Below are 72089 nucleotides of genomic sequence, written 5' to 3'. Positions count from 1 at the left end.
TTAATCCTTGTCTCGATGTTAGTGGTGAATTCCTTGCCCTAGGTTCCCTCAAACTGATATCTTTTAATTGCATTTTCTTTTATTAAATTTCTTAGTTTAATTTTCTTCACAAACTCTTTCTTTTAAATATTTTTATTTTCAAAGAAAAACAACTGTACCCCAATCCCTGTGGATCGATACCCGTAATCACTATCCTACCAGATACGTGCTATTGCGTGGTCTTTAAAGTTGACTATCAATTTTTGGCGCCGTTGCCGGAGATTGTTAGCATAGTTGTTTTTCTTTTCATTAAAAAAAAAAACTTTCAAAAAAAAAAACTTTCAAAAAATATATATATCTAAAATAAAATAAAAATATTTTCTATTTTTGTTACTTTTCTTATCTTCTTTCTCTCTCTTACTAATTTTTGATTTTTATTTGATCAGGAATCGAAGAGGAAGTCTGGGATGATCAAAAAGGGAACTACTGGAAAAAGAATGTTGTAGAGGTTTGCTTTAAAAGTAAAAAATTTTTGCTGGGGAAATTCCCTTTGGTAACATCTAAACCTTTCTTATTTAAATTTCCTTGTGTGGTGATTGTTTGATTTTAAATTCAGCAAAAGTGTGAATGCATGCTTGATACACATACACCAATTAATCCGCACATAGTAAGGGCAATCACCCCAATAAGATAAGAACTGGATTTCATCACCAGATTCTTGCCCAAATTAGGGAATCAATTCTCACATAGCTATCACATTAATTAAAATCAATTAGACGTTGGCCCCTAGGGACATTCGAGCTCAATAGGAAGAAGATCACCGAAAGTTGCACCAATTCTGCTCTGTGACTTAGTTGATGTCTAGGCAAGCTTTGTCCCTTTAAGGGAGACAGTTCATCTGTTCGAGGCAAGTGGTTTTTAAGTGGGACCTTTGCAACGCATCGTGACCCCCCCACTTACCTGGGAGCTTACCTGGTCAGCTCAGTCATTAGACCGGATTGGAGGCTTAGGTGCCCTCTTCAAACCAGTTAGGAGCTGTCTAGTGATTTTAGGGTGAACTTGAGGAATTGATGTGTTTTTCTTTTTAGTGCATGCTTGACTGAATTTGACTAATCAGAGGAGTCTTAGTGTATGCTAGGGTGTCGTTCCAAATCTCCCGAATTAGTACCTTTTGACCCTGAAATAGAGCGTTCTATTAGGACCCTTCGAGCCGAAATCCGTACCTATAGAACCATAGGATCTGCTCCACTTATAGAGATGGCTGAAGAACAACCCAAACTCCTAAAGGAGTACTTCACTCCTTCCATTTATACCTCTCCATCTTGTATTCGACTACCTGATACCACCGCTGCTGCACATTTTGAAATTAAGTCTAGTGTCATCCAAATGCTTCCCTCTTTTTATGGACTCAATAATGAAGACCCATACAAACATTTAGATGAGTTTCTTGAGATTTGTACCACTGTCAAAATTCAGAACTTCACTGATGATGCTCTGAAACTTAGGCTATTTCCTTTTTTCCTTAAGGATAGAGCTAAACAATGGCTCCATTCATTAGAAGCCAATTCCATTCTTTCATGGGCTCAAATGCAACATGAATTTCTAAAGAAATATTTTTCCATAGGAAGAACAAACCAATTTAGGCGTGCTATCACGAGCTTCTCCCAATCTGACGGGGAAGAATTTCATGAAACTTGGGAAAAATTTAGAGACTTACTCCGAAAATGCCCGCATCATCAAATACCCAAATGGCAATTAGTGCAATGCTTTTATGACGGACTATCCGAACGAAATCGTCAAATGGTTGATGCTTCTTGTGGGGGTACTTTCATGCTTAAAAGTGAACATGAGGCATGGCAATTGTTTGAGAACCTTAATGAAAATTCCCTCCACCATGCCTCCTCCGCTCGTCAAGCACCCCCGAGTTCTCAAAGAAAAGGAACCATATATGAAGTTAGCCAGTCCATAGGTCTATCTGACAAAGTAGATGCACTATCCCGCAAGTTGGACCAGCTAATGTCTAGAGAACAGCTTCCAAACTTTTTCCAAGCACAAGTGTGTGCTCTCTGTTCTAGTCCGTCTCATACTGTCTTTGAGTGTCCTTCGGCAGCACAATTCCCCGAATTTGTGCAAGAACAAGTAAATGCTGCCCAAACACAGTCCCGACCGGGTAATGATCCATATTCTAACACTTATAACCCGGGGTGGCGCAACCATCCAAATTTCTCTTGGAAGCAGCAGACTTCCAATACTTCCCAGCCTTATTCCCAAAACTTTCAACCATTCCAGAATGTTAATCCCTACCGTCCTTTGACTCAATTTCAACACACTCCTCCTTCACCCCAAAGAAACACAGCCTTTGAGGAGAAAGCGTTGACCTCCCTTCAAGGTTTGGAAACCATTACACAATTGGTGTACTCTCACACGCAATCTATCGCCAAGCTAGAATCCCAAATGGGGCAACTAGCTAATGCACTGAACAAGCGAGAGGAAGGAAAGCTTCCAAGCTAACCAGTAAGTAATCCTAGGGGACAATACATGGCTCAAGAAAATCAGCTAAATACAATTCATCATGAACAAGCCAATGCTTTGACTACCCTAAGGAGTGGACGTGTAGTAGACAATACGATTGGGGAGGGTAACAATAAGGAAGGTAAAGAAGAAGAGAGAAATGTATCACATGAAAATCCAAAATCTTCTTCTTCCTCAGTTAGTCCACCTTCGGCCAAAACTCACATCCCAAAGGCTCCATTTCCTGAAGCTCTTAATGCACCCACTCCCTTTGGCAAGAAAGGAACTTCACTAGAGGAGATGATGGAGGTTTTCAAACAAGTCAAAATCAACCTCCCGCTTCTTGATGCTATTAGACAAGTTCCCTCCTATGCCAAATTTCTCAAAGACCTTTGTACCCAAAAGCGAAAATCTAGGACACATGTACCTAAAAAGGTCTTCCTAACTGAGCAAGTGAGTTCTATTCTCCAACACAACACCCCTTCGAAATTCAAAGATCCTGGTGCTCCCACCATCTCCTGTGTCTTAGGAAATAATTTCATTGATCGAGCACTCTTAGATCTAGGGGTAAGTGTCAATCTTTTACCTTACTCAGTTTATGAGAACCTTGGGTTAGGTGAGTTAAAACCAACCTCGGTATCCCTTCAGTTGGCTGATCGATCTGTAAAAATACCACGAGGAATAATTGAAGATGTTCTTGTCAAGGTAGATAAATTCTATTTTCCAGTAGATTTTATCGTCCTTGATATGGAACATGAGCCTAATCCTAAGAAACAAATCCCCGTGATCCTTGGGCGCCCCTTTTTAGCTACAGCCAATGCGAGTATAAATTGTAGAACTGGGGTGATGAATATATCCTTTGGGAATATGAAGGTCAAATTAAATATATTTCGTGCCTCTGATCAACCCGCAAAGGAAGTTGAGTGCTTCCTAATAGATAAAATGGACGATCTTGCAGAAGAAGCCTTTCCTTATATTTTAGCAGATGACCCTCTGAAAACATGCTTGGCCCATTCTGACTTTGATATAGACAAGGCCATAGAAGCAGTCAACTTCCTACCCAATAATCAGTTTCCCATGAATTTTCTTCCTTGGAGAACTCTGCATGAACCCGGTATGATTTGATAAAGTTGTACTGCGTCTGGCTGAAGACGTTAAACTTAGCGCTTGTTGGGAGGCAACCCAATTCTCGTAGGTTATTTTTGCATATTTTCTTGTCGCATTTTTTTTATTTTCTTAACAGGATCCCTCATATTACTGATGCAACTACGGTAAAATGCTTTTATTTTCGTCCAAAATAAAAAAATTATATTAAACAATAAAAATAATAATATAATATTAAAAAAAAAACATTGAGGACAATGTCTGATCTAGGTTGGGGGGTAATAGGATTTGAATTTTTGAAGGAATTTTTCGCATTTTCACATTTTTAAGTGAATTTCAAAAAAAAAAGTGAATTTCAAAAAAAAAAAAAACCTAATTTCTATGCCTTAGTGCTGAAATGATAATCACACAAAGTATATAAAATCTAAAAAGCCCAATGATTAGTCAGGAATAAGTCAATTTGAGTTCTTTTCATTAAAAATTCTTTTAGCGAGTTGTAAGATAATTTTTACTTTGGAATTTCACAACACACATGGCCTGCACTTCTAAGGATTAGGTTCAACATGATGTTGTTAAGTCTGGTAGCAACCTTGAGTCCTGATGAATCATACCTATCTAATTCACTATTAAAAAAAAAAAAAGTGAATTTAGTCAGGTACATCGAAAAGGGCTACCTATTGTCAAAGGTCAGCGGGCTTGTATGAGGAACCCGAGCATAGGTCCGTAGGGGAGTCTTGATGCCCAACACCTTACGCCATCTGGTGTGGGAGTGTTGACTGAATGCTCGCTACACGGAGGAATCATTACAAGAGTAAAAGTGCATAAATTATTTATAAATACAAAAAAAAAGAAAAAAAAATTTAATTGACCTCGAAAAATACGATAGTGTGAAAGCCGTCGTTGTAAAAATTCGAGTAAATTGGAATATTACAGATAAAGCCCATGAGGTATTAAAGTAAACATCCACAACTCTCGAAATCCTGCAAGATAGAATGATTTTGAATCAGTGATTAGGTCTTATCTGACCAATTCTTGGAAACTACTAGCTTTAGCAGTATTATGGGAATCTAAAGCCTTAGCTTGTGTATGGTCCAGATATCACTAAGCACCCAAGTATAAATAAGTTTTACAACTCCCTAACGGAAACTTAATGACTTCAACTTAAGTTGCATACTGACTTAGGATTTGGGCTGACTTAGTAATTAAAACTTTGTGTGCTTTTGAAATTATTGGCACTTATGCATTTGAAATTAGATTTTATAAAACAATAAACTCTTTGAGTAGAGACAACAGTTTGTGGGTATCTGAGTCGGAAACCCTCACGAGACAAAACTCGTCCACTAGGGCCACCTAGGGGTTTAAAGCCTTATTGCATACGGTAAATGCAATCGCGATTCCTGCGAAAGTGAGTTAGTTTTTTTTATTTTTGCTTGAGGACTAGCAAAATGTAGGTTTGGGGGTGTGATAAGTGCTAAATAATTCATAAATTAATATCTTATTTATAGCACTTACCATTATTTTAATTCACATATTTTGTAAATTTAACTGAAAATTGTATTACCTTCGTGATTGCATTTTAATAAATTATTAAAGGTAATTCAAGTTTTACTTATTTACTGATTGAGTCTAATGTATGCAGGTTGAGTCAAGTTCATTAGGGATTATTCCTGGACCTAAACCACATGCACCCCGCAAATCAAAACCCTCTGATTCAGTCACTTAACTCTTTTTCCACATGATCCAATTTTAATCTCAAAAACAATAAAATCCCTTCAATTATTTGTTCCTCAGATCTCAAAGCATGCCATCATATTTGCACGAATCCTAAAGCTCTCCTTCACTCCTCATGTATCAAACCCCAATTCCTTCTCTTCGCGTATTCTTCCCAACGGCTTATCTCCCCTTCAAGCCGTTCACAACTCCAATCTTCTTCCCGAAACAACTTCAACCGTGACCAACCTCCCGATCTCAACTCCTCTTCACCCACGGATCACTCCCTTCCCAGCTCCCATGCATTGAAGACATTCATCTAAAACCAAGCCTCATTCTCTTCTCCCGTATCCGAACAAACTCCTCTGTTCATGCTCCCAGCCGATTGTAGATTCAGCTTCATCTTCTTCGCCGAATCTTCCAGCTGCAACTTAATCCCAAACAAACACAGCGTCATCTCGTGATCCCGCATCCAACCGGAACCTTCAACCGAAATCCCAGCAACCGTATTCATCTTCATCTCCTCTGCTTCCGGATTACCCCTCAACCATCCAGCCGAGATCTTCTCCGCATCCTCCCAAGATCCTCTCAGCCGTTCTTCCGTTCTCAGCTGCTCAACCAAAGATCAGACTGCCGTTTGCAAGGAGAAACAGTCTCCCCTGCTCTGAGTGGATCAACATCCCAAAACAGAGATCATCTTCCCTCCTGTCCGTGATTTATGGAAGACTTCCAGCTTCTTCCAAATCTCGGATTACTTCCCCTGTTCCACGACATTCACCCAGAACCAATCCCATTCCAAACTTCCTTAACCTCCCAACCATTCCGCTCCCATCCGCCCGTTGTTCTCCCACGAACCGATTCCATCCCAGCTTATCCCAACTAGATTTCCAAACTCTCCTCCCATTCCGGATCAACTCCATCTTCATCCCACGTACATGATTCTCTTCTGCCGAATTCCTCCCACGCATCTCGGCATGCCAGATTGACTCAACGGGATAAGTTTCAATCTCAGCATCCCATGCGATCGTTCCTAGCAAATCTAAGCCTCCGCATGCACCCCAGATTCCACGGAAAGCAGCTCCCGGAGCCGAACCAGCCTTGCATCCTTATCCCAGCATTCAGATTAACAGTAACATCCTCCTAGCTTAGCATCCATCCACCGATCCAGCCTTCATCTCCGCCACACGTCCACGCTTATCCCCTGCATCTACGTCAGCAGCCTTCACCCTTTCTCTCGTTCACGGATTTACTCCAACAACCAGATCAGATGCGGCAACATCTCCCATCATCCACGGAAGAGATAAGGTCTCCACGAGCTTATCCTCTATTCGAATCAGCCACAGAAGAAAGAAGGAGAGAGGAGAGGGGGCTGGTGAAAGCTATAAAAGGAGGAGGCTTCTCTTCCTTGAAACCCATCTCTCCGGAGGTCAAGTTCCCACAAGAAATAAAAAAGCAGAGGAGGGAGAGAGGTTTGGCTATTTTGGGAATATTTCAAAGGAGAAAGAGAAGGAAGGGATGGGAGCCCGCTGCTGTGCTGCTGCTGCCGTCCACCACTCCATGAAAGGCTGATCTCCTCACTAGGGCTGGATGCAGCCCTAACAAAGGGCCAAGGGTTTTATATTTTTGATTTCTATTCTTGGAGTTGTATAAACCTTATTTTGCTTCTAATGAATATTTTATTTCATCTCATATTTAATTTCTGTGATTTTAAATGTGAAGTTTATACAACTGTTCTTCATGATCACTAGGTAAATATAAGATAGTCCATGCTTACGGAAGATGCGATGTGCTGCCACCTTAGATTAGGGTAGACATTTCATGCCAACTGAAGATGGATTATGCCCAAATTACTTTTGTGAAATTTTATTCAAATGCTTATTAGGCTTGTAGCCAATTTGCATGTTTATCCAAGAATAAATTAAAAATTAATTAATCCTTGTCTCGATGTTAGTGGTGAATTCCTTGCCCTAGGTTCCCTCAAACTGATATCTTTTAATTGCATTTTCTTTTATTAAATTTCTTAGTTTAATTTTCTTCACAAACTCTTTCTTTTAAATATTTTTATTTTCAAAGAAAAACAACTGCACCCCAATCCCTGTGGATCGATACCCGTAATCACTATCCTACCAGATACGTGCTATTGCGTGGTCTTTAAAGTTGACTATCAATTACCTGCAGTTGAGGGAGCCTCTTCGACTCGAGGTCGACACTGCAGGGTGCCCCGAGCTCGAGTTGGGGCGTCATTGTACCTATGGTCGAGGGAGCCTCTTCGGCTCGCGGTCGTCACTACAGGGTGTCCCGAGCTGAGGCATCATTGCCTACGGTCAAGGGAGCTTCTTCGGCTCGCGGTCGACACTGCAGGGTGCCCCGAACTGGGGCGTCATTTTCTGCGATCGAGGGAGTCTCTTCGGCTCGTGGTTGACATTAGGCTCGCGGTCGACACTGCAGGACACCCCGAGCTGGGGCGTCATTGCTTACGGTCGAGAAAGCCTCTTTGGCTCACAGTCGATACTGCAGGGTGCCCCGAGCTTAGGTCGAAGCGTCATTATACTTGCGGTCAAGGGAGACTCTTCGGCTTGCGGTCGACACTACAAGGCGCCCCAGGCTGGGGCGTCATTGCCTGCGGTCGAGGAAGCCTCTTCGGCTCGCGATCGACACTGCAGTGCGCCCCGAGCTCGGATCGGGGTGTCATTATACCTGCGGTCGAGGGAGCCTCTTTGGCTCGCGGTCCACACTACAGGGCGCCCCGGGCTAGGCGTTATTGCTTGCAGTCGAGGAAGCCTCTTCGGCTCGCGGTCGACACTGCAGGGCAGCCCGGGCTGGGGCGTCATTAGCATGGTGTTGGCACCGATCGCATCTTCGAACAAAATCCACCGTGTCCTTTTGTTCTCTTGCCCCCTACATGAGGTACCGAATTGCTTGGCACTCAATTCGTCTGGCTTCAAGCTTATCCGTAGGGAGGACTCCGTTTTGTAGAAAGTTGATAAGAGAATCTATCCACTCGGCTTGATTTTCGTGCACAGGACTGGTTTAGGATCTTCTGTGCTTGGTACCTTCAGGTACTCAAGGAAAGTGGTCTTTGGGAGCTCGGCTGAACTAGACATCGCTGACTTTGACAGCAGGTCGGCCCTCGCGTTCTCTGTCCCGAGAATGTGATGAATATCGAAGTTGTTTAAAGTTGAAATGATGTCGCGTACCTTTTGGAGGTATTTCATCATTGACGGCTTCTGAGCTTCAAAGTCCCCTAGGACTTGGCTCATCACTAGCTGGGAGTCACCGAAGACCTTTAGGCGGCGGACATTGAGCTCTTTCGCCAACTTTAGCCCTATAATTAGCGCTGGGAACTCAAAGCGCAAGGTCTGCTCTGCTATTACTCCATCCGAGCTGGTGAGGATGAAGCCTGCGCCGCTGCCCCCTAAGGTCGGGGAGCCATCAACATGTAGGATCCATGGCTGTCCGTGACTCTGACGGTCGCATCCTCGGTGGGGGTCGGAGGTAGCCCTGACCCTCGATCTCCATGAGGATCTGTGCTTGAGTAGATGTGAGGGGAATATATTTTTCGAACTTCTGGAGGGGAGGCCTTGGGCGAACTGGGCTCTTGGGCCGAGGAGGATTTCTCTCGCGCCGGAGGGATCTGCTCCTTGGTCGGTCGCGCTCCTCATGGCGCTTTTTCTACATCTAGGAAGACCGTTCGGCCGCCTCCCGTCGTGATGCCAGGGCTTCCTCAGCCTTGGCATACTTTCGAGCTCGGGCCAGCATCTCTGCAAAGTTGGTGAGAAAGTTCATCTCGATGGAGAAGAAAAACTTGTAGGACCGAGCACCAGTTTTCAATGCTGCCAAGGCGATGGACTGGTTGAGATCGCGAACCTCCCATGTAGCCGAGATAAAGCGATCAATATAGTCCTTTAAGGATTCTCCTTCCTTCTATTTGATATCAAGGAGGGAGTCTGAGGTCCGGCGCTAACGCCGACTAGCAGCAAAGTGAGTTACAAACTGCTTGCTCAGCTGCTTGAAAGATGGAACCGAGTCGGGCTTTAGCCCGAAAAACCAAAGGCGAGCTGCCTTGCGGAGAGTTGCTGGGAAGGCCCTGCAGAGCAGGGCGTCTGTGGCCCCTTGGAGTGTCATAGGGATTTGTAGCCTTCCAAATGATCCAGAGGGTCAGACGAGCCATCATACGGCTCGATTTGCGGCATCTTGAACCTGAAGTTGATTGGCTCGTCAATAATCCATTGAGGGAATGGAGACTTAGTTGTGAATTCGAGCTCGACGTCGCATTTCGGGCCTTGGTCTTGGAGCGCCTGGATCTGCCGCTTCAACTCCTCGACTTTCCTGTCGAGCTCGGCGACTGGTGGGACTCCTGTTGCAGCTTGGCATGGGGTGGACCTCGCCTCTGATGGTTGTTCCCAAGCTCGGGGCTTTAGACTTCGGCGCGAACTCTCGGGGTGATGGCTGTGCGACAAGCCCTCCTGGCTTAGGGATCGAGGTCGGTGGGAGTTTCGGTAGTGGCGACGCTCCCATTCGTTGGCCATCGTGCACTGCCTGGCAGGGGAGTGACATCGCGACGCTGTCCTATGGACTCACATCCGTGAGAAGGAGGTGCAGGCTGGGCTCCCGCCAGCTGCAAGCCTTGAACAGCCGCAGTGAGCGTTTGGACTTGCTGGACGAGCAGATTGAACTGCTCTGGCAGGACCTGAGGAATTTGATTCGCCGGTGTCGCAGGAGGTAGGCTTTGGAGCAAGTTTCCGGGAGTTGGTGCTCGGCACCTCGATGTATTAGAAGCTTTTCACCTCCTCAACTTTATGATCATGATTCAGGCCCTTCCTCTAGCGCCAAATGTTGTGGTTGAAATTTGGCCTGAGGGTGACCACACTGGAGGAAGCCGAGAAGACGCCGGTCAGGACGGAGAAAGAGGGCCACCTCCTGTGCTCCGGGGTACCTGCACAAAGCCTTGGCCGGAGATTCCGGCGAAGACCCTCTGATGGCTAAGTTAGAGTTGAAAAAAAAAGTCCCTAAGTGTTTTTGATATAGTTTATTTATAGTTCTCATAAGGAGGCCCAGGTAGCAGAGGTATGGTCCATCCTCATGAAGGGAGGAGATGATCTTGGCCAGGTGGCGTGTGGCCAAGGTTAGGGCTCGTTTGAATCACACGGTTTGGGCAGTCCTTGTGCACAGCATGGTGTTGGCCGATGTGGCAGGGTATGGCCCTTGGCAGGTGTGGCAGGGTATGGCCCCCGGTAGCAAGCATGTCCTGGCATGACCAGCAAGCAATGGTTCGTGGAAAGGGGTTGGCTAGGCTGGGATGTTCAGCCACATGTGCGGGCGTGGGCGCGCGCGCGGGTGCAGCTTCGGGCGAGGTCGGCTCGGTCTTTGGCGGGGGCGGAGGTCGGCCTGGCTCTCAGTGGGACTGAGGCCTGGTCTATGACGCGTTCGCAAAAATGCTTTCGCGAAACTAATCTCCCAAGTATAGGAGAATCGCACAAGTAGTAAATTCTCGGGAGTCCGAGGTCGAATCCTCAGGGAACGAAATATATATGAGATTATTTAATATAATTGTAGATTAATTAATTCAATGAATTTACGGCTTAAGATAATGTTTTGCAAATAGAAAATAAATCAGTAAACAGAAAATCGAAGTTGGATAGATTAAGATGGTGTAGGGATCTGGAATCCCCCTTGATGATATTATTGTCAACAATTAAATTTCGTGATTCTTTATTAAGGATCAATCAGATAGAATAGTTCTAATCATGGAGTATATAATTTGAAATCATGAATTCAAGATCTAAGTATTTGTCGTGCCGATTACGTCTACGACAAATCAAACATCGAAACAATCCATGAATCAAGAAATATAAACCATAAAAGATCTATCTCATAAATAAGCATGCAAGAATCAAAAACATTTTAATAGATGTAAAGCAAAGAGATCAATGTTCAAAATTTACTTGAAAGAAAATAAGACATCAAAGGTTCCTCCATCACCCTTCACCTAAGGGATTAGCCGGCCATCAACATAAAAGAAACTCCCCTGTTCCTCTTCCTTCTTTTTTTTTCTTTTTATTTTCGGAAACAGGGCATCCCCTGTTTCCCTTTCTCTGTTTTTTTCTTTTCTTTGAATACGGCTGAGGCTCTCTGTTTTTCCTTCGATGAACTCCCCCTCCCGTTTGCCAGCCGAGAGCCCTCCTATATCTCCCGATGGGTCACCTGATCACACGGGATGCTCCTCTCCTGCTGGCTTCCGAGTATCCCGGACGCTGAGGAGTAGATCTGGGAACGGAAGATGCTTCGCGGACGGCTGGGCTTGAGCACGAATCCGGAAGACGAGCGGATGGATTGGAAGGAAGCACGGACGCGGGGGATGCCTCGCGGGATGCTAGGGCGTTCGCTGGAAGGCTGGGATCTGTTGGAATGCATGGGAGATGAACCGTGGACGGCTGCAACGCTTCACAGGATGCTGGGATCACGGTGTAAACGCGCGGATGAAGCGGATGCGGAAACCTGAGATCTGGGACTCGGGTGATTGCGAATCCGGGAGAGGTGGATGCATGGAACGATCCCAGTGCCTTGGACGCGGGAATCTGAGATCTGGAAGGCTTCGTGGACGGTTGGGAGGTGCAGGAGACGGGCAGATGAAATCTGGATGAGCGGAAACGAGCTGATCACGGGAGATTCACATGCGGACGTGAGGACCTGAGATTCCGGAAGATTGCGATCGCCTGGGTGATCTGATCGTGGATCTTGAAGCAAGGGATGCGGAAGGGAAGATCGAGACTTTGCTGGAAGGGTGCACGCGGACGCTGGGGAGCTGATGTGGCTGGAACTCGGGTGCTCTGTTTTGGGAATAAATAGAGGAAGAGGTGGACACGGCTGGGAGAGCTAGAAAGATGCTTTGGAACTGAACCATGCTGAGAGCTGGATATGGCTAAACCTAGCCGGCTAATGCTCCTTCTAGTGTGCAACTGGGATTGAACCATGTAGTCGGCTGGTCACCTGCAGTGATGCATCTTTTCTAGACCCAATGCGCATTTTAGCTTTGATTTGCGATTACCTGCACCCCACAAAAATATAATATCAATGCAACACTTTTATCATTATTTGTTAGCAATAATACTAATTTAAGTGATGTATAGATCGCACTTTTGTGCTCTCATCAGTCTGCTCGGCTCGAAGATCTGCTCGGTAAGAATTGGGTGGTTCTACGCTAGAGCACGACGATCCATTTTGCCTCCCATCAAGTCCGTAAAGATTTGACTCTTGATTTCTTAGCAAGAGAGGAGTAAAAATTCAATTAAGAATGTATATCTACTTGTCAAACATACATCGTGGTGCAAGTTAGAAACTTAGGATGAATAGACTTTTGTCCAACAATTACCATATTAAGATCTATATCTATATCTCAATCTATACTTTTATACTACTATATAGTCTGAGTTTGACTCTACAATTTATTGACTGAATTGATGTCCAATTTGACTCCAAATCCAACTCTGTTTCTAAATATGAAGGCAGAGCCATCTTATTTTCTAAATTTTTATCGTGATTTTTCTCTCCGGTTTCTAGGCAACTCTGTCTTGAATGACCAAGTGGATTTCATATGTGTTTGAAAGAAAAGAAACACCTGGGAGAAATCGATTGGATTGAAGCCTTTGGGTCGCTGGGGGTAGAGCAGGCAATAAACAGATGGACGGCCGGATGCTACCCACCGGCATTCGCCAATCAAGCACCATACACGTCCAATGTCATAATCTTGGAGACTCCATCGGCCGTCCAAATGTAAATGACGGTCACAAGAAATCGAGACCTCTATCCCCAATCTCACCCCGTCCCTTATAGAAGGCAAACACCGCCCCATTCTTCTTCTTAACCCCAACCCCCACAGGCCCCCCCCGCGCATCCCCACCCTGGTGCGAGATTGCACGCCACCGACGGAAGCTTCTGGAATAGAGAGGAGAGACCGAGGAAGCGCCGTCCGGGAGAGCCCTTGAGGTATTATTGTTCTTCCCCTTTTTCGATTCCCATCTTCTCTCCTTCCTCTCCCCCTTTTTTGTTCGCGGTGATCCCTTGATTTCGTTCGGTTTGATCAGATTCGTGGTATGTTTGATTGAATCTTTCTTGTGTTTGATCATCTGGGAAGAAACCTTTTGTTGGCTTTTTGTTTTTGTGGATCCGTAGAAGGTATTGGATTAGGGTTTTTACGGTTATAGCATTGTCTAATAGATCTTAATGGTCCTTCTTTGTTCTTTTACTTCTTTATGTCGATTTTTTTTTTCTTTTCTTAAAGTTTTTAGAGCTTCCTCGTTTTGTTATTTTGCTTCTTTTCCCCCCCACTTTTTTCTATTTATAGAGGATTATTTCTTCTGTAATTGGATTGGGACTATGGCCCAGACTGATGTGCTTGGTACGCTTTTGATAAATAACAAGTTTAATAGAAAACAGAGAATTTGCTTTTTCTCAAATGAATGGAGGAACTTTTTATGTTCTGTTAGTTTGTATCATAAATTTTAGAAAAACTGATAGTTGATATGATGTTAAAAGTTGGTGCCTTAATGGTCATATGTTGGTTATATAGGACATTTTTTACTTCATACTGTTTTGGTCTGGATTCATCGTTTTTAATGTTGAAGATTGAGTAAAAAGGTCAGCAGAAATGTAGCAGTAAGTCCACTAGAAGGAACTAATGTCTTTAATGTTGAGAGAATGGTAGCTTAGGGAAGACTGGAAAGAACAGGGTCACTACCTGATACTGATGTTCTTTAACCATGGTAACATGGATGCTGCTATGTTTATGCTCATGCTTATAAACACGTAAATGTTGAGCTGATCTTGGGTTTTCAGGTGGATATCTTCTCCGTATGGCTAACATGAATATTTCAGTTTCTAGATCTGAATTACAGGGAATGCACAATTTCCTTGGTTGGAGATAGTTGAAAGGCTAAAAGTGTTTATGACAAATAGAGCACATAAGCATGATAAATGTAGAGCTGCTGCATTCGTTTCGTTTTCAAAGAATAAGCCATCCATTATGAAATTGATCACATGAATACAAATATGAGATTCTTGTTTTTTAACAAGATTGCACAATGCAGTTTGATGTTATTATAGATTTAGTATATTTTTCTGAAAGCTCGTGTATGGGAGTGGCCATGCAGATTCTGTGTTATAATTAGATGATTTGATTGTATTAATTGATTAGAACGTCTTTTGCATTGTTTCAACTCAAATGCTGCCCTCTAGGATTTCCAATGTTCATGACCACATATTTGACTGCTTTATCGCAACATATGCATTTACTATTGACTCTTTGTGAGAGGAAAATTTGTTCATAATAGACATGCTCATTTTGGTGCTGGGCTTGCCATGATTTGTGCGAATCTGTAGAGAAGTGTTATATGTTGCAATATTGACATGCTACATGAGTAAAACTATGACTCAGAATTTGTTTAGCGTGCAAATGGCTAAATTTCTTGTTAACAACATATAAACATGTGATGCATGTTTGCCTGACAATCTATAATTTACTGGTTGTGGAAGTTATATGCATTTCTCATCTGGAAAAAAAATTAAATTATTAAAGAAAGAAAATCCATGAATTTGTGAGTTTTTTGTTTTCTCACATTTTGCAACAAAATACATTCAATGTGATTTTTGCAACAGAATATACTAAATGAGAATATATGGTATGTATGGGAAAGAAAAAGAATAGTTGCGGTGTATAATTTCTCGAATAGTTCCATGTTTATTGCTTGGGAATCCACAATGATTACATTAAATAAAAAGAATTCACAATGATTAATTTTGTTCTGAAAGTGAAAAGTTTACATGAATATGGTTATCTTTGGACTAACATGGCTACCTTTTGAATTGCAGTACTCTTGAGCCAACCATCAAAAAGGGGTTGTGTTTCAATATTTCTTTAAGATTAGTTTATGTTCCTTAAAGATGAATGTGTGCACCTTGCTTTGTTTCTTTCTTTCTCTTGAAACTTGCATGATCAATATGGTAGACTTCCTACTTGTCAATTATTTCAAGGCCTCATGACAAACTCCCTTCCTGCAAATCATGCTTTGATCTCATAGGGGTAGCATTAGGTGGAGGTTGTTGAGGAATAGGCCCACTTACCAAATTGAGTTATTGTGTTGGACTTTTTGCATGGTATCAGAATCCACGATCCTTCTTGCCTACTGATCCTCCAACACATCCATGTGTTGCCCCTCATTGGGTTCTCTCCCTTGGGCCCTACATGTGAGACAGGTGTTTAGAGAGTGGTAATAATCCAACATCAAATAGGGAATGGTCCTCAGTTATGCTTAACACTTATGGGTCCATCCACCTATTAGCTTTAGCTTTTGGATTAGGTTTTATCATGTTATCAGAGTTGATAATACCTCTTACCCTTCAATGCATCCATGCCGTTACTTTAATCTATGTGTTGCCCCTTGCTTCGGTTCCATCCCTTGGGCTCTGCAATTGAGAGGTGGTGTTGAGGAATAGTCCCTAGTAGTGACCCTTGTGGTGTTTTGAGTACTCAGGGCCTGCCTGCCTATGACTTCGAGTTTTTGGGTTGGACTTTCAGAGGCATGATCCAAGAATGCTCTAAGACTTCAGGATCACATCTGGATTTGTAAAGTTAACCATGCATGTGTTAAGCCTTGTAGGTTATTGGACCATTAATCGTAGAATTCTTCGGATGTGGTTTTTGGAGTGAACTTATTTCTTTCACATATTTTCAATGTGTTTTTTTGGAATATTGTAGCAATCACTTGATCCTAGGCTCACTATTTAATCTCATTTAATTTTAATCTTTGTGTTGCTACGATACCCATGATATTGCAAACTTACACATGAATGTCACCTTGTTATAGTTTTTGTGTAAATGTAAGGGAATAAAACCTTTCTCCATATTTCGAGTGTGCTAGTCTGTTCTGGATAGGCATGAATGTTTGATTATTTGACTGCCCCTGATAGAGATGCAGAAAAGTTTGATATGAAGCTTGTTAAGTATGTGCAATGTTCATGATAACTTGTGTAGTTATTCATCAAGATGCCAATCAAACAAGAAGAGTAAAGCATACTTGTAACTTTTTAAGGTGGTTTTTGCATGATCTTTTTTCTATTATTAGATCATATGTGTTGAATGATTATGTTATTTGTTCTCTCCAGTACCTTGTGCTTTCTTTCAAGAAGGTACAACCCATTGAATAGGCATCAGATTTTTAGTACTGCTAGAAGCTATAACATGAAAGCATATCCAGGTATCCAAAGTTCACTCAGGCATGCCCCATTTAGCATATATGTTCTTGTGCTTCAAAATTTATATCGCTGTTTTATAGCATTGTAATGCAGTCTGGTTGTGCCTTTTACCCATGGCCATCATGTTTTCTGTAATGAATGCCCTTCTGTTTCTTATATTCTCCATAGAGGAATATATTTTTAAAGTTCAGGCATAGAACTGATTACAAAAAAACGAAAAAATTGTAGGTGTACAACCATCAACATGCATCGTTATTTAGTTAATTTTGGTCTTTGACTCCTTATTTCTTACATTGTTATAATAGGATCTTTTTGTAAACAGGATGAGGGAAAGAAGCTACAGTTATAGTCCATCACCACCAAGGGGTTATGGGAGAAGAGGTCGGAGCCCAAGCCCAAGAGGTCGTTATGGAGGCCGCGGTAGAGATCTTCCAACCAGTCTTCTAGTTAGGAATCTTCGTCGGGACTGTAGGTTTGTTCTGCGTAACTGACCAGTTTAAGGCTTTGAGTGTATTTTCAGAAGCCAGTTTTCCTGTTAAGGATCTTTTTGAGACTCGGTATCATTTCAGTGAAGTTTCTACTTATTTTTATGTTCATTTATGTGTAATCAAGAAATGATAAAACTTATCTTTCAGCTGCATTTCTTATTTTAGCTATTCAAAATTTCTGCTAGCCAGTAAAAGTTATTTCCTTTGAGAACTTGCTAAAAATTTAGCAATTTCTCAAAAAAAAGGAAATATTTTTTTTTTTGAGAAATTGCTACATGGGAAAAGTTGTTGTGGTCCTTGACTTGCCAACTTGATTTGGCTTGTTGTCATATGATCAATGCTGTTCCACCATTTGTCCTTTGCAATTTTTTTCTCTCTTGGCTTTCATCAGTGTTTTTTTCTTTGTGGCATATTTGGTTCCTAGCTCTAAAATTTAGTATTCATATTTTTTTCTTTCCATTGAACATACAACAACGTTTTGGACTATGGTACGCCATACCAGCCCGAATAGGACGGTATGGGATGTGTACCATACCATACCAGTATTCGGTACGGGTGGTGTACCGACACTTAGTACGTAAAAAAAAAAAAATCATACTGAACTGTACCGTACCGACACTGTGCTAGTGTGGCCCCAGTACGGGGTTGAGTATCGAGGCGGCTACGGGGTCGAGTATCAAGGCGGCGGACCTTGTTTTTGTATAGTAGATAAAATATTATCATGGTATATTGATTATATGGAGAATGTTTTGTGACAGCCGATGCAAATTTTTAGCAAGGATGGACTTGTATATGACTTGAAATTGGTATGCTGCAGCAATTGGCATCTGCAGGCTGTAATTTATGCTGTAGTTTATGTTGGAAGAAGCTCCCAAAAATTGTAATTAAAATTGTTGCCAAAATTGATTGTAGTTCCAACTACGAGGAATCTTGTAATTAAGAAATCCTTTTGGATGGGATCTCTCACCACTGAGACCGTTCCCCTTGTTTTTCTCCACGGTGTCTTAGTTACTATAATAATGTAGTTAGCACCAAATTATTTTTATAATACTATGTTATTATTATTGTAATAATATGATAATAATGTTATAATGTTATTATGTTACATTATTAGTATTATAATACTGTGAGTTTAATTGTAACATAATATTATTTTTATAATATTAAAATTATGTTATAAGATTTCTATATTATAATAGTTTTATTATAATATTATATCATAATAATATTTTTTATGGTATTATTGTTATTACTTTAATGTTATAATGTTATTTTAATATTATAACCTATATAATATTGTAATATTATAAATAATGTAATAAATAATATATAATAGTTACTACTTATTATAATGCATATGTAATATGTCTAGTTATTGTAATATCAAACTATTTTATTTTGATATAATTACTGGCAGTAATTATTCTTGTGCTAGGCCAATGATAATTTCATAGCAATATTAATTTCCATTATAATTATAAAACATTATGTAATAAATATTGTAGTATGATAGAAAATGTGAATAGGTCATTGTTTCTGAGTGGGGTAAGCTTACCAGCTTATTACAGGGTAAGCATCTCTCTTTTTGAATTAAAGAACCAAATATCTGTAATTGCATTTATGGTTTTTAATTACTGCAATTAGACAAGGCTCGTTTCTAGAACTGTAATTCCAATTACAAACCATAAAATTGCAGCTTGTAACCGAATTGCATGTAATTGAATTATAAGTAAAAAAAAATCGTATTTGAATTATAAGCAACCAAACAACATCGTAAATGGGTCCTATGGTAACCACAAAGGTTAGGTTAGTATCACTTCCAAGTCTTTTTTTTTTACTGTTTTGAAAATGAATCATATATGAGAATACAAAAGTATGGTGGTAAAATGGTTTTGTTTTTGCTTTTAGGAAATTATTATATATTTCTAAAACTTTTAGTGTAAGAAACTTATTTGCTTAAAAATTTGAAAACTGAAAAAAGGGGAGAGGATTATTGGTTGTGGTGGGAGGTATACCAATGAGTTTGAGGAGACTATGGTGGATTGGACTGCTGGAGTAGTGGTTGATGATGGAAAGGTTTGGGAGGGGGGATGCAGGGTGGCCTCCCCCCTCCCCCTCCTTCTTTGGGCAGGAACAACTGAGGCTAAGGTGTGTTTTTCTATTTCTTTTTTTTCCTCTATTGGGTTTTTCTCTTTTTCATTTCACAGGGGGGATTTACTGGGCTAGTTTCTTGTTTAATTGTTTTGTGAGGATCAAAGTTAAGTGGGATGATGACATTTATTTGTGGCTTGTTATGGCACCTGCATGGTATTCAGTGAAACTTGCTGGCATGATGTTTGTCAGGGTTTGTATTTTTGTTCTACATAACAATATGTCTAGAGTTGGGGTTTATTTGGAGATGTATCAATGCTTGTGAATTAATATGTAGAGAAGTTGCAAAACTTGCAATCAGAAGTTCTTTCTTTGTTTCTGTTTCAAAAAAACCTTATAAAAAAGGTCATTTCTTTAACCAATGATAATGATGTCATAATTTATGCAACTTTATAGACACTTTTGTATTCAAGGAAGAGAAAGAAACATAAAATTGGCCTAGAGAATGTCTGGGGAGCTGATCAAAACACATTCTTTGACAGAAATTGGTTAGACAAATAGATTTCTAGTTTTGTGGAGATTTAGTGGGGACACATGAAATTATTTATATTATAAAAAATGTTCAAGAATGTATAAGAAACATTTAGATCAGATTTGATATAACTTGATCGAGACTTTGGATGCTATAGACATATAAATTAAATTAGAATAAAATGTTTTAGGAGCCGTTAATTGAAAGTATGTGGAGTTATTAGACTAGAGATTTTTTGAAGAAAAGTTGCAAATAGTTCATAGTCCCTGACCTTTAATCACTATGTTAATGACATTTAAGTTCATCTGCATGTTGGATTAAATTGAGGTATTGTGTAAAAAATTTTGTAAGGTCTGTTTTAGGAAAATTTGTCCAGCCTTGAGGGTTAGTATGTAATCAACCAATATACACCAAAACAGTGCATGTGCTTCAAAGTTTTTGCTGAAGATGTGAGAGTGGATATCCACATGACTAGGCTATACCTATATTACTATCACACAACGTAGAGTTATAAGATCATTCATTGCGTAGACTGGTCTTAAGCATAGGATAACACTGTTTCAATCTTTAATCATTATGCATTTTACTGCAAAAGGAAATCTTATTACATTGTCTTTTCTGATCTTGCCGTACTCTGTTCGGCGGGATGTCTGGCTGGACGTCCCATGGGACACTGGGAAGGTACCATTCCATGCGTTGGGACAAGACTGTCCCGCCATCGTCCTAGCATCCCAATCGGCATGTTTTGGGACATCCCCTATCCCAAGTGTCGGAAAAGGCGGGACGGCGACACATCCTATTTCTTGGGAAAACCGGGATAGCCCCATCCTATGGGATTTAAAACCTTGCTTTGTAGTGCCACATGAATCAAAGTTTCACATTTTTGCTTTCTAATTATGCAAGTAATATGTGCTCATGGTTTCCGTGATTGAATCTGTAAGCAAATGTGCTTGCAAACTGTATGCTATTTATTCATTAAATTTTCTTCCATGCTAAGTTTTCTGCTTTTCTAACTGCCTCGTTTGATTGCTGGAGACTGAATTTGATATTATTTGATGTGCTTGTATTATCTAATATAGTGATGATTGTTGATGATTGCAGGCCTGAGGATCTTCGTAGGCCATTTGGGCAATTTGGCCCTCTCAAAGACATTTATTTGCCGCGTGATTATTACACCGGGTAAGCGGGCCATTTCTGGTTTCTGTCTAGTTAGGAATGATAGTTGCAAGAATCTAAGCACAGCCATGACACATTGGTCAGTATTCTGTGGATGCAAATTGTCATATATATAGCTGCCAGCCCATGTGTTGGATCATATGAATTATATATTGCTATGCATCAATCATTTTGACCATGGGCATGTGCAGCTAATGTAACTCACCAGCTAATGACCATGGTCAGCATTCTACATTTTCTTATTTGCATGTTTGATATTTTTATTAAGGCTGTTGAGATTTAGCAGTGAAAAGTAAAGTTTTGAAGACACAAGTCAAGTCTTAAGAGTTCTGTTGAAGAGGATGTAAATATTTGGAGATAGTGGCTAATGAGGTGGGAAGAAATTGGGTTTCAAGTTAACATTTTGAAGATATTCAAGTCATGAAGAATTTGAAGTCATCTTTTAACTCTGGAGAGTGCAAGGTCAGCAGCCAAGTGCTTGCTTTAACTTGAATTGCATGAAATATCGAGATTTATTTGAATAGTGTGAAGTATCAAAGGCATTGCTTTGACTACACCCTCCACACTTCTCAGGATTATCATGATGGTTCAGCCATTATTGTTGATTGGTGTACTCCATCATCATGAATGTACACTTTTTTAAAATCATTTCATATATATACCTTAACGAAACTCAATTTCATTTGTTGCAGAGAGCCCCGAGGATTTGGATTTGTCCAATATGTTGACCCAAATGATGCAGCTGAAGCGAAATATCAAATGGATGGGCAAATTCTACTTGGGAGGGAATTGACTGTTGTATTTGCAGAGGAAAACAGAAAGAAGCCAGCTGATATGAGGGCCAGAGAGAGAGTAAGGTAAGCTCAGTCTCCTGTATGTCCTAAATCAAGATTTACATTGTTTTGCCAGCACCAATATAAGTTTTAACAAAAAAACTGGGGGTAATCTTGTTTGGCTGGTTAATATGTTAATGTTGTGGTCGAAAGCTTTTGTGCTTGCTCCATAAAGTGAACTTTTTCCTACCTACTGAGCTGGATTTCTGTTTTTTAGGGGTCGAACATATGATTACCGGAGGTCACCTCGTCATTCACGTTCCCCTCGATATTTTCGCTCCCGATCCCCTCGTTACGCCCGTTCTCCACGCAATGCAAGGTCTCGGTCTCAGTCTCACAGCCGTAGTTTCTATCCACCTTCTCCTAAGCGACACTACTCAAGGTAATCTTTTTAACTTTTGGTGGTGAAGATGGTTTTTGCATATACCTTCTCACAAGTTGCAAATCACCTTGGACAGATCTATTTCACCTCAAGATAGAAGGTCACACCGTGAGAGGTCATACTCACGCTCACCTGCATACAGTCGAGATAGAAGGTTGCACGTTCATGGGTCATACTCGCGCTCGCCTGCATACAGCAGGTCAAGGAGCAGGAGTCCGGTTGATGATTATCCGAGCAAGCCATCGCACAGAGAAAGGTCTCTATCTGTCAGCCAGTAGAGTGGATTGAATTTGAGCGCACCTATGTTGCATGCTGACCTTTACTGGTAACTTTCGCAAAAGCTTGATCGATGTTGGATGTTAGGACTATTCTTGTATGTTTCATGTTAGACCTTTTTTTGTTGAACATGTGAAACGTTTTGGATGTGAATACTTAGTTTGGCGTAGCAATGCTGAGATTGAAATTTAGTGATTCAAATTGAGTGCTAGGATGGGGCTTAAACACCATCTGAATTTATGTGGTGGGGCTATTTGCTTGGTTCTAATGCATGCACTTGATAGGATTTTGGAGCCGTCCAGAGATTTTACTTGATATCCCAAATTTTTTCTGCATTCATTCTAAGATGTCCTGAATGATGATCTTATCTGCTTGTAATTTTGGATTTCTCGGTAAAGTTAGAAAAAAGGTGGTTGGTTGAGTATCGTGTTAGTTGTTCCATGCATGCTACGGTTTCAGTAGGGTTCGTTCCAGAGTTCAGTAGTACAAATATAAATTACGTTTAGTGCGTTTTACCACGGTTGAAGTTTGTTTTTGTTGGGCTGGGACTTGGGAGCTCGGTCATCTAGGGTTTAGTAAGTGTATGTTTTTTAATATTTATATTTTGACATTGTCTTGTCTGTTTTGCAATGGCATCGTGCGTATGCTCGGAGAGGTGTATGAATGACGGAATGCAAGACACGAAAGAGATGAAATTCTGTCCATGGGTTCAGGTTCTGGCTGTGGATACTGAAATCAGTCTTGAAATCGAAGTAATCTCCAACCAATTGCGTTTGGAAGTCACATCCCCCCCCCCCCCCCCCCCCCCCCCCCCCCCCCCAAAAAAAAAAAAAAGAAAAAAAGAAAAAGAAAAAAGAATGGGAGTGCGGCATGTTGGAACTGATGGCCAAAGGACCTGGGATATCTGGTTGACTGGTTCATGTGCCTTCAGAGTGGCGACTCTGAAGGACAGAATATGAGGCTGCTAAGCACATCCCAGTTTATGGAGAAATTAGGCCTTTCTTCAGGTGCACCCGGGCAATCCTATTTTGCCATCCTGTGGACTCCATTCATCATGCAGCGTCTCTTGGATTGCTCCTGTGGTGCACAGCTGTTGTGGTGGATCTGGTGTAAGATATAGTTTCTCTAATTTCGGGGGTTAAGTTAATTACCTATTGATTTAAGTTAATTATTCTAGATTTTGGGTTGGAGAATCTTTGCAACCCGTTGCCCTTCAAAACCTTTTCTATGTGAATCTGGCCTAGAGCGATATTGTGGACTGCAACCCATTCATGCGTTCAAACAGCCCAAAGAAGCTCCTTTTGGAGTTGCTGAAAAATAACAAAGCAAGCGACTTATGGTATACATTAAAACTTCTGATATGTCTAACTTATATCATAGTATGAAAATGTTTGAATTAATACTACATGGCCAAATCCTGTTCCAAGAAAGGTCCTTCACCGGTGGCATCATGAGGTTACACATGAGAGGTTTTGATGCTGGTGCATATCCTCTTGTAAAACGTGTTAGATAATATTTGGTACGAGGGTTCGGACTAGTGTTATAAAACTTGACCGTCCATTTGATCAACACGCCCCAAGACTCAAACAAAGGGGGCAAATTTGAGTAATATATTAGAGATGCCGCATTATCCAGGGGGTCTGAATTAGGGATGGCAATCGGGTCGGGTTGGACATAAACGGGTCGGGTCATATATAGGTCGGGTCAGAAAATCATAAACCTGAACCCGACCTGTTTATTAAACAGGTCAGAAATTGCAACCTGAACCTGACCTGTTTAATAAACAGGTAACCCGACCCGACCCGTTTAACCTGTTTAATAAACAGGTCACCTGTTTGCCCAACCCGACCCGACCCGTTTAACCTGTTTAGTCTAACCCATGCTGACCCGACCTGTTTAACCTGTTTATTACTATTATTTTTCCAAAAAAATGACACTCTCATTCTAAGAAAGCTACAGTATTTTGTATAACATGACGGCATGCATCTTGGGGTTTTACCAGCATTCAAAAAAATCTAGGATTGTAACTGGATTTTTTGACATTCAAAAAAACAAAGAATCCGCTGGAACACATTCAAAAAAACATTTTTTTGACAACTGGAACATCTCCACGGATCCGCTGGAAAGAGAATCAACAAAGAATCACTTCAAAAAGGCAATCAAAACGCAAAAATCGGAAAACCCTAACGAAAAACTGCAACAAAGATCAGACATCCGCGGAAGACGGGAAGAACGCAACACGGATCCGCTCAGAAAAATCATAAACCGATCCAACGAAGCAGATAATTCTTCCAAAAACCACAGAAAATAAAACAAATGCGGGCGCAAAGGAGATCCTCACGAGATCCAGCCGACGCCTCCGGAGATCGCCGCTCCGATCTGCCTAATCACGTCAAAACAACGAAACGGCGACACAGATACCGAGCAATCAACCCTCCTCTTTCCCCTCTCGATTCAGACGACAAAGATCGTGTTGGCTTTCTTCTTATCTCTCGTTTTCTCTCGCTCAAATTTCTGGTTCTTTTTTCTTCGGTGGCGAGGTCTGATGACGAGTTGGAGGAGAGGGCGGAGGTGGTGGTCTGGAGGAGAGAGCTTGGGAGGCGAAGAATCGGGAGGAGAGGCGACAGCGGACGGCAGCACAAACCCTAAATCCCTAAGGCCACGAACTCACGATTCACGAAGTCGAGAAGTCTCAACTCTCAAGTCACGGGCAGTGTTAAACTTAAACCTTAAACGGGTCGCGCTGAAATTGGGCCGACGCGGGAAGTTGGGCCGTTGGGCTGATGCAAATAAAACGGGCTGAACTCTGAAGCGGGTCTATCAGCCCAATAGCTAAACGGGTTACACGGGTTACACGGGTCAGACAGTTAAAACCCGTATCTGACCCAATTAATAAACGGGTCAAATATTTAAAACCCGTATCCGACCCGAACCCGTTTAGACCAAACCCAAACCTGTTTATGGCGGGTCGAACGCGGGTCGGGTTGGCGGGTCGGGTCATATTTTGCCACCCCTAGTCTGAATCCTCTGCGACGCAGAAAAAGCACAGCAGAGGGCAGTGCAGCTATAGATGGATCCATGTAGATGAACTCAGATCGGACAGTATGTGAAGAACCCCTCCCAGTGAATTCAATCAGCAAGCTAACTGCGATAAACTCTCTCTCTCTGTTTTCTATTTCTTCTTTCTTCTCCATTTTTCATCCATAAAATTTTTACTGACTTAAGCATAAGAGGGCTTGGTCGGAGCCAATCCGACAAGCCTTCATCCTTTGTTTGTTATCTTGCAGGTCTATAAAGACCTTCCACATCAACATCCCAAGATCGGCAGCAACACTTTCCATATGCTAAGAGAGAAGCTGACTAGGAAATTGGGCTTCAGGCTTGGAATGCGATGCACATAAAGCACTTTCTTAGTCTGATCCAGGGATCTCATTTGTCATGAAATATCTACTCAGAAATCAGCACCAGCAGGGGCCAACATATTGAGTTGTAACCATGAGAACCAAGCCAACTGGGTCTGTTTTAGATCAAAGTCAATAGGCCCAGCTGGCTTTCATTCAATTTTTTTTTTTTATAGAAACAAGGGGTCACAATCCCCGCCCGATCGGCCACCATTAGGGATGAGCCTGGGGAGGCGTGGCTGGTGCGAACTCCTTAAGGCCAGTATAAATAGCCGACGGTCATTGGGGGCTGCTACAACCGACGAACAACTGGCCTGATCCGCCATTTAGCTGAGCCTATCATCTTCCAAAACTCTCTTTATATCCATTCTTCCCTTCGGATGATCCCGCCGCACCGCTCCCGCTTCCTCTCCCTTTCTTCCTCTTCTTCAGTGGCCGCCATGTAGCTATAGCCGAACGCCACCGCCCGAAACCCCCTCCTCCTCCCTAGTTTCCATATTGCCCTGTTTCTTTGTTTTGAGATCCATTGCCCTTCTCTCACTGAAATCCACTCCCATCGGCTGAGAGCCGCAGCCTACCGGTGAGTCTATCACCTTCTTATTACCCCTTTTGGCTGACAAAGCTGCCAACAGGGCAGCTAAGGGCATTGTCCCTCCTCCCTCCTCTGTTTCCTCATCGTGCATGGCCGAACTAGCGTGGCCACCTCGCCGCTGACCGCGACACCCCGGCGTGCTCGTTGTGCCACCGCCAGACCCCCAACCCCCTTCTCTCCATTTTCCTTTTGAACTGGATGAGGAACCCCTGTTTATCATCCCCTTTTTGTCAAAAAAAAGAAAAAAGGGAGAGAGAGAGAGAGAGAGAGAGAGAGAGAGAGAGAGAGAGAGAGAGAGAGAGAGAGAGAGAGAGAAGGAAAAAAAAGGAGCCCATCCCCTAATCTCACCTCTTTAGATTGGGTCTGCAATCTGACTAGACTTAGATCGTTCCTTGATGGTTGACCCAGATCAAATAAACCAAGCCGTTGGATACACCCAAATCGAGCTTTTCTCTTTTTGCTTTAATCTCATTTTCTCTCTCTTGATTGAAGGCTAACGATATTAGTTCATTTTATTAGAGCTTTCAACTTTAGAGGAGCATCGGGTTTAAGGATTAGGTTATGTGTCGAAGGCTGTGATTAGTTTTATCGAAAAAAATATTTTGGATTTGATCTACTTTTGACATTAAGTTTCTTTTACCTTTGGTGATTTTCTAATGCATGCCATATATTTTTGTAAAATTTATAAGTACAAGTTTTGAATGAATAACTAAACAAATAAAAAAATTAAGTATTTGAAAATTGAAAATTGAAAATTTAGGAAAAATATGCATGATTATGAATATTATGCATGTTTACATAAAAAGGATAATTCATGAAAACTATTGATCAAGCGTAAACCTTATTTTGGCATGACTTAAAAAAATAACGAATTATTTGCATAATTGCAATGTTGAAATGAGATGATATCCCTATTTTAATACTACATAATATTTGGAAAGAGATGATTACTTGTCTTTTATTTTTTGCATGAAATTTTTGAAAGGACAATTTTCCTATTTTTGGAAATAAGATGTGAAAATCCTAGTTGATACTGCTTATGTTGTGGAAAATATGTTGGAAATTGTGTCCCAAAGCCAATTTTTTAATTGTAAGAAATTAGTGTATGTATATGTTTTATTAAAATGAATAAAAATTTATTCTGGCATTTTTCTATTCATCACAAGTGTTACATCTTCAAATTGAACTCCTATGTATTGTGATGAAGTCCTTAGGACTAATTTAGTGGATAAAGGAGGTTTTATCATTTAGTCCTTCAACCAGTTCGCGACCAAATGATGAGCTGTCAATTGGACGATAGCTATGTCAAGTATAGGTCGTTGTGTGCCATTTAGTTGGTTGTCCTCTTAAACCAAGGAGTGTGGAGACACTGTATGACATACAGGTGAGATGTAGGAGTACATCGTCACTGAACAGTGACTCACCTGCGTAGCACTCCACTGTCGGGAGTTAGCTCGCAAAGCGTATGGGCATAAGTACCTCTTAGACCTGAGACTGTCACGGTGACTTGCAAGCAACTCACTGTACTTAGGCACTGGACGACCTGAATTTCTAATTCAGGGATCGGAAGGATGCTGGGTGCAGTCAAGTACTCGCGAAGTTTGTGTATGAGTCAAGATGGGATTGACCGCTCCAGATTTTAGGAGTTGATGTCTCGCTGTATTTCAATTCAGTAAAACCTTGGCCAGGGTAAACTAAGTGATAGGTCACTTGATTTGATTGATTGAAATACACTATGGATGACCGGATCCAGAGTTCGACAGTCCACTCTGAGGTCATCTTGAGCATCGATGGTCATAGGAATGAATTATGCAATAACCATATGTCTAGGTTCTTGAATGTTGCTTTGCATATTCGACCTATCCAGACGTCGGGTATCATTGCTAGATGGTCACCTCGATTAGTACATAGAGTAGTCCATGTTCTACCGGCTTAGTGTTCGAACCTATCGGAGTCACGCACATTAGTCAAGCTAAGTAGGAAGCTCTTGACCCAATTTGATTAAGAATTAACTTATGAGTTATTTGGAATTTGGTTCTGTCTATGTTCAGCTAGCACTGAGCATGAGGTATATGCTAAATTTTATGGATGAACAACTAATTAAGTCTGTATTCCGGGTCAATCAAGTTTCAATTAATGTAACTGAACTCGATCAGAACTCAATTGTTGAGATTGGATTTGATTGAGTCTCAATTAGTGTAATTGGGCTCGATTACGATTTAATTGGGATTTAATTTCATATTTGTTCTAATCTAAGTCGGACTTGGATCGAGCCGAAACTGGACCCAATTGAATCTCCCATGAGTCGGACTCGTGTGGAATTTTTTCGGGTCAAAAAATTCAGTCAACTGGGCTGTCAATTTGGTTTAGAACCAAATAGGCTAGCTTATGATCAAATAGGCTGACCCATTTGAATCAGAAGCTGACTTTTCCAATTTAAATTGGCTACTGACCGTTGTTATTACCCATGGACCCATGGACCACTCCCCCCCTATGGACCATTAATGCTTTTCCTGTGAGCCGCGACTCTCACCTGGGATGCATGAAACAGAGAAGTTCTGTTTCACGCGTCCGTGGCCCTTTGGACCGGCAATTGCGCAGCCGACCGGCCTCCGGCCAGACGGCCGACTAGACCGGAATGTGCGGTTTTGAACCGCCAACATTCCGGTTCAGTTTGATTTTGAAATTCGACAGTAATTGGCATTAATCGCTTTTTTTTCTACGGTTGTTTTTGAAACAATCGTTATCAAATTCATTCATATTAGATAATGAATGAATTCAATAACGCTCGGCCATTTACGCCTCTTAACTTCTCTCAGCGTTGGCCTATTTGTAGGCCACCGTTTCCTCTCGAAAGAAGGAGAGAGAATTTTTCTTGGGAAGAAAGCATCAGACAGAGAGAGGTAGATTCAGTGAAGAAGAAGAAGAGAGAGGAAGAAGTTCTCTTTCTCTGGTGGTACGGAGTCATGCCCAGATCTGGCACTCTCTCCTGCATTCCCTCTTCCTCTGTGATCGGGATCAAACTCAGGCGTCACTGCTCTCGGGCGTGCCGTGAAGAAACGGGAGAGAAAGGAAAAGAAATAGTGATTTGCTGTTAAGGGAAAAGGAAAAAGAAAGAGGAGAAAAGAAAAGAGAATTTTTTTTCTTCTAGGGTCCCTTTTGTAAAAGGTGTTTTGCACGAATATCAAAGTCATCCTACCTTCCTACGTAGCTCGACGTGCGCGCGATGTAGAGGGCCTGCAGATCCAGGCCTCGTGGAGGAACTTTCAAAGATCCAGATTCAGATCCAGATCCAGATCCCTTCTGCTGCTGGATCGATGTATATTTTATATAATTATTATGTTTAAAATATTTATAATTGTTATAAATAAAAATTTTAAAATTGATTTTCATGTCTGGCGTTCGATTTATCGGACAACTAGGAAAATTTTTCCTTCAACTGGTATCAGAGCAAGGTTGGCCGATGGGATTGGCCTATAACATTTAGAATTATGCATGATTTAATTTTTTAAATTTAGATTAGATCTAGATTTAATCATAAAATATTAATCTTGTGCTGAATTATAAGGTTGTCCTGCTATAAGGTTAACCCCTTATAGTGAAAAGGTTGTCCTAGCACAAGATTGAGATTAATTTGTATCATAAAATAAATAGTTTATTTTTATAAAATTATGCATAATTGATGTTTATGAAATTTCAATTTTAAATTTATTAAGACCACAAAAATTTAAATATAAAATGTTTATATTTGGAATAAATTGACACCTTGAATCCATGATCATAATACATTTAATTAAAAATTAAATGTTGAATTTAAAATTTAAAATTTGAATTTCAAATAAAGATTTAAAATTCAAAATTTGAAATTCAAATTAAAATTTAAATTTGATCATGAGATTTGGGGCATGGGTTAGCACAATCAAATTAGTTGACTAGGTTAGACCTAATCATGAAATCAAATTGAAATGGACTAACTTAAGAAACATGATTTAATCAATAGTTGAACTAGACTAAATCAAGTTTTCTAAAATGATCAAACTCAATAGTTGTAGTTTATCATATCCAAACATTTCAATTGGATCTGATTGTGGCTCAGTGGTCGAGCTCGAGTTCCCAAGGATAACCTAAATCAACTTGATAAACCAATTGGTGTCTAAGGTAAGTCGGCATTTGATCATGGTTTTTAATTGGGGCTACCTCTTACCTGGCCAACATAGTTGTTGTCTAGGAAAGAGGTTAATGGCGTAACCCTCCCATGATCTCTCTTACCTGTCCAATTTGGTCGATCAAGTTTTGATTAAGGTACCTTGAGACTTGGCACTCACCCATGCCATTAAGAAAAATCAGTGTGACTGATTTAGGTGTCTAATAGACCAATAAGAGCTAGTCCTCTGTATGACTTGGTGAAGTCAGTGGGAGGATTTAGAATTATCGGTCAGTGTCATATATCAATTAAAATCCTCTAAATTATTAGGTCCTTAAAATGATAAAGTTATATAGATAACTAGATCATAGCCTCCCATTAAGGTAAATGATAATGGGTCCAATATTATAGTTGAACATGCAGGACGCTTCCGTCTGGTGTTCCTCGGAATATTGGAATTATCCTTCATTATATGATAGCTTTTTGAGTTATCTAATTGTGATTAGGTTGGCCGAGCCTTCCTCGGGCCTGATCATACATTAGGTAGTGTCATTGAGTTAGTTCATTAATGGTTGGACCTAACCAGGATTTTCAGTGAAGGCCTCCGCCTACTGATTACCACCTAGGACAAAATTGATTACTAGAAATTGTTTAGAGAAAAAAATTGGTAATGTACCTATCCTTAGATGCACATGGGTTGGCCGAGCCTTCCTCGGGCCCGTATGCAGTCTATGCGGATTCTAGTACTCACTAGGGAATTAAAGTAATTCCTCGAATTAAATGTAGAGGCTATTAATTCGATTAAAATAGTGGGAGAAAACTTTAGACTAAAGTCCAAGTCTTTAGGATTAAATAAATCATATACTGATTAGATGGATTTTTTATTTATTTTTCAGATATGGCTAACTCATTGTCCCTCCGAACACTATTAGACAATGATAAGCTTAATGAACCTAACTTCGATAGCTGGTATCGAAAGTTGAAAATAGTATTAGAGCATGAGCGGATCCTGTATGTGATATCGGATTCTGCACATGAGAAACATGCAGCCAATGCACCACGTGCAATCAGAGATGCTTATCATAAGTGGCTCAACAATCGCACTACAGTGTGCTGCATCATGAGGGCCTCGATGAATGACGTGTTTAGTCGTAAATTCGAGGAAGCACAGCCAGTGGAAATCCTTCAAATGTTGAAGGAGTCTTTCAGCACACATGATGATGTCGAATGACATAAGACCTCCTGCGCTATATTCAATACCCGCATGAAGGAAAGGGCATCGGTCACCGATCATGTATTGTACATGGTCGAACAAATCGATCGCCTGAGTAAACTTGGCTTTCCTTTGCACAAGCAATTGGGCAAGGACGCCATTTTGAACTCACTTTACAAGTCCTACCTGACCTTCCTTAGTCATTATAGAATGACTAAACCTGAAGTATCCTATCATAGTTTGCTAGGTCTACTGCAAACCTATGAGAAGGATCACTAACTCAAAAAGGAGTCGGTGAATGTGGTAGGTGGGACTTCTGCAGGACTTTCTTCCTTCAAGAAAGGAAAGAAGAAAAAGATGCAGAAAGCTCGTGCTGGGGTCTTTAAGCCTAGCCAGACTAAGAAGCAAAAAGCCGACAAGAGCAAGGCAGAGTGCTTCTTCTGTAAGAAACAGGGTTATTGGAAGCGAAATTGTTCGGCTTACATAGCGTCCCTTGATCCAAACAAGCCTAAGAAGAAAAAGCAACAAACAGTTGCTGCACAAGGTATGATAACACCTTGTAATTTTTCAATTTATGATTCTACCACTTGGGTATTGGATACCGGAAGTCCAATTAATATTTGCAATTCGTTGCAGGGACTTCAAGTTAGTAGAAGATTCAAGAATGACGAAAGATTCCTGAATGTTGGAGATGGAAGATCAGTTCCAGTCCTAGCTTTAGGAGTCATTGAGCTTATTTTTGAATCTAGAGTAGTCATATTAGATGATTGTCATTATTGTCCAACATTTTTGATGAATGTCATCTCTATAGGCCTTTTGGCCAAAAATGGTTATTGTTTATCAATAAAAGAAAATTTTTGTGATATCATTTTGAATGGTATTAAAATTTTTCGTGGACAATTGAAACATGGCACTTATACTCTATCACTGCCTGTGAATGTAATGTACACCTCTAATAAATGCCCTAAGTTAGATAATGTCAATGAAGCCTATTTGTTGCATTGCCAGCTAGGTCACATAAACAAAAATAGGATAAACAGGTTAGCCCAACAGGGCATTTTAGAAATCAATGATTGTGAATAATTGCCAATCTATGAATCCTGTCTTCTTGGTAAGATGACCAAGTCACCTTTTTCTGGAAAGGGTGAACGAGCCAGCGATGTTCTCGGCCTCATACATACTGATGTATGTGGACCTATGAATGTAAGTGCCAGAGATGGTTATGCCTACTTCATAACCTTCATAGATGACCTATCCAGGTATGGGTATGTGTATCTGATGAAGCATAAGTCAGAATCATTTGAAATGTTCAAATGATTTCGTAATGAAGTAGAAAAACAGACTGGAAAGAGTATTAAGATCCTTTGGTCAGACTGAGGAAGAGAATACCTTTTCGGTGATTTTTTGACTTATCTAGAGGAGAATGGGATTCTCTCACAATGGACCCCTCCAGGAACACCTCAGCACAATGGTGTATCTGAAAGGAGGAATCGAACTCTGTTAGATATGGTTCGATCCATGATGAGGTTTACTAGTCTGCCTCTATCTTTTTGGGGTTATGCTTTAGAGTCTGCGTGTATAATACTAAATAAGGTTCTAAGTAAGTCTGTTGAGAAGACTCCATATGAGATATAGACTGGGCGTAAGCCGACACTTTCATACTTTAGGGTTTGGGGATGTCCGGCTTATGTTAAACGTTCTCAAACTGACAAACTTGGTCCTAGGTCCGATAAGTGTTATTTTGTAGGATACCCCAAGGAAACTAGGGGTTATTACTTCTACCTTCCTAAAGAACAAAAGGTGTTCGTGGGACTAAAGGCAACCTTTTTGGAAAAGGAATTCCTTGGTGAAGGAATTGTTGCATCTAAGGTTGAACTTAATGAAGTTTAGCAAGTAGGAAATTTAACACAATCCATCGAACCGGATTTGATTAGATCAAACCAGGAGCCCAGTGTATAGGCACCATTAAGGCGATCTGGTAGAATACCACGTCAAGTGGACAGATATTACGGTTTCTTGGTCCAAGATGCAGATCCCATTGAGTTCGATGAGAACAATGAGGATCCGATCACCTATATGGATGCTATGCAGAGGTCCGACTTTGAGTTATGGCTTAAAGCCATGAGATCCGAAATGGAGTTCATGGAAATCAATAGAATATGGACACTAGTTGATCCACCCGAAGGGATAAAACCCATAGGGTGCAAATGGATCTTCAAAAGAAAGAGGGGCGCAGACGGAAAGTTGGAGACCTATAAAGCCCGTCTGGTTGCCAAGGGGTATCGTCAACGTTATGGTATCGACTATGACGAGACTTTTTTCCCTGTGGCAATGCTAAAATTTATTCGGATCATGCTTGCTATAGCAGCATATATGGATTATGAAATCTGGCAAATGGATGTAAAAACAGCTTTTCTAAATGGAGAGCTGAAAGAAGAGGTGTATATGATACAACCTGAGGGTTTCACATCCACAGACGAGTCCAAAGTATGCAAGCTACAAAAGTCCATTTATGGACTTAAGTAAGCTTCTCGAAGTTGGAACATATGTTTCGATAAAACTATCAAAACGTATGGCTTCATTAAGAACGAAGAAGAACCTTGTGTCTATAAGTGGGCTTACGGTTCAGTGATCACATTCCTTGTCTTGTATGTGGATGACATTCTCCTAATTGGGAATGACATCCCTGCATTACAAAATGTGAAACTCTGGTTGTCATCACGGTTCTCCATGAAGAATCTGGAAGAAGCATCCTACATTCTAGGAATGAAGATCTATAGAGATAGATCTAAGAGGTTGCTTGGATTATCCCAATCCACGTACATCGATATTATGTTGAAGCGGTTCAACATGGAGAATTCCAAGAAGGGCTATCTTTCGATAGGCTAAGAAATTTATCTCTCTAAGAAAGATTGTCCGACAACTTCCAAAGAGAGAGAGCGTATGAGTAGAATCCCATATTCTTCAGCAGTGGGATCCATCATGTACGCCATGACATGTACGAGACCAGATGTTGCTTACTCACTAGCAGTAGCGAGTAGGTATCAGTCTGATCCGGGTGAGAACCATTGGAAGGTGGTGAAAACCATCCTTAAGTATTTGAAAAATACTAAGGACCAATGGTTAATCTATGAAGAATCTGACTTAAAACTTGAGGGGTTTACAGACTTAAGTTTTCAGTCAGACCATGATGACAGTAAGAGTATGTCAGGATTTGTGTTTACCCTGAATGGAGGAGCAGTCTGCTGAAAAAGTTCCAAGCAGCATTCAGTAGCCGATTTCGTATGCGAAGCGGAGTATGTTGCTGCATCAGATGCGGCAAAGAAAGCTGTTTGGATCAAGAAGTTTGTAAATCAACTTGGTATTGCTCCCTCAATCAACGGTCCAGTTCTTTTGTATTGTGACAACACTGGAGCCATTGCACAAGCGAAGGAGCCAAAGTCTCACCACAGGACCAAGCACATTCTGCATCGCTACCACCTTGTACGAGAAATCGTGGAACGAGGTGACGTTAATCTTCAGAAGATCGATGGAAAGAAAAACCTAGCTGACCCATTCACTAAAGCCCTTTCCGTAAAGGAGTTCGATTATCACAAATCGAAGATGGGTATAAGATACTATACAAATTGGCTTTAGTCCAAGTGGGAGTTGTTGGGAATTGTGTCCCAAAGCCAATTTTTTAATTGTATGAAATTGGTGTATGTATATGTTTTATTAAAATGAATAAAAATTTATTCTGGCATTTTTTTATTCATCACAAGTGTTACATCTTCAAATTGAACTCCTGTGTACTGTGATGAAGTCCTTAGGACTAATTTAGTGGATAAAGAAGGTTTTATCATTTAGTCCTTAAACCAGTTCGTGACCAAATGATGAGCTGTCAATTAGATGATAGCTATGTCAAGTATAGGTCGTTGTGTGCCATTTAGTTGGTTGTCCTCTTAAACCAAGGAGTGTGGAGACACTGTATAGCATACAGGTGAGATGTAGGAGTACATCGTCATTGAACAGTGACTCACCTGTGTAGCACTCCACTGTCGGGAGTTAGCTCGCAAAGCGTATGGGCATAAGTACCCCTTAGACCTGAGACTGTCACGGTGACTTGCAAGCAACTCACTGTACTTAGGCACTGGACGACCTGAATTTCTAATTCAGGGATCGGAAAGATGCTGGGTGTGTCAAGTACTCGCGAAGTCTATGCATGAGTCAAGATGGAATTGACCGCTCTAGATTTTAGGAGTTGATGACTCGCTGTATTTCAATTCAGTAAAATCTTGGCCAGGTAAACCAAGTAATAGGTCACTTGATTTGATTGATTGAAATACACTATGGATGACCGGACCCAGAGTTTGACAGTCCACTCTGAGGTCATCGTGAGCATCGATGGTCATAGGAATGAATTATGCAATAACCATATGTCTAGGTTCTTGAATGTTGCTTTGCATATTCGACCTATCCGGACGTCGGGTATCATTGCTAGATGGTCACCTCAATTAGTACATGGAGTAGTCCATATTCTACCGGCTTATTTTTGAACCTATCGGAGTCACGCACATTAGTCTATCTAAGTAGGAAGGTCTTGACCCAATTTGATTAAGAATTAAATTATGGGTCATTTAGAATTTGGTTCTGTCTATGTTCAGCTAGCACTGAGCATGAGGTACATGCTAAATTTTATGGATGAACAACTAATTAAGTCTGTATTCCGCATCAATCAAGTTTCAATTAATGTAATTGAACTTGATCATGACTCAATTGTTGAGATTGGGTTTGATTGAGTCTCAATTAGTGTAATTGGGCTCGATCACGATTTAATTGGGATTTAATTTCGTATTTGTTCTGATCTAAGTTGGACTTGGATCGAGCCGAAACTGGACCCAATTGAATCTCCCATGAGTCGGACTCGTGTGGAATTTTTTCGGGTCAAAAAATTCATTCAAATGGGCTGTCAATTTAGTTTAGAAGCAAATAGGCTAGCTTATGTTCAAATGGGCTGACCCATATGAATCAGAAGCTGACTTTTCCCATTTAAATTGACTACTGACCGTTGTTATTACCCATGGACCCGTGGACCACTCCCCCCTATGGACCATTAATGCTTTTCCTGTGAGCCGCGACTCTCACCTAGGACGCATGAAATAGAGAAGTTCTGTTTCACGCGTCCGTGGCCCTTTGGACCGGCAATTGCGCGGCCGACCGGCCTCCGGCCGGACGGCCGACTGGATCGGAATGTGCGGTTTTGAACCGCCAACATTCCGGTTCAGTTTGATTTTTGAAATCCGACAGTAATTGGCATTAATCGCTGTTTTTTTCACGCTTGTTTTTGAAACAATCGTTATCAAATTCATTCATATTAGATAATGAATGAATTCAATAACGCTCGGCCATTTACGCCTCTTAACTCCTCTCAGCGTTGGCCTATTTATAGGCCACCGTTTCCTCTCGAAAGAAGGAGAGAGAATTTTTCTTGGGAAGAAAACATCAGACAGAGAGAGGTAGATTCAGTGAAGAAGAAGAAGAGAGAGGAAGAAGTTCTCTTTCTCTGGTGGTACGGAGTCAGGCCTAGATCCGGCGCTCTCTCCTGCATTCCCTCTTCCTCTGTGATCGGGATCAAACTCAGGCGTCACTGCTCTCAGGCGTGCCGTGAAGAAACAGGAGAGAAAGGAAAAGAAACAGTGATTTGCTGTTAAGGGAAAAGGAAAAAGAAAGAGAAGAAAAGAAAAGAAAATTTCTTTTCTTCTAGGGTTCCTTTTGCAAAAGATGTTTTGCACGAATATCAAAGTCATCGTACCTTTCTACGAAGCTCGACGTGCACGTGAAGTAGAGGGCCTGCAGATTCAGGCCTCGTGGAGCAACTTTCAAAGATCCAGATCCCTTCCACTGCGGGATCGAGGTATATTTTATATAATTGTTATGTTTAAAATATTTATAATTGTTATAAATATAAATTTTAAAATTGATTTTCATGCTTGGCGTCCGATTTATCGGACAACTCGGAAAATTTTTCCTTCAAAATAAGTATGTTTATGAGAAACTAGTTGTTATGGATATTTTGCAAAACTCTCTAGTTAGACTATGATTCGGGTTTAGCCAATAGGGTTGATTGTTGTCCACATGTTAGAAACTAGTTTCTTCTAAGCGTTGCCTGTCAAGGCTCATCGTTGGCAGAGCTAGTTCATTCAGGTCTTGCTAGTCAGGGCTGATCGCAGGCAAGCTGATGGATCGCATAATTTGTTCTTAGGACTAGTCTTTTTGCCTTGTCATGGGGTAAAATGTGACCGTGTAGTTTAGAGCTAGTTTTCTTTCGGGCCTAGCCAATTGGGGCTAATCACTGACACATGTTGATGGATCATATTATTTTCATTCATGGGCTAGTCTTTTTTGGGCCTTATCATAGGGCTGGTCGTGGCCGTAGTCATCAAAATCTAAGAGAGAGTTTATGTTTTACACTTATGCATGACATAATTTGAAAAAAAACATTTATCTTGGTAAATGCATCTTATTATTGTTAAACTGTTCATGGAAAAATTTATTTTATACTTGATCCCTCTAGAGATTTTGGAAACTTATTGGGTTGTAAGCTTATTACATCTTTGCTATTTTTTTTAGATGTAGTAGAGTAGGAGGGGAGTGTGGCCAAGCAGTGAGGAGTTTAGGGTTAGAAGACATTTGATTAGCTTTTTCTTTAACAAATATTATTTGTACATGACTTTATATTCAATGATTGTGGACTATTTCTTTTGAATAAATATATTAGATTATTTGCTTCTACCACTACCTAAGTTTGGAACGACACGAATAAAGGGTAGGCCTTGCATATCCTGCAGGGTTAAACCCTAGGGATGTATAACCGTCTGTCACATGCTCGGCTTAAGCCATTGAGTTGGGGTGTAATAGACTAAGTGGTACCAGAGTTTAGGTTCAAGTTCCTATAGCTTAGGTTAGTTGGCAAGAGTGGCATAGAATTTTCGTTACGATCAGATACCTTAATCACTTGTGCAAATATAATGAATGACAATATTGGATTTGATTCTTTCTCATGATATAAACTGAGATGGTTTGAACTCGATCCAAGAAGCTATCCGACATTGCAGAGGGTTCTCATATGGCGAATATGCGCCATACTCATTAGGATGATTATGCCTCTCGAACTCCTAGTGCTTCTCAAACTCGTAATGCCTCTCGGACCGTTGGTGCCTCCAAAACTGCTGGCACTTCTCGAGTTGCTGATACCTCATGAGCTGCTTGCGCTTCTTGAGATACTAGTGCCTCCAAGATAGATCACAGCCATCACCAAAATAGGGTGAAAGCTAGATAGTTAGCCCTTCCTGCCAGCAAGAGTATGTGCCCAATGCCCCAAGCAATAATCAAGGGGCTGCTAACCCTTCGGGGAGTGAGGATTAGATGGCAGGCTTGGTACAAGCCCTAACTGGACTTCTATAATAGCTGCAACAAAGGGAAGGCAAGGAAACAAGGGTGGTCAATCTTCAAGGTTGGAGAAAGGCATAGTGAAATTCAAGAAATTGGCACCACCTACATTTGAGGTCTCCACTGATTCCATTGAGTCTCTAAAGTGGCTCAAAAAAATGGTGAAGGCATTTTCCTGCATGGAGTGCATGGATTAGGAAAAGATCTGCTTCGCTGCTTATCAATTGCAGGGAGAAGCCTATGAATGTTGAGAAGCCGTCAAGCGGCAGTGGGAGAATGACAGACCTATCACTAGGGATAATTTTTGTCAAGAGTTCATGAATATGTCTCTTCTTGAGAGTCTTAGATTTGAGGAGGAGAGTGAATTCACCTGGTGGGAACATGACGGTGGCCTAGTATGAGGCCAAATTTGCCAAGCTCTTCCATTTCGCTCCAAACCTAGTCACTATTGATGACATTAAAGCCAGAGGATTCGAGAAAGGGCTGAGGCCCAGGATCCATGCTAGAGTGAGACCGATGCAGTTAGTCTTTTGTCGGGAGGTAGTCAATATAGCCAAAATAGTGAAGTAGGAGGTCGACAACATGCAATAAGAGAGGAAGCGACATTAGAAAAAGAGGTCTATATTTGGTGGGCCTCAAGGCAGTCGGCTCTCCAGCAATCAAAGGAGCAAGAAACTTCTAGAAGGGATAATGGGGACTAGATATAGAGGATTCCTCTTGAAGCAGGATTGCCACTAGATTTCGGGAGCTTGCATTGATTGTGGATTGCCCCTGCCATTAGAACTCCAGATATCAACATCCCTCCTAGAATGCACCAAGACCACCATCTGCTCGGACTACTTCTGACATACTTACTCCTCTCTAGGGTTGGACCACATCAGTGAGTCAAGAGTAGGGTGGTCGGCAAAAATAGAAGACCTAGGCCTGCGTCTATACCATGACTCAACAGGATGTGCAGGCATCTAATACTATGATGACCGGTACTTGGAATCCCTTTATACTTAGTTAAACTTATGCCTATCCAATTTTATATGTTGAAAGTTATGATTGATAGTAATAATAGGAGTTTAACTTGTGATAGGTACTATCAAAGTAGCATCTACTTATGCATGCATTTTGTTTGACCCCGGGTTACCTACTCTTTTATCTCATCTGGGTTTGCTAAAAAGGCTGATATTGTGCCTGTGCCCTTGGGTATGAGTTTTGTGTCTCTACCATGAATGGGAGTATCATCATGGTTGACACGATTTGCCCATCTTGTACGATGAGCATGGGGTTCATGATCTTGTATCTAATCTGATGGTCCTAGAGATGATGGACTTTGACGTCATCTTAGGGATGGACTGGTTGGCTTCATACCATGCCACAATGGACTACTTCGGAAAGAGAGTAACCTTCCAGATTCCATGGCAGGTGCCATTTAGCTTCATTGGTAGTGGAGAGAATATCAGAATAGTATCCTCTATGTAGGCTTGCAAAATGTTGAGGAAAAGCAGCATAGGGTACCTAGTAACTGTCCTATATATTCAGCAAAAGGAATTAATGTTGGAAAGTATTTCGATAGTGAGAAATTTTCTTGATGTATTCATATGTGATCTTTTTGGACTGCCTCCAGATAGAGAGATAAAGTTCTCTTGTGATCTAGTACCTGGTACCAGAGTAACCAGACCTATCTCCAAAGCTCCCTATCGAATGGCTTCAATTGAATTCAAGGAGCTTAAGGAGCAACTTCAGGAACTGTTTGATGAGGGCTTCATTAGGCCCAGTGTCTCTCCATGGAGTGCTCAGTACTCTTTATCAAGAAAAAGGATGAGTGTCTATGGTTATGCATCGACTATAGGAGCTAAATAAGCTGACAGTTTGGAACAAATATCCTCTGTCAAGGATCGATGATCTTTTCGATCAGCTTCAAGGTGCCCAAGTATTCTCCAAAATTGATCTGCACTCTAGATATTATCAATTAAAAATCAAGGCTGATGATGTACCCAAAACAACCTTCTTGATCAGATATGGGCACTACAAATTTTTTGTCATGCCCTTTTAGTTGACAAATGCTTTAGCAACCTTCATGGACATGATGAACATGGTTGAATAGGGTATTCAGACCCTACTTGGATCAATGTGTGGTAGTGTTCATAGATGATATTCTGGTGTATTCTAAGAGTCAGAAGGAACATGAAAGATATTTGAGGATAGTGCTACAAATGCTCAGGGAGCAGAGACTTTATGCAAAACTGAAGAAATGCTAGTTCTTGCTTGAGAGTATCTCCTTCCTCAGGTACATAATCTCTAAGGAGGGCATTTTTGTGGACCCAGCAAAGGTAGAGGCGATTGTAGAATAGAGTTGACCGACTAATGTGACAGAGGTTTGTAGCTTCCTTAGACTATATACGATTTGTAGAAGGGTTCTCTCGCCTAGCGTGCCTCTGACATGTCTGATTCACAAAGGAACCAAATTTGATTGGACAAAGGAATGTGAGAAAAGCTTCCAAAAATTGAAGAGGTGCTTGGTATCAACTCCTATCCTTACCCTACTATTTGGAAGTGGAGGTTTAACTATCTATAATGCCTCTAGAAGGGGCTTGGGTGTGTCCTTATGCAGAATGGGAAAGTAGTAGCATATGCTTCGAGATAGCTTAAGCTATATAAGCAGAACTACCCTATCCAAGATTTGGAGCTAGTTGCAGTAGTTGTTTCTCTGAAGATTAGGAGACATAATATGTATGGGTACCATGTGAAATTTTTACATATCATAAGTGCCTCAAGTATATATTCACACAGAAGGAACTGAATTGGTGTTAGAGCTGATTAAGGATTATGATTTGATAATTAATTACCATCTAAGGAAGGCAAATGTGGTGGCAATTGCTTTAAGCAGGAAATTCGTGGGTGGTATTGTAGTTTTGATCACTTCATAGATGCATATTCTTTAGTATCTAGAAGTGCCAAACATCGAGGTATAGTTGTACAATTTTGATGCTTTGCTTACTGCTCTTAATGTGCAACCTACCTTGATTGATAGAATTAGAGCATCTCATAGAGATGACCTAGAGCTATGGATGATTAGAGAAAAGGTACAATTTGGTATGGCATCTGAATTTATAATTCATGAGGATGGATCTTTGAGGTTTGGCAATAGACTATGTGTTCCGAATAATGCCGAACTGAAGAGAGAAATTATGTTGGCCGCTCACAAGTCCACCTACATCGTTCATCCCAGATGTACAAAAATGTACAAGGATCTCAGAGGAAGCTTCTAGTGGGGTGGTATGAAAGGAGAAATAGCTCATTATGTAGCTCAAGATCTGACTTGTCAATAGGTGAAGGCAGAGCATTAGAGGCCACCATAGCTACTACAACCCTTGTGGAAGTGAGAGCATATAATGATATATTTTGTTTCAAGGCTACCACGAACTCTCAAAATATATGATACTATCTGGGTGATTGTGGACTGACTGACCAAGTCAGCACACTTTGTACCCATCAAGGTTGGTTTCTCCTTGGAAAGGTTAGCCAAGTTATATATAGATGAAATTGTATACTCTAGTATCTATTGTATCTAACAAAGATACGAAATTTGTCTCTCAATTTGTAGAGTTTACATCAAGCCATGAAGACTAAGTTGGAGTTCAATACAGCATTTCAGCCTGAAAATGATGGTCAATCAGAAAGGACAATTCAAACTCTGAAGGATATATTGAGGGCATGTGTACTTGATTTGTAGGGATCCTGGGATGAGCATGTACTGTTAGTAGAGTTTGCATATAATAATAGCTATCAGGTTAGCATTCAGATTGCTTTCTTTGAATCTCTATATGGAAAAAGATTTAGAACCCCCGTATGTTGGGATGATGTCGTTGAGATACAACACAAAGTCAACAGAAGAGCTATGTTGATCATAGGAGGAAATTAGAATTCCAATTGGGAGATCGTGTTCCTCAAAGTATCACCTACTAAGGGAGTGATGAGAATTGGAGTTCGAGGTAAGCTAAATCCTAGATATGAGGGTCCCTTTGAGATTTGGAGATGGTTGGAGGGGTAGCCTACCGTCTTGCTCTGCTGCCCTCTCTTGCTGGAGTTCACAATATTTTTCATGTCTCCATGCTGAGAAAATGTGTACCTGGTCCTAGCCATGTGGTAGATTTTGGACCACTACAACTTAGAGAAGATTTGTCATACGAGGAGTGGCCAATTAGAATCACGGATAGGAAGGACCAAGTTTTGAGGCAATGCACCATCCCATATATTAAAGGTCCAGTGGAGCAACCATATAGAACAAGAAGCAACATGGAAGTTTAAGGAGGAGATGGGAGCCAAGTATCCCCAACTATTCCATGGCTCAGGTATGCCAATTTCGAGGATGAATATATTTTTTTTAAGGAGGAGATGATGTAAGAACCGGGCCAACTAGGCCTATTCTAGATCAAAGTTAGTAGTCCTAGCCAACTTTCATTCAAAAAAAATCCAAAAAAAAATATTCACCATAACAAGGGATCAAGATTCCCCACCCGAATGGCCACCGTTAGGGATGAGGCTGGGAGGGCATGGCTGGCGCGAACTTCTTGGAGTCGATACAAATGGCTGATAATCATTGGGGGCTACTACAACCGATGAATGACCGGTCTGATCCACCATTGAGCCGAGCCTATCCTCTATAAAACCCTCTCTTTAAATCCCTTCTTCCCTTCAGATGATCCATCACCGCACCTCTCCCCACTTCCTCTCCCTTTCTCCATCTTCTTCGGTGGCTGTCGTGCCGCCACATCCGAATAACGCCGCCAGAAACCCCCCTTCTTTCTCTAGTTTCTCCATTGCCCTATTTCTTTATTCCGAGATGCATTGCCCTTCTCTCGCTAGAATCCATCCGAATCCACCGCCATTGGCTGAGAGCCGCCACCCACACTACCTGCCGATGAGTCTCTCACCTTCTTGTCTGCCCCTTGGCAAAGAAAGCTGCCAATAGGGCAGCTAGGGGCTGCCCCTCCTCCCTCCTATGTTTTCTTTTTGTGCACGACTGAACCACGCAGCTACCTTGCTGCCGACTGTGCCACCTCGGTGTGCTCGCCATGCCCCTATCGGACCACCAACCCACCTCCCCTTCTCTCTGTTTCTCTTTTGAATGGGATGAGAAACGCCTTGTTTATCATCCCCATTTTGACAAAAGAAAAAAGAAGAGGAGAGAGAGAGAAAGAAAGAAAAAAAAAGAGAACCCATCCCCAGATCTCACCTCTTTAGATTGGCTCCATAATCTAACCAGGCTTAAATTGTTCTCTGATGGTCGATCCAGATCAAATAAACTAGGCCTTTGAACAGACTCATACCGATATTCTCTCTCTTCACTTTAATCTCATTTTCTCTCTCTTAATTAAAGGCTAATGATATTAGTTCTTTTTGATTAGAGCCTTCAACTCTAGAGAAGCGTCAGGTCTAGAGATCAAGGCACGTGTTGAATGCTGTGATTAGTTGTTAGATGAAAATTTTTTGGATTTGATCTGCTTAAGAAAGTAAGTTTTCTTTACCTCTAGTAATTTTCTAATGCATGCCATGTATATTTTTAGAATTTGTAATTATTGGTTTTTGAATAGTTAAAAAAATAAAATTAAATATTTGAAAATTGAAAATTTTGGGAAAATATTTATGATTATGAATATTATGCAAGTTTACATAGAATGGGTAATTCATAAAAATTATGGATCAAGCATAAAATCTTATTTTCACATGATTAAAAAAATAACAAATTATTTGCATAATTGAAATGTTGAAATAAGATGATATCCCTATTTTAATGTTGCATAATATTTGGAAAGAGTTGATTACTGGTACTTTAATTTTGTATGAATATTTGAAAGAAAATATTTTTTCTATATGTGAAAATAAGATGTGAAAATCCTGGTTGATACTACTCATGCTGTTGAAAACAAGTATGTTTATGAGAAACTAACTGCTATGGATATTTTGAAAAACTCTTTAGTTAGACTATGATTTGGGTCTAGCCAATGGGACTGATCATTGGCTATACGTCAGATACTAATTTCTTATGAGCCTAGCCAATCGAGGCTGATTGCTGGCACATGTTGATGGATTGCGTGTTTTGTTTTTCAGGTCTAGTCTTTTTACCCTATTGTAGGGTACAACATGACTGTGTGATTGAGAGATAGCTAGTTTCCTTTCAGGCTTAGCTAGTTTGGGCTAATCATTGGCACACGCTGATGGATCGTGCGCTCTGTATTCAGGGACTAGTCTCTTTCAGACCTTATCATGGGGATGATTGTGGCCGTAGTCATCACAAGCTAAAAGAGAGTTTATATTTTACACATATGTATGGCATATTTTGAAAAAAAAGTTAATGTTGGTAAATGCATCTTATAATTATTAAATTGTTCATGAAAAAAATTATTTTATACTTAATTCCTCTAGAGATTTTGGAAACTTACTGGACCATAAACTCATATCTTTTCTATATTTCTTAGATGCAACAGAATAAACAGGATGTGGGGCTAAGCAGTGAGGGTTTAGGGTTAGAAGATATTTGATTAGCTTTTTCTTGAATAAACTTAATTTGTACATGACTTTATATTTAATGATTGTGGACTATTTCTTTTAAATAAATATATTAGATTATTTGCTTGTACCACTGCTTGAGTTTAGAACAACACAAGGCTGTGTGGCCATTTGTTACATGCTTGGCTGAGGCCATCGGGTCAGGACGTGGCAGCAGTAACATTAGCTTAATCGCTATCTCAAACTAAAAGGGCAACCTTCTATGTCTCAGGTTTGGAGCTGCAGCCCTCATGTCCTTGGGCCTGCATACTCATGCTGGGCCTTAACATGCAGTCAAATGAGACTTCTTCATTGATCCCAGTGTTGCAGCCTCAATTTTGATGTTTGAAATAGTCTGTTTGCTATTCGATCGTATAGATGCTGAACATACCATTTTCTATTTTAAGAGAGAAGTGGCCGGCTCCAATTTGATGAACTCAAGAACAGTGGACGTTGCTAAAAAAGGTTGTACTCAAATCACCGATTTGTAAGAGTGGATGTTCTTTTGGGAACAAGTACGTTTTGAGGTGAAAAGATGAAGATCCTGAATCAAGCTTTACCGAGGAATTGCACAGGAATCTGCTCTCTTTAATGGAGATCTATAATACAATTTCCTTTTTCTTTTGCAAATTTGTTTGGAAATTGGTTCTGTTGATTCCATGTTGCTTAGAAGATTTTATAAGTTTTCCAAGTTTGGTCGATCTTCCTTTGGCCATTTCTCTTTGGCATTGCCCTTTGACTGGTTATCAACGTGAAGGTCCTAATAAAAAAACAACAATAACAACAAAGGAAAGGGTGATTTATAGCTCGCTCACAGTGTAACGAGACTACCAGCCACCTCCTGCTGACTTGCCCTTGTGTAAATTAATCAAGCAATACTCTGGACACGACATCTAGGGCCGGCCCAACTCTTAAGCGACTGAGGCGGTCGCCTAAGGCTCCGGCCCAAAGAAAGCCCACTACAGGAAGGCCTCAAAGAGAAAACAGAAAGAAAAAAGACCTCCACTTAGTGAGTTCGCCTTACGCCGGCCCACTGTAGGGAAGACCTCAAAGATAAAACAGAAAAAAAAGAGCCTCTCTTAGTGAGTTCGTCTTAGGCTCCCAAATGCATTGGGCCGCTCCTGACAACATCCATTTAAGTGTCTTCTTGTTACAATAAGGCTTCTAAATTTGGGCAAAATAGAGGTCAAGCAGGAACATTATAACCTACTATAATGTGTTCATGTAGGCACTCGATTGGGGAGATATGCTAGAATCCTCTCCAATTCTAATAAATGTACTCACCTGTTAATTAATAGTATCAAGTTCTTGATTAATTAGCCAACAAATGTTTGATCAATTGGTTGGCATCTCTCTCTTAAGGATTTTACCCTTGGAGAAGGTCAAGGATTTAAAATCTTGGGTGTTACTCGAAAAAAGAAAGTTCTTAACCATTTAGGTCATTAAAAATAACTCACTTTGGAGAGATACAAGAAAGAACCAATGCCTCATATTTTTTGTCATAAACATAAATCTAGATTCACTGGTTGGTTGTGATTAACTGTGCCTTCTTATTGTTTCTTCTCTGTTCTTCGCGTAGCTTCAAGCATGCATTCTTTTCCATTTTGCTTTCTTTTTTTTCCTTTCTTTCATTTTCTCTGATATATGTTGTCATGCCCCAAACACGCCACCTGGTTCGACCACGTAACACGGCCACACACTTTCTAGATCAAGGCTCCAAAGAATATGCTAGATCTGAAAATTTACCACAACCTTAATATCCGTGAACAAAACTGGTCCAATTACAAGATTCATTTATCCAACCGATAACAATGATGCTCTATCTATTCATTCCTTTTCCATGTGATCTCAACTATAGCAAAGCAACCATAGCCAAGTATTAAGCTACTTTAACCTGCAACGCTGAAAAGAAGAGGAAAAGAGGGTTGTGAGCTTTACAACCCAATAAGAATCTCTGCACATTAACACCAATATTATAATATAGTTTAAAAATAGCAATAAGCAATACCAAATTGAAAACATAAATTATGAAACCTCTTTTCACACATCCAATATAACTCAATTAAACCGACAAATATCTGCATACACATGTAAAGAAGTATCAGGCTTATCAAAAGAGATAAATATCACAAATACCAAAAAGTAAAATCTTTTATTCAACATTGGTTTCATGTGTCTTATCAACTGTTTCTCATTATCGAAATTTCACATTCCATAACAATTATATTTCTAACTTTGGATTAACCAAGATCATGACCTCGTCTAAGACTACTAAACAAAATCCCATGTGTAAGCTTGTAAAGACTATCTCATGCATAGCTCGAGGAGGCTATCCCACGCATAAGTCCATGGAGGCTATCCCATGTATAAGCTTGCAGAGCCTATTGAAAGTGAATCCTAGGTTCTTCGGTATTAAGCATGCTAATTTTTTTTTTTTTTAAAACCATGGCTGAACCTGATCGGGTTGCCTACGTACCCCTTCATAAGGGGGATCAAGCCATACGTAGTTCTTTTTAAGTTTTAAAATGCAGCGGAAAAACCGAATCAAACAATTTAATTCATGCATGCTTACAAGATCAAATCTAGAAATCAGCACCTTAAGAACACATAAGATTATGCCGGAATCGTTTAAACAATTATGCTAAAACTTTCATGCATGATTAACTATCAGATCTGAAAGGTAAACACTCTATTCCGATTAATCTCCGAATATCCATCGAATGGATTCTGGAGATAACTTTGTTGCCCAAGGTGACAACCCAAGAGGGGGGGGGGTGAATTGGTTTTTCTAACTTTTTGATTCCTTAATCGAGTTAATTGATGAGTAAGTAATTGTAGTAAAGTTAGAACAAAGGCCAATGCAAACATACAAGAAATATAGTGGTTCGGTGCTCTCCTAAGCACCTACGTCCACTCCCCAAGCGACCCCTTGAAAATTCACTATAATCCCGCGGATTACAGTTGGATTGATTTCCGGGCTCACAATCCAAAAACCTTTACACTTTGATTTTTCGGGATCACCAAGAACCTATGTTGGTTTTACAGGCTCACCAACGAACCTTCACAATTGGTTTTACGGGTTCACCAACAAACCTACACCGTTGGTTTTTACGGGCTCACCAACAAATCTTTACAAGATGATTAAAAAGAAGAAGAAAGTTGAAACTCCTAGATGAGCAAATATAACAATTATAAGCTACAAAGAAGAGTTTAGAATATAGTTATCGTTTTAATAAGGCTCTTCTCTTCTTTGTCAAAATTGCTTCACTCTTCAAGGGTTGGTGGAGCTCTTAATGTTTCTTGGAATCTGCTCAACCACTTTCTTTTGGCTCTTTGAATGAAGCAATTGAATGAAGCTTGCCTTGCTAGGGTTTTCTCTTGAATGCACTTGATGTCTTTTCAAAAGCTTACTTCCTCTGATGAATACCCCCTCTTAAATACCTCTCCAACCTCCAAATAGACCTTCCTGACCGTTGGATTGAAGAACTAGCCGTTTATAGCCGTTGGGAGTCCAAAAAGCACTTCTGCACAACTAGCCGTTATGCTTCTGCCCGTGCTTGGGTCGACCCAAACTTTTCTAGGGTCGACTCAAACCACTGTTCATCAGACTTGGGGTCGACTCAACTTTCACTAGGGTCGACCCAACTTTCACTGGGGTCGACTCATGCAACATTGGGGTCGACCCTCTCAGGAAACATAGAACCTTATATTTCACCCATTTTTCACTTGGGTCGACTCAACTCTTTTTGGGTCGACTCAAGGTTGGGTCGACTCAAGTTTAGTTAGGGTCGACTTAAGGTGGGGTCGACTCAAGTTCAATTGGGGTCGACTCAAGGTTGGGTCGACTCAAGTTCCATTGGGGTCGACCCTCTCAGGGATTCTAGAGACTTGTTTTCTTGAAGCTTGAAGATGGGGTCGACTCAACTTTCACTTGGGTCGACCCAAGTACTGTTCATCCGTGCTATTTTTGCAGAAGTGTGCCCAATGGTTCCATGATGTGCCGGGGTCGACTCCACCAATCTTGGGGTCGACTCATTCCACATTTTGCTGCAACTTAAGGTTAGATTCATCCATACAATCAATGAAATATACTTCAAGCAATTTTGAATGTGTGCCATAGTAGTGCTACATACTCTTAACAATGAAAATTACTATTATCTCCTTAAGAGTACGTTTCACTTGAAACTTTGCCGAATTAGAATTTAGAATTCACTATCCCTTTTCTATCGCAAATTTTATCTCATTATTAATCATGGAAATACATCTTGATCTCATTCTTCTAATGTATCATGAGTGTATCGAGGGTGTGCCATTTATCAATGATGTATCGAGTTAATTTGCATTTCTAATTTGATATGGCCTCAATGGTTGTGTTAATCATCAAAATAACATTGTCATCCTCAATCTCCCCCTTTTTGATGATTACAAAACATTGAGTATAAGCAAATTGGCATTCATATGAAAAGTTAGATTTAACATTCATAAAGTACTTTTGGTTCAAGAGTTTCAAAGTAGTCTTATTTAGAGTTTGTATAAATGAACTAAGAGCTCCCCCTATCCTATCCAAATGGATGCCAAATGACTTTTAGCTTTGCTCCCCCTGACTCTTGTATTTCATTAAGACAAAATTTTCAAAAGTTTGTGTCAAAACAAGAGTTTCAAGTCATGTATCGAGGCAAGAAAAATCTCTATGATTATGTGCCAGAATTTAGATTTTCTTTTTGTCACATGTCTCCCCCTTAAGTATATAATATATACCTTTTATATTTTCTTCCCTATTATATTTTCTCCCCTATACAGTTTTTCTTATAGAATTTGTTTCTAGTTTCTTTCTTATATTTTCTCCCCCTTTTTGTTATCATCAAAAAGAATAAATGAAAGGGTTAGTATCGAAAAGACCATCACAAAGATCATAACTCAAGAGAAACATTGTATTTCATCTATGCCAAAAGTATAATGTTTTAGAGAAGAAATACAAACTACCACAAAGAGTAAATACAAGTCAAAATAAATACAAAGTCTAGGAGACACTTTAAGAGCATACTTCATGATAATGCTTTAGAGTTAATCAGCTTTAACATAATCAATATATTTCAATCTAAACTGATTTATATTCAATTCAAAATATAAAGCATTATGAGCATTATCAAAATCAAGGATAAAACGTTTGGCTTTAAGAATGAGACATTTGAGATACGAGCCAGAAGAGATCTCTAAATATAGATTCCAAAGATAGTTTTCAAATCAAGTATAGATGGAGTCTTTCTCAAGTTATTTCAAGGAGTATCAAGAATGATATTCAAAGAAAGCGCGAATGAAAATCCAATATTTTTTTTTTGCAAGATCTTTAATATCATATGAAATTTTTTTTTTCATTTAAAATCTTTTTCTAATATATTAAGTATGTAGCAACCTAATTAATTTTCAGATTATAGTATAATAGCAGATAAAGATCAAAACTTCTATACTCGAATAAACACATGATCATGTTGAATTATTAATTCTTAATGATTTCAAAGTTCTTCCATGATATAAAAGTATTGGGGCACAGATACCAAAACATAAATTCATGCAATTCATAATACATCTTAGAGAATACATAAAATCTAAAGCTTTGAAAGTTCTTTTGGAGCTCTTTTTAAAGACTTTCTTCTCTAAAGATCATAGCATCATAATCAATTAAAATGAATTGGCTCAGGATTGAAACACTAAAGTGCAAGCCAATAAGAGCTCATTAGTAGATTCTAAAGTAAATTTCCAATACTAAGACAAATGGAATCCTTTTCACTTAGTTTTCAAAACAAGTGATTTACCAATTAAGTACAGATGAAAATCCAACTTTCAAAAGATATTCAATGAAGCACAAAGTCTAATACCAAAATATGCTTAAATTGATATCAGTTTGAAACCAATTAGACATTAAAAGCATGCTAAAAGTCCTTTGCCAAATTTACATAGAGTAATCTTTAATGATTTAGCTTTAAGAAATTCATGTCTCTTTCTTGTATGTAAGGCTCTTGATATCAATTCATGCTTTGTAAGTAAAACAGTTAAATTCAGAAATTAACAAGAATGATCATGAATCAAATATAAAACATTCAAGGTATGCATCAAATGTAAGTGACTTTTGAATAAGATACAGCATACAAAGATGTTGAATATCTAAAGCTCCCCCTCAAAAGATGCATTCTTCTTTAAACATTCTTTTCTTTTATTGAATTTCAGATTTTAATGATAAGCGTGAATAAAACTGAAATTTTGTGATATCAAGAATGTAGGGTTTGACGCAATCGGGGTGGGCTGCAGATTTTTTTCTTCTTGAGGATGGCTGAATCTTTCTTCTCTTTTTTTTTTTTTTTTCAAGCAATGGCAATGGAGGCTAGGGTTCTTTGTGGTGGAAGGAAGGAGGAAGAAGATGGGTTGCTGGTTGGTGAGATTGGGTTCAAGGAGGGTCAGCCAATGGACCAAAATTAGGCACCAATTTTGTGGGGGCTGAAATTGGCTAGACCAATTTTTTTTAGGCTGAATTGGGTTGTGTGGAGTCCTAATGGCAATAGGACTTAGAGGAGGACGTGGGAAGGAGTCTTGGGCGTGAGGGAGGTGCTGAAATGCTGATGTGGCACTCAAGGAGGGTGCACACAAGAGGTGGAGGCGTGAGAACAAAAGAAGGGATAAGGATAAACTTGAGTTGTTAGGGAAATCTCATCCAAAACCAACCCAATTTCAAATGGCGTGAAGGGGAGGCGTCCCACCTTCCCTCAGCCCCTTTGGCATCGCACCAGCAAGAGGAGTAGCCTCTCTTCACGCAAACAAACCATAATTTCAAAATCCAAAAGAAAAACTAACTTCATTCATCATACCCTTCTTTATATAGAAAGAAAGGTTGGCACAGAATTTTAAATTGGACTCCTAATTACATGAGGACTCAATTCAAAATTTAAATTTTCTAATTGACCAATCAAAGGCCTTGACACCTAAGCCTAGACACCTAGGAATCCATTCCTTATGGCGTGTGGATTGAAACCCATCAAAAGAAATTCAGCCGCATGCCACGAGTTGGAATCTAGGTGGAACTCCTTCTCGGGTACCAACATCAGCATGAAGTTCGGGAGACTCCTCAAATATCATCTGATCTCCAAATTTCATGTTCTTATAGTCATTGGAAAGCTACGGATGTCTACTTTCCAACAAAATTTGAATCAACTTAATCAGACTTCTGTAGCTTCCAAAAATCTTCAAAATACCATATGGTGTTCAATCTGTCACGGATTTCAACTGGATTTGAACTCTGAATTTCTTCCACATGTGAGAGGTCTTCATGGTTGAACTTCTCTTTCTTTTGACATGTGACCACTTCTAATTAGCCATGGACCCATTCACGCCTTGGACTCAATTTAATTCATTGTGAAGAGGCTAACCCATTGTGAATCAAATCACTTATTGCATGGACTCAATCTAATTTCAGCTTGGACTCAAATTCTTTTCACCCCTCACCCAATGTCCCACGCCATTAGAATGAGGAAGGTGCTCTTGCATCAACTCTCCCCGGCTGGAAAAAGACTCGACTCTGTCGAGTTCTGTGACTGATAGAGCTCGTAGAGATCCGGGTTCAGCCGTTGGACTTCTTCCGTCTTCAACCAAGAGCAATCTGAAATTGGTCTGCCCTTCCATTTAACTAAAAATTTCTGATATCCCCCTCGACGTGTGGACACAATCTGATCATCCAAGATGTCTTCAATGGTGTCTTTAGGGGCTGATCGATGTGGTAATGATGGGGGTACGGCTGGAGGGTCTTCATCTTCAGCAAAGTGACCTTCGTAGAGCTGCAGGTCTTCAACATTGAAAATTGGGCTAACCTGCAAGTCTTCAGGCAAATCAAGCACATATGCATTAGGTCCCATTCGTTTCACTACCTTGAAGGGGCCGGCGCGACGAGGATGTAGCTTCTGAAAATTTCTGCGAGGGAAGCGTTCAGCACTCAACCGCATCATCACAAGGTCTCCTTCTTTGAATTCCAGGGGACGTCGCTTCAAGTCTGCTTGTTGCTTGTAAATCTCGGTGTTGGTGACCAAACGACGTCGAACTTCAGCATGGATATCTTGTATGTGCCTAGCGAAGTCTTCACCACCTTCGCTGGTCCTTGTGTTGATGGGAAGTGGTACAAGATCAATAGGCCGCCGCGGTTTCAACCCGAGAACAATCTCGAAAGGTGACAATCCTGTGGTACGGTTGACACTGCTGTTGTAGGCAAACTCGGCATGGGGTAAAATCAGATCCCATGACTTCACATGATCTCGGACTAAGCATCGAAGAAGGTTCCCAAGACTGCGGTTGACCACCTCGGTCTGCCCATCGGTTTGGGGGTGATAGGCGCTGGAGAAGGAAAGACGGGTGCCAAGCTTCGCCCAAAGTGTCTTCCAAAAATAGCTAACGAACTTGACATCACGATCAGATACAATAGTCTTCGGGAGCCCATGTAGACGAACCACTTCTTTTAAGAACAAATCAGCAACTCGTGATGCATCATAAGTCTTCGCACAGGGCACAAAGTGCGACATCTTTGAAAACCTATCAACAATGACAAAAATAGAATCATGTCCTCGTACCGTCTTGGGCAACCCAAGCACGAAGTCCATGCTGAGGTCCTCCCATGGTGAGCTCGGCAATGGCAGTGGAGAGTAGAGGCCGACATTGGATTTTGTTCCCTTGGCTAGTTGACAAGTTCGGCAATGTTTGATGATTCGGTGGACATCCTTGCGCAAGGTCGGCCAATAGAACCTATCCTCCATCATAACGACGGTCTTGTCACGCCCGAAGTGACCAGCAAGACCTCCCCCATGAACCTCCCGGATGATGTGGTCGCGAAGAGAGGTTTCTGGAATACATAGGCGTGTGCCACGGAAGAGAAAGCCGTCATGGATTGAAAAATCAGAATGCTGCCGGTGACTTCCTGCTGAAATTTCGGTGTAGATAGACTGAAAATATGCATCAGTAGAATATAGATTTTTCAGATCATTGAAGCCCGTTACTTCTGCATTCAAGAGGGTGAGAATATGTGTCTTCCGGCTAAGGGCATCAGCGACTCTATTTTCTGCACCAGGCCTATGCTTCAATACAAAAGTAAATTGCTGCAGTACATCCACCCATCTCGCATGTCGCGCACTTAGCTTCTTTTGTGAATTGATGTACTTTAAAGAGTCATGGTCGGTATACATGACAAACTCTCGATGTAGAAGATAATGCTTCCAATGTTTAAGAGTTTGAACCACAGCATAAAACTCAATATCATAAGTGGAATACCTTCGCTTGGCGTCGTTGAGCTTTTCGCTGTAGAAGGCGACGGGATGACCTTCTTGGCTCAGAACTCCACCAATCCCAATATGAGAAGCATCACAAGCGACCTCGAAGAGCTGATCAAAGTCTGGAAGTCGAAGAATTGGGGCTTGGGTTAGACGTTCCTTGATGTCTTCAAAGGCTCTAGTGGCGGCCGGCGTCCAACGGAAATTTTCAGCCTTCATACAATTGGTGATTGGTGCTACTATGCTGCTGAAATTTCTTATGAACCGGCGGTAGAAGGAAGCCAAGCCATGGAAGCTCCTCACCTCATGAATGTTACTTGGCATCGGCCACTCCCGAATGGCACGAACTTTCTCCGGATCCGCTGCAACACCTTGATCTGAAATTATGAAACCAAGGAATGGTACTTGTGATTCAGCAAAGAAGCACTTCTTCAGGTTAACATAAAGTTTTTCTGATCGGAGTGTAAGAAGCACTCGGCGAAGATGTTGCTGATGCTCCACACGGCTACGACTGAAAATCAAAATGTCATCAAAATAAACAACCACAAAGCGCCCAATATACGGTTTCAGCACTTGATTCATAACCCGCATGAAAGTACTTGGCGCATTGGAGAGACCAAACGGCATAACCATCCATTCATAGAGGCCATCCTTGGTCTTAAATGCCGTCTTCCACTCATTCCCAAGTCTGATTCTGATCTGGTGGTAGCCACTTCGAAGGTCCAACTTGGAGAAGATGGTGGCTCCATGCAACAAATCCAGCATGTCGTCAAGCCGCGGGATCGGGAAGCGGTACTTCACTGTAATCTTGTTGATTGCTCTGCTGTCCACGCACATCCTCCATGAACCATCCTTCTTGGGAGTAAGTAGAGCCGGAACGGCACATGGACTGAGGCTCTCTCGGATGAATCCCTTGTCCAAAAGTTCTTGGACTTGGCAGTGAAGCTCCTCATGTTCTCTAGGATTCAGCCGGTATGCAGGAAGATTCGGTAAACTTGAACCCGGCACCAAATCTATGGCATGTTGGATGTCCCTCATCGGTGGAAGCTCCTTGGGAAGGTCCTCAGGGGTTACATCAGAGAAATCATCCAATATAGACTTGAAATCAGGAGGAACAACTTCTGAAATTTCAGCCCCAACTTCCCTAGCCATTAGTGCATACATGACCCCCATCTCTCGGCTACAAGCTTCAAACTTTCTCATGGTTAAAACCCGTTGGATTATCAGATTTTCAGAGGTAAAATCAGTGATCCTAAGGGGCTTTAACACAACTCTTTTGTTGGCACAATATAGAGAATAACAATTGGATCGACCATCATACTCGACACTACGATCATACAACCAAGGTCTTCCTAGAAGAAGATGGCACGCTTTCATGGGCAGAACATCGCACCATACTTCATCTCGGAGGTCCTTACCAAGTGAAAAACTGATCAAGCATCTTTGTTTAACAGGGATGGAGGAGTCTTCGATCCAACTTACCCGATACGGCTTTGGATGCGGTACCGGTTTCAGATTCAGCTTTTTCAGCACTTCTTCGGAAATGATATTCATGCAGCTTCCATTGTCAATGATGAGGTTTAGAGACTTGTTGGCATGCTCGACGCGAGTGTGGAAGATATTGGTGCGCCTCCAATCTTCCTCCACGTTCTCCTCCAGCTTGCAACCCGTAAGAACCCGCCGCACGACGCACACAGGTAGATCTGAAGCTTCTAACTCCACCCCAGGGGCTTCTTCATCATGTTCTTCGTTTCCTTCATTTCCCTCTTCATCAGCGGGCTGAGAGGGAGGAGTGACTTCAGAGGGCCCTATGATCTCATCCTCCTCGCATACCAATGCAAATCGTTGGTCTCGGGTAGGACAAACAACGGCGAAATGGCCTCGCCCGCCGCACTTGTAGCATTCAATAGGATTCTTCCCTTGCGGTGTGGATTGTGGCATAGGACCTTTACCCTTTTCATTAGCCCTTGGAGCACCCCTTTCCTGATATGTGCTTCTATTTACAGAGGTTTCAGATCTGAAAGCAGGGGCGTTACCTCGAGGAAATGGAACTCCTCGGTTGGTGCTGCGCTCGGGAAATCGTCGTACAACTGGTGCTTGCGCAGGGCGTCTTTGTCGTAGCTGCGATTCAACTCGAATGGCGAGTTGGTATGCCTCCTCTAGGTTGAAGATGCGCGTTGTCATTAGCTCCCTCTTGATGTCATCCCTCAGCCCGGATCGGTACCGAGTTAGGGACTGTCGATCCGTCTCCGTGAGGTTGCTGCGGATCATCAACTCATGGAATCGGGCCGTATACTCCTCTACGGAAGAGCTTCCTTGACGAAGTTTCAGAAGTTCTTCGAAGAGTGTCTCCTCATAATCAAGGGAAAGATACTTTTCCTTCAAACGAAGTTTCATCTCCTCCCAATCATTGATAGGGGGCTGTCGGAGTCGATGAAGCTTCTCTTCAACGCTATGCCACCATATGCTTGCTTGGCCCTTGAGCTTCATCTTCACGAATCGCACCTTGGTTTCATTGGGCATGCTGAACCATTCGAAGTAGTCTTCGAGAGAAATCAACCAATCCTGAAAGTAGGTTGGGTCCATGCTTCCGCTGTAATCAGCAACTTCTACACGAACCCGCTTCATGACATCGTCGAGATCATGGCGCTCCCGCTGATTTTGATGAACATAGGAGTTCCTGAAATTATTCCCCATACGAGGAATGTTTGGAGGGGGCATCCGCTGATCCCTAGGTGGCCTTTGGGGTGATAGACCCCTGGGGGAGAATGCTTCAACATCGGGGTCTCCTCCAAATGGCACTTCTGAATTTTCAGGTTGCGCGGGGACAGCATGTTCATCTTCAAGATTGTTTGGCTCGGGAAAGAGATGATCCCAAACAACTTCCACCTTCTGATTCAAGGCCGCCACTTGCCGGATGAGCTCGGCCATCATCTCAGCACGTTGTCGTTCATTGTTGTAGGGGCGACCACTTCTGGTACTCATGGCGACAAGGATTCGCTCTGATACCAATTGACGCAATCGGGGTGGGCTGCAGATTTTTTTCTTCTTGAGGATGGCTGAATCTTTCTTCTCTTTTTTTTTTTTTCAAGCAATGGCAATGGAGGCTAGGGTTCTTTGTGGTGGAAGGAAGGAGGAAGAAGATGGGTTGCTGGTTGGTGAGATTGGGTTCAAGGAGGGTCAGCCAATGGACCAAAATTAGGCACCAATTTTGTGGGGGCTGAAATTGGCTAGACCAATTTTTTTTAGGCTGAATTGGGTTGTGTGGAGTCCTAATGGCAATAGGACTTAGAGGAGGACGTGGGAAGGAGTCTTGGGCGTGAGGGAGGTGCTGAAATGCTGATGTGGCACTCAAGGAGGGTGCACACAAGAGGTGGAGGCGTGAGAACAAAAGAAGGGATAAGGATAAACTTGAGTTTGTTAGGGAAATCTCATCCAAAACCAACCCAATTTCAAATGGCGTGAAGGGGAGGCGTCCCACCTTCCCTCAGCCCCTTTGGCATCGCACCAGCAAGAGGAGTAGCCTCTCTTCACGCAAACAAACCATAATTTCAAAATCCAAAAGAAAAACTAACTTCATTCATCATACCCTTCTTTATATAGAAAGAAAGGTTGGCACAGAATTTTAAATTGGACTCCTAATTACATGAGGACTCAATTCAAAATTTAAATTTTCTAATTGACCAATCAAAGGCCTTGACACCTAAGCCTAGACACCTAGGAATCCATTCCTTATGGCGTGTGGATTGAAACCCATCAAAAGAAATTCAGCCGCATGCCACGAGTTGGAATCTAGGTGGAACTCCTTCTCGGGTACCAACATCAGCATGAAGTTCGGGAGACTCCTCAAATATCATCTGATCTCCAAATTTCATGTTCTTATAGTCATTGGAAAGCTACGGATGTCTACTTTCCAACAAAATTTGAATCAACTTAATCAGACTTCTGTAGCTTCCAAAAATCTTCAAAATACCATATGGTGTTCAATCTGTCACGGATTTCAACTGGATTTGAACTCTGAATTTCTTCCACATGTGAGAGGTCTTCATGGTTGAACTTCTCTTTCTTTTGACATGTGACCACTTCTAATTAGCCATGGACCCATTCACGCCTTGGACTCAATTTAATTCATTGTGAAGAGGCTAACCCATTGTGAATCAAATCACTTATTGCATGGACTCAATCTAATTTCAGCTTGGACTCAAATTCTTTTCACCCCTCACCCAATGTCCCACGCCATTAGAATGAGGAAGGTGCTCCTGCATCAGGGTTTTTCAAAATATATAGCAATCACTCTATTTAAACTTTCAAGAACAAATTATGCTTCCTCTTAATTTTTGAGAATATGCACTGAAGTATTAATCAGAAAATAATTCTTTTGAAGCTCAAATTTCTTTCAAAAGTAATTATATTTTCTTTTCTTTAAAAATTATTTGAGTAAGATGAATTATTTCAAGCTTTAGGATCATTCACTCTCTTCTTAATAATAGCTTTTTCTTTTAACGATAGAAGCAATTAAGTATGCAAGAAAAATATATAGAAGATCATTCAAGTGTATATTTATAAATTTCAATTTCTTAGTCATAGTTTCTCAGCAATATATACATGAAGCACAATAAATCTTTTTAATATCAAAATAAAATTATATGTTTAGAAACATTTGTTCGCAATCAAGATTATTGAAAAATACATCATTTAGACCAATTTTAATAAACTTATAAGATAGGAAATGATATGTTTCAGATGCGTATCGGAGCAAACAATCAAGGCATCAAAATTAATTCTATTTTTCTTAAACCGTAGTTTTCATCTAGGAATCATATTGAGTTATTCTCCAAAATGATGCAATCATTGAAGCATATAATGAAAGTTACAAAAATGCAACGATAGAAGCATTTTAAAATTAAGTTTAAGCTTTTATACAAAATCAGATTCTGAATTTCATAAAAATTTTCAAGGAAGCTTTCAGGATTATAATTTGAGATATGCATCTTCTACATTGTAGCTCATCTTAAATTATTAAAATTGAAAACACATATTTCAAAAACATTAGAGCACATCCAGAATCTTTGTAATTCATATTGAATTTTGGTACAAATTGGAGGACATTATGTACTAATGTTAGGCAAGTTGAAAGATAAATTATAATCAATTCATTCTGCCTAATTTGCAAATTCAGATTATCCTTTTCTTTTATTTTTCAGAAGATATTCATTAAAATAGAAGTATCCTTTTCTTCTCCTTTTTGTAAATATATTCAACTTTCAGATTTCAAAGGTGATCATGAACGACAAATCTAAAATTTCTTTCAAAAATATTTTTAGAAAAATTCTTATGTACCTTTTCAAATTTTCAAGCATTGGAACTGATTTAATAAAAAAAAATTTTTGATCAAAAGAGTACAAGAGAAATCCAAAATATCATTGATGAGCATAGAATGCAAGTGAAAACAATTTTCATTAGGCTTTGGAACACAAGTTATTTCGAAGTCAAAACTTGTGTACAAAGTTAAAGCCTATTTCAAATTATGAGTGTCATAAAAAGAAAAATAAATTTGCTATTGGTAGAAACATGTTTCAATCAAATTATTCAAGCATGGAGCATTTCAAACTGAATATTGAAAACATATAATTCAAAGTATGTAAAACATAACAAGCATGTCATGGATCAAAATCAATTCTTTTCAAATAAAATTTTCCCTTATTTAAATACAATTTAGCACTGATTTTATTCTTAAGGTGTGTTTTCAAGTGATTGAAACTTCATTTGGTTTTTTTTTCACAACCTTCTTATATATTTTCATTTATTTATCATTCATTCCCCAAATTTTTTTTTAATTACTTTCTTTAACCATTCAATGAACATTTTGATTATCTTCATTTGTTTTTCAGTTTTACTTTTCTATGCTCTATATTCTATTTGCTTCCTATCCGGTGGAGTTGGAAGGGGCACGAGGTACTACCACTAGCCCCCCTCTTGTGCCGTCCCTAATATACCCTACACCGAATAGTTGGGTCAAATAGTGCCGGGTACTACCACTAGCCTCCCCATTGGCACCATCCCTATGATGAGCAATATAGAAAGGTTAAACTGTTCTCTTCAACAACAAGATATTCACTCCAAACTCTTTCTATTTAAATATAATTAATTACGAATTTTATCCCTTCCAAAAGAATGCTCACACAAGTCTCACAAATATGCTGAATATATTATGCTTGCTCTGTTTTTTTTTCTTAAGATTGGAGTATTTACTTAGCTTTTACTTCTCCCGAACAATGTTCATTTTCTTTTTCTTTATATCTCTCTCTTTTTGTTATTTTCAAGTAATTACATGAAAGAGCAGAATAAAAAAAAATTAATCTAATATGTTGCGTATAAAGATATATCATGCAAACAGCATTTTCATTATTTCCAATGATTCATAGCTTATCACAAGTTATTTTGAATTAGAGATTTGAGGCATAAACTTGTGTATTTCATGGTTATGCATTATACAGGCAAAAGTAAACTTCAATTTAATCACACCATGAAACAATTATCATTAGCATGAGAATGAAGCATGATATCAAGATGATCAGCAATTAAAGGTTTAATCATGCTACCATATAATTTCAGACTATTGATTTTGCTCAACTAACTCACAAGAGAAGGGTTTAGATTACCAGTGCATTTAGCATTCTTCAAGCCAAATACCTTTTAGATTCTTTACACCCTTGGCTGAAGAAAATCTCTCTTTTTTTTTTGTTTGCAAGGGAATGTTTATTGTATCTTTCATCGAGGTGTCCTTCAAGTTGAAATTTCTTGCTCATAAATCCTGTATCATTAGCAAAATCTTTTTCTTTTCTTGAAGGCAATTCATTAGGTTCTCTAGGATACAAAAATATTCATACAACATATTTTTTAACTAGATGACTCAACATGAGACATGACAATAATTGAATTTGAGTCACTTTACTCAAGAGATTGCCTAAATATAAGCAAGCACAAGTCACTTGAACTAAAGAGATAACTTCATTAAGTAAAATGGTTCAAGGACAAGCATGTGAGGCAATAGAAAGATTCATTAAAGTTAAATCAATTTTTTTTTGTTTTCAGAATTAATTTAACTTAGATTCTATTTGCTTAAGATAATTATCAATAAAATATACAAGTTGAATTTTAATCAGATTATCTTAAATAGTTGTTTCTATCAAAATTCTGATTATGACTTAGCTTTCAACACAGATACTCTTGTTTCAGGAAGACAAGCAATCTTCTTTTAGGGCAAATAAGAAATATTTTTGACTTGTAAGAGATAGTTCAAGAAAATTAATATTCATGCTTTAACAGATTTTTATGCTCAGATTAAACATGATGAGTTAAAATTAATCAGTGGAATTTGAGATCATTTTAGGAGAGGGTATTAATCATTCAATCAAGGATACAATGATTATGCTCAATGAAGTTTTAACATGAAGGCATGAAATCAGCATCAAACGTTTATACTAGAGAGGGAATTTAGATTTTGTAAACTTGAAGAAGAAGGTTATATATATATCCATTCATTGTTTTCTTATCATGATGCAAGCACTAAAAAGTTTCATGCTAAAATCGTTGAGATAAGATTTAACATATAAGGCATTTAAAAACTTTGATGCAGAGAGTATCGTAATTTCATAAAAAGATAATTTCGATACACGAAGTAGAATGTTAAACCTTATACTAGATTTAATGAATAAATTGAGACTTATCTTTAATTATGTGTCAACGCACCCATTTGTATGAAAGTTTCATTTGTTCCATGGGTAGCTTGGCACACCTACATCTACACCCTCATATTTTCATTTTGGGTACCCAAGCTTGCTTGGGTCCTTGAGGGTTAGTGCATATGGTTCCTTTTGGAATCCAAATCTGTTTAATAGTAATAACTTTACCATTTGATTTATTCGTATTAGAACCATAGGTAAAGTTTTTATGCCCAATCTTTTTATGTTTGAAATAAGTTATCTTATTTGATGGTTTGCTTGGTGAATTGATAACCTTTTTCTTTAGGAGTTTATTGTTGAGCAAAGGAATCCAGCCAAGTCTTGATTTATCAAAAACAGCATGTTGGCTTTCAAACATCGTTTTTAATCTTTCTGAACTTACAGTGAATTTGTTAATAAAAGATTTCAGTTGGTTAACTTCTTCACCTAAGTTTTGATTTTCTTTAATTAAATTTTGATTTTTCTGAATCAATTCTTCTGAGTTTAATCTTAAGCGTTCATTCTCAGAATTTAATTTGTCTTTCATTTCAGCGGAAGAATTTCTTTCTTCTGACATTTTCAGATTTAGCTTTTTAAGATTTTTATTTTTCGTAGCTAATTTTCTACATTCACCATACAAATCATGAAAAGCATTTAATAGTTCATCATAAGAGAATTCTTCTTGAAATTTATTAGGTGTAAAATCAGATTCAGATTTTACCTTATCTTCTTGTGCCATAAAACATAAGTTAGTTACCTCTTGTAGTTCTTTGGAGTTAGTATCATCATTGTTGCTCCTAACTTTCATTTTCTTGCTTGACTCTTCCTTGGTCAAGGCTTTCTTGCTTTTTATCTCTTTCTTCCTTTCTTCTTGCTTCCTCTTCTTCTTTGTCTTTAGGAAGCTTTTGAATTTTTCGGTGTTTGGGTATGGATCCTTGTTTTCATCACCGAATTCTTCATTTGTTGTTCTTTCTTCCTGATTGGGAGATTCAACATCTTTTTCTGCAGGCTCACTGTTAGTATGTAATTGAAGCACATGTGAGCTAATCTGAATTTTGTCATAAATATTTTCTAAAGTATTCCAGATCTCCTTAGCAGATAAGCATGCAGAGATTTTATTAAATTCAGTTTCATGGATAGCACAATATAGTATGTTCATAGCATTAGCATTCAATTGTGCTAAGTCTTTTTCATTAATAGTGTGAGAGAGTGAGTGAGGGCCATTTGTTATGACATTCCATAACTTATAGTTTTGTGATTGAACAAAGATTTTTATTCTAGCTTTCCATTGGATGTAGTTATTTTCATCAAACAGTGGAGGTCTGTTTATGGAAAGTCCCTCGGTAAATAACACATTATGCGGGGTTGCCATGATCTTTGGCTCTAGTCGGTTAAGACTATAAATGACAAGAGAGAACCTACTCTGATACAACTTGTTGCCCAAGGTAACAACGCAAGAGGGGGGGGGGGTGAATTGGTTTTTCTAACTTTTTGATTCCTTAATCGAGTTAATTGATGAGTAAGTAATTGTAGTAAAGTTAGAACAATGGACAATGCAAACACACAAGAAATATAGTGGTTCGGTGCTCTCCTAAGCACCTACGTCCACTCCCCAAGCGACCCCTTGGGAATTCACTATAATCCCGCGGATTACAGTTGGATTGTTTTCCGGGCTCACAATCCAAAAACCTTTACACTTTGGTTTTTCGGGATCACCAAGAACCTATGTTGGTTTTACGGGCTCACCAACGAACCTTAACAATTGGTTTTACGGATTCACCAACAAACCTATGTTGGTTTTACGGGCTCACCAACGAACCTTCACAATTAGTTTTATGGGTTCAACAACAAACCTACACCGTTGGTTTTACGGGCTCACCAACAAACCTTTACAAGGTGATTAAAAAGAAGAAGAAAGTTGAAACTTCTAGATGAGCAAATATAACAATTATAAGCTACAAAGAAGAGTTTAGAATATAGTTATCGCTTTAATAAGGCTCTTCTCTTCTTTGTCAAGATTGCTTCACTCTTCAAGGAGTTGGTGGAGCTCTTAATGTCTCACCTAGGGCTGGAAGTGGGCCGGGCCGGGCCGGGCCACACCTCTACCCAAGCCCAGCCCGAAATTATTTTCCGGGCTTCGGGCCGGGCCTAGGCCCGAACAGTTTTACAGAAACTCGGCCCGAGCCCGGCCCGAGCCCAATTGGGCCAGCCCGCACCTCTTGCCTTTCCCCCACCGACCTCCTCCTTCTCCGCTCCTCCCTCCTCTCCCTCACCTCCGACTGCCCCTTCCCACCCTCATCCTCTTCCTTCCTCCGCAACAAGCTCGCTCAGGTCATCACCGCCCTCATCCGCTTCGAGTACCCCACCCTCTGGCCCTCCCCCTTCCTCCAACTCCTCCCCTGCATCCCATCCCCCGACCCTCTCGCTGTCGACATGTTCCCCCGCCGACCTCCTCCTTCTTCGCTCCTCCCTCCTCTCCCTCGCCTCCGACTGCCCCTTCCCACCCTCATCCCCTTCCTTCCTCCACAATAAGCTCGCTCAGGTCATCGCCGCCCTCATCCGCCTCGAGTACCCCACCCTCTGGCCCTCCCCCTTCCTCCAACTCCTCCCCTGCCTCCCATCCGCCGACCCTCTCGCTGTCGACATGTTCCCCCGCCGACCTCCTCCTCCTCCGCTCCTCCCTCCTCTCCCTCGCCTCCGACTGCCCCTTCTCCCCCGCCGACCTCCTCCTTCTTCGCTCCTCCCTCCTCTCCCTCGCCTCCGACTGCCCCTTCCCACCCTCATCCCCTTCCTTCCTCCACAATAAGCTCGCTCAGGTCATCGCCGCCCTCATCCGCCTCGAGTACCCCACCCTCTGGCCCTCCCCCTTCCTCCAACTCCTCCCCTGCCTCCCATCCGCCGACCCTCTCGCTGTCGACATGTTCCCCCGCCGACCTCCTCCTCCTCCGCTCCTCCCTCCTCTCCCACGCCTCCGACTGCCCCTTCTCCCCCGCCGACCTCCTCCTTCTTCGCTCCTCCCTCCTCTCCCTCGCCTCCGACTGCCCCTTCCCACCCTCATCCCCTTCCTTCCTCCGCAATAAGCTCGCTCAGGTCATCGCCGCCCTCATCCGCCTCGAGTACCCCACCCTCTGGCCCTCCCCCTTCCTCCAACTCCTCCCCTGCCTCCCATCCGCCGACCCTCTCGCTGTCGACATGTTCCCCGCCGACCTCCTCCTCCTCCGCTCCTCCCTTCTCTCCCTCGCCTCCGACTGCCCCTTCTCCCCGCCGACCTCCTCCTCCCCCGCTCGGGCTTGGGTCGGGCCCGGGCCGGGCCAATGAGATACCCGAGCCCGGCCCGAAATAGAAATGGGCTTAATTATTCAGCCCGAGCCCGGCCCGAAATAGAAATGGGCTTAATTATTCAGCCCATAGCCCGGCCCGCGGGCGGCCCGACCTGATGGGCTTCGGGCCGGCCCGAGCCCACTTCCAGCCCTAGTCTCACCACTTCCTTTTGGCTCTTTGAATGAAGCAATTGAATGAAGCTTGCCTTGCTAGGGTTTTCTCTTGAATGCACTTGATGTCTTTTCAAAAGCTTACTTCCTCTGATGAATACCCCCTCTTAAATACTTCTCCAACCTCCAAATAGACCTTCCTGACCGTTGGATTGAAGAAACTAGCCGTTTATAGCCGTTGGGAGTCCAAAAAGCACTTCTGCACAACTAGCCATTATGCTTCTGTCCGTGCTTTGGTCGACCCAAACTTTTCTAGGGTCGACTCAAACCACTGTTCATCAGACTTGGGGTCGACTCAACTTTCACTGGGGTCGACCCAACTTTCACTGGGGTTGACTCATGCAACATTGGGGTCGACTCTCTCAGGAAACACAGAACCTTATATTTCACCCGTTTTTCACTTGGGTCGACTCAACTCTTTTTGGGCCGACTCAAGGTTGGGTCGACTCAAGTTCAGTTAGGGTCGACTCAAGGTGGGGTCGACTCAAGTTCCATTGGGGTCGACTCAAGGTTGGGTCGACTCAAGTTCCATTGGGGTCGACCCTCTCAGGGATTCTAGAGACTCGTTTTCTTGAGGCTTGAAGATGAGGTCGACTCAACTTTCACTTGGGTCGACCCAAGTACTGTTCATCCATGCCATTTTTGCAGAAGTGTGCCCGATGGTTCCATGATGTGCCGGGGTCGACTCCACCAATCTTGGGGTCGACTCATTCCACACTTTGCTGCAACTTAAGGTTAGATTCATCTATACAATTAATGAAATATACTTCAAGCAATTTTGAATGTGTGCCATGGTAGTGCTACATACTCTTAACAATGAAAATTACTATTATCTCCTTAAGAGTACGTTTCACTTGAAACTTTGCCGAATTAGAATTTAGAATTCACTATCCCTTTTCTATCGCAAATTTTATCTCATTATTAATCATGGAAATACATCTTGATCTCATTCTTCTAATGTATCATGAGTGTATGAGGGTGTGCCATTTATCAATGATGTATCGAGTTAATTTGCATTTCTAATTTGATATGGCCTCAATGGTTGTGTTAATCATCAAAATAACATTATCATCCTCAAACTTCGTGAGGAGCCCCAAAGGAGGGTAAAACCTCAGGAAATCAGACCTAGACCCTAACTCCAAAATAAAAAGATTAATATAGAATTAATACCTTTTATGATGGAAGAAATTTATGGATCTAATCCTTAACTTTGCAGCCACACACATGAATGGCCTCTACGAGAAGTACACGCGAAGCCCTAGGTAGATCGTCTTCCGCGGGAGTGCTAGCTCGCGCAGGAACGCAGTAATGGCTGAAGCTTTCTCCTTCTAAACACTCAACCTTTGATTGTTATTTAAGGAGATGGAGGATGGACGTGAGGAAGAAGGAGAAGAAGGGATGGAGGCCCTCAGGGAATTTTTTCAGAATTTTTTGAAGCCTCTAAATATGGTACATATTGAACCTAAGGCATGGGGGTCTTTTATAGCCAAAATATCTCCCCACATATCACACCTAGTTTAGCCAACTAATTTGGCTGATAAAATTCTCAAAAAATTCTGGTGGTTTGGCAGCTAAGCGGAGATAAACATATCCAAATTTCATGTATTTTGGATCCCTAAAAGATAGGAATTCATGCATCCAAAGTTCAGCTGCAGACCACCCTATTTCATGCGCCATGCAATCCCTACAAATTAGGAAATTCATCTAAATCTTTCTAGGAAGATTTAAGGCGCCATTTTTATAGGAAATATAGCCCCACGCCTCCTCTCTTCTCATGCCAATTTTTGGCCAAAAATAAAGAGGATAGGTATAGAAAATATTGGAGATAAATTAAGGTATCATTCTTCTCTAAGAAGATAATGATGGGTTCCTAAAATTTAGGGATTCTTCTTCTTATCCAATTCTGATTATTTGGACTCATAATCCTCATCAAATAAGGTCTTCTAATTGATTTGGATCAAGCCCAATCCAATTGGATCAAGTCCCATCAATTGGGTCAAGCTCAATCTACTTGGGTTGAACCCAATCCAATTAGGTCAAACCCTGATGCACCCCAAATTGAATCCTATTCAATTTGGCTCAACCTAAGCCCAATTACTCAATCAAATTGAGTTCATTAGCAATCTAATTTCTAATTAGTCCTTCAATAATTCAATAATTATTTTAATGCAACTTTTGCTTTGGATAATTTGTCAATCGAATTGACCAAATTATCCCTGAATGATTCTTAATCATCAATCAGCCATTTGATCAACCTAGAAACTTCTATGCGTGTGACCTCATAGGTTCGAACCTAAGCCGGTAGTATAGGAACGTCTTCCTATACTAATCGATGTGACCATCTTGCAATGGTACCCGACGTCTGGATAGGCCGAATATATGCGAAACAAATATTCTGGAATCCTGGACTATGGTTAATGTATAATTCAATCCCTTTGACTCCTAATGCCAGGATGACTTAGAGCTCACTGTCAACCCTATAATTAGTACATCCATTATGTGACTAACTTTAGATATCCCGTGACTCCTCACTGGGATTATCCTGACCAAGGTTTTGTTAAATTAATCACAAGACATTATCTCCTGTTTTCAGGAGGGGTCAATTCCATCTTGACTCACAACTGACTACACAAGTACTTGACTGCACCTAGTGACCTTCCGTCACTGAATTAGAAATTCAGGTAGTCCGGTACCAAAGTACAGTGAGTTGCTTGCTAGTCACAGGTTGCGGTCTCAGGTCAGAGGGCCAAACTTATACCCATATCCACTCGGAACATCTCTCGACAGTAGAGCATTCTGGAATTGGTCACGTTCGGTGAAATGTACTCCTACACTTTACCTGTGTGGCATACCAGTGTCTCCACACTCCTTGGTTAAGAGGACAACCAACGTATATGTCACACAATGACCTAATCTCGATAATGTTGTTGTCCTAGTAACAACATATCATTTGGTCGCGAACAAGTTTAAGGACTCAAAGATAAATCCTCCTTTATCATAACATAAGTCCTAAGGACTTCGTCATATAAAAGTTCATTTGAAGATGAAATGATGAATAATGCCAAATAATACTTTATTAATTTGTCAATTCATTTACAAAATTCAATCATCAATATGCTGACGATTGACATTTAGGATACAATTCCCAACACCTATCCCATGCGTAAGCTCGTAGAGGCTATTCCACTTGTATGCTCGTAGGCGCTATCCCACGCGTAAGCCTATGGACGCTATTCTATGAAAAAGCTCGTGGAGACTATTTCATAATGAGATCAGTCTAAATCATATCTCATCGATCTGATTTACATGTTTGTCAATTCAATTTCCATTTACAAAATATATTTCTCACAAATTTTAGATATTATTATTTATATAATCATGTTTTCAATATCTGATACATATAATAGCCATACAAGTGTGCTCATACCGGAAATCTAGCGATTTGTCAGCCCAAATCAAGGTGAGTCATGGCTAAAAATACTAGAAAAGGAAGAGAAGATAGTGAGAAACACTTACCTCGGTCCAACGAGATGGTCCGATAGCTATTTTCGGTGATGAATCGGCCCCACGTGCAGCGCATGCTCAAACCCAGTGGGCCCAGCCTCTTAGGTCGGCCCATTAGCCCAAAAGAGTTTGGCTATCCCATTCTCCCCCCTTAATATAATTTTTTTTTTGAAATTAACTTACTTGAGGCTTCAAACTTTGAAAGTACTCAACCATCATATCATCCTCCAGCTCCCAAATAGTGTCCACCTCGGAGTGCCTGCTCGCATGATTTTTATATAAAGAATTACGCAGCATCTTAGAACTTAATCACTTCCCTCCATAATAGCTAATTTTCTTGATCTCTTGCAGAAGAACGCTAACAATCCCAACCTTGGATTAAAATGTCATAATTCTTTTCCCAACAAATTAATTGCTCTTGATTACTTCCACATAGAACTCTTAACAAGAATAGAAGAAAGCTTGAGCTTTAGACACTCTTCATGATCTGCATCCTTTTTTCTTGTCTTAGCTATGCCAATGATATAATGATCAACCTTTATCCTAGGAAAACCTTAAACCTCTTTAAATTGATGAAGTAACAACATCAGAGCTAGAAAAAGGAGTTCCATGCCAAAACATTTTAGGTCTGAGTCTAGCCAAAGAATCATAAACCATTAATGATAAATTTGGAATGCCTATAATTCTCCTAGGAGTTATCAATAATTAGGAGAACCCACTGGTAAACTTGCATAGCTACCAACAGATTAGCCAAAGAATCATGATATTCTTGTTCCCTAACTTAGGTATTTGTTGCTCAAATAGACAACCCAAGAGAGGGGGTGGGGGGGTGGGGGGTGAATTGGGTTTTGAATAAAGACTTTGGTTTATTTTCGAAATATCAAATGAGTTTATGAAAGCTTCCTTGATTTTAATCTAAGAGATAAATCTTAACTATAAAGAAAGCAATAAAAACGAGATACCCACGGAACCACAACACAAACACAACAAGTTTTATCCTACGTCCACTCCCCAAATCCTTTTGGAAATTCCACGATAATCTTTCTGATTACAGTCAGTTGTTTTACAAGCTCACAACCTAACTTGTTATTTTCACGAGATCACAACGAACTCAGTCGGTTTTCATAGGATCACCGACTACAACCAAAACTAATTGTTTTGCCCGATATTACAATCTAACCCAGTTGGTTTTTCCTCGTTCACCAACCACAACCTATCTTGTTGGTTTTACACTGGTTAACCAACTAACCTTATTCCCCTAAATTCAATCCCCTGATTGAATCAAGTATAATCACAGAACATACAAGTTATATAGTTACAGCACAATAAAAATAATATTAAAGGAAAGAAGCTTTCAAATAGATTTTATGTTGAAGTAGGATATGGCTTCTTCTCTTCTGGATCGTCTCTTGAATATGCCGGTGGTTGAGGATCAGTTAATCGAGCCTTGAATGAGAGGAGTACTTCTGGATTTGATGTTGGGGCAATTACTCCTCGTTTTGCTTTGAGAAAGGCTCCAATCCTTTTTGGTGGATGTCAACTTGAATGCTCTTCAACGGATGGATTGTTCTTGTCTCCTCTCTCCTTTTAAACACTTTTCAGAGCTTTCCTTTTCGAAAACTAGCAGTTACAAAAGGTGAAAGAGCCGTTCTGACTCAACTATGCAGCCTGACAATATGACTGTTGAGATTGAAGTCGACTCGCGCGACGTGGAGACGGTTCGACTGTGGTTGGAGTCGACTCATGTTCTTCAGGTGACGACTTCCTCACTTTATCTTTTAAAAGTACTTACCTGGCTATCCTCCAGGAGTCGACTCGTGACATTCCGGAGTCGACTCGCCAAAAGCGGGAGATGGCTCACGTCTTTCAAGTGTCGGCTCGATCTCAGAGTGCCAGAAACTAATCTTTTTGCCTTTTCTTGTCGGAGTCGACTTGCATCATCTGGAGTCGGCTCGCCAAAAGTTGGAGGCGGATCGCAATCTTTAAGTGTCGACTCGATCTCAGTATGCCAGAAACTAATCTTTTGGCCTTTTCTTATCGGAGTCGACTCGCGTCATCTGGAGTCGGCTCGCCAAAAGTTGGAGGTAACTCGCGATCTTTAAGTGTCGACTCGATCTCAGTCCCGTAGAAAAACACTCTTCTGTTTTACCTTTTTGGAGTCGACTCGGTAACAATCTGAGTCGACTCGATATCAGTTAGGTTGAGAAATGAATCTTCTGTCTTTTCGTTGGAGTCGACTCGGTATCAAACGGAGTTGACTCGCGCTGTGAACTCGGTAATTCTGCTTTTAGCCAATCTACCAGGAGTCGACTCGCCCAACCTGGGTGTCGACTCGAGGTCGATCCAGATACAATCTTTTGTGCCAGAGTCGACTCGAGAAATCTTGGAGTCGACTCGAGTGTAGGGCAAGATAAAAATGGT

The 72089-nt window shown here is 40.7% G+C and overlaps 1 protein-coding gene across 3 annotated transcripts; it reads left to right on the top strand.

The window, feature by feature from the left end:
* The first annotated feature begins 13131 nt into the window (after window positions 1–13131).
* Window positions 13132–22533, top strand: LOC103697325 (serine/arginine-rich SC35-like splicing factor SCL30A). 3 transcript variants are annotated; one of them, XM_026801196.4, is made up of 7 exons: window positions 13156–13290; window positions 16465–16556; window positions 16877–17026; window positions 20767–20844; window positions 21534–21698; window positions 21892–22056; window positions 22133–22533. In XM_026801196.4, the coding sequence occupies exons 3-7, from the start codon at window positions 16878–16880 to the stop codon at window positions 22332–22334; spliced, it is 759 nt and encodes a 252-aa protein (XP_026656997.3). In that variant the 5' UTR covers window positions 13156–13290; window positions 16465–16556; window position 16877; the 3' UTR covers window positions 22335–22533. The 3 variants fall into 3 exon arrangements, with proteins under 3 accessions (XP_008777387.3, XP_026656998.3, XP_026656997.3); XM_008779165.5 differs by lacking the exon at window positions 16465–16556 and having other exon boundaries at window positions 13132–13290; XM_026801197.4 differs by lacking the exon at window positions 16465–16556 and having other exon boundaries at window positions 13148–13290; window positions 16860–17026.
* The last annotated feature ends 49556 nt before the right edge of the window (window positions 22534–72089 follow it).

This window comes from Phoenix dactylifera, chromosome 5, assembly GCF_051530095.1.
Source record: "Phoenix dactylifera cultivar Ajwa chromosome 5, Ajwa_hap1_PhDact_Kaust_v1.1, whole genome shotgun sequence".
NCBI classification, from domain to species: domain Eukaryota; kingdom Viridiplantae; phylum Streptophyta; class Magnoliopsida; order Arecales; family Arecaceae; genus Phoenix; species Phoenix dactylifera.
This window is presented reverse-complemented; position numbering and strand designations above follow the sequence as displayed.

What these genes read in the sequence shown, in the direction of transcription:
- LOC103697325 (XM_008779165.5), top strand. Translation starts at nt 16,878, where the DNA reads ATGAGGGAAAGAAGCTACAGTTATAGTCCATCACCACCAAGGGGTTAT. An exon ending in CCGCGTGATTATTACACCGG is followed by an intron (nt 20,845 to 21,533) that starts GTAAGCGGGCCA and finishes CATTTGTTGCAG; the next exon opens with AGAGCCCCGAGGATTTGGAT. An exon ending in CCTAAGCGACACTACTCAAG is followed by an intron (nt 22,057 to 22,132) that starts GTAATCTTTTTA and finishes CACCTTGGACAG; the next exon opens with ATCTATTTCACCTCAAGATA.